The following is a 72,089-nucleotide window of genomic DNA, read 5'->3' on the forward strand; positions in this document are numbered from 1 at the left end:
GTTTTACAGAAACTGAATTTTGAAAAACAAAACACTCATGTCAGGATCACATGTCACTAACGTGACGTCTCTTCCTCCTGTTGGTTCAGGGAGGGTCAGGGTGTGGGTTAACTTACTCCTGAAATGAGAAATATTCAAACTGTTTTGTTTTTTGTTGAAGTGGGAGGAAGCAGCGTCTGCACAGATGGACGGACATGGCGAGTCAGCATTTTCTCCGACCTTCAGATTCTCAGCTGGCCAATGAAACGTAAGATAACATGTTGGGAAACTGCAGTGTTGATACTGCACATGAATTATACATACATGCGCTGCAGAAACATTCACTGTAAAATGCCAATAATTGCATTATTTTCACAGTAACATTTACAGTAATTTTCCATGAATTATCCTGAAAATGATTTCCTGTAAAATAATTCTAAAGTTCCAAGTATCTGCAGTAACTTCACAGCTGCTATTTTACAGTAAATTAATTTGGAATTGTAGAATTACAGAGCCTTGTGTGTGAACTGAGTGTAGTTTTTCATTTGCACTGTGGAAGTACATGTTGCTGTGAATTTGACATGTTAGCTAACAGGCTAGCCTGTTCATGATCTCTATGGAAACTCAGAGAGGACTAAGATTAGACTTAACATTAGCTGCAGTGTGTGATTTTTTTTTAAGAAAACATGAGGCTTTACAGTTACTGTGGCCCTCATGAGCTGAAACTGGGGTCCAGGTGGCGCCTCTTCCAGACTCCTCATTAAAAGCCAAAGTACTGATCTGTGATCAGTACTGAAAATGTTCAATGACCAGGAGATGTTCAGTGTTCTCTGCTCAGAGAGACAATGTTGAGAGTCACGTTACCTTTGGATGAACTCCAGCATGCAAGACCCATTCACAGGACACTCGAAGTTAAAGATCCATTTAGAGGGACGCATTGTTTTGATTTCACTTTCAGTTTTGAGAAAGCATTTTGGCATGGAAGACAAAACCTTGACTACTTCCTCAGAGATCTCACAAGTACGAGTCTATATGCTAGAAAACACAACTCAATCAGTCACATGTAGGACAGAGCAGTGTCAAAGTGATGAAAACAAGCATGTGAAACGTGGAGCCAAAACGCAGAAGTCATTGTGAGAGCAGCAAGATGAAGGCAATTTTCACTGTGGCTGAAATGCTCTTCTTCTTCTTCTTCTTCTTCTTCTTCTTCTTCTTTTCATGTTAATGGAAGATGGTAGCAGCTTTTGGGGTGTGTTCATAGGTGAAAGTAAGCCGGAACGCACCAGAACGCCGTGCCGGTAAGAAATATACTGGCCTCTTCTACAGGAACGCCCCGGAACGCCTCTGAAAAGCAACTTTCACTCATGCATATAAAGCGAGCCCTTTCTTTTTTCAAGCAAATTTTACCGAAATAAGTGTAAAATTGATGAATACATAAAACTCATCTCCAGACTACATCTTCTGTGACGTGTTGAACAAGGTTAATGCGCCTGACGAGCACTGGAGCACTCGCTTACCGTGACAGGTTGCAGCTTGTAGCGGCAGTCTCTTGCTGTAGTGTAACGTTAATCCAGTGTCCACTGTTGTGTGTTTTTGCAGACAACAGGGTAGTCATTTTTGCAAAATAAACAAAACATAAATCCACAAGTAATAAATTGTGAGGGTTCACGCGTTGTAAAATATTCTCCGTCTCTCTGTCATGCGAGCAGCATCACTCCTTCCGCAAACAAGCACACATGGAAGTGAGGTAAACTCAATGCGTTCTTTTCATTGGATGGCTGGTTGCTTAGGTGATGTAAGGACACTCCCCCAGTCCCCGTCTCAAGAGACAACCAGGACAGGTCAAAAATGCAAAGAAAAATAAAAAAAACATTTAACTAAAAACAACATATATATATATTATATGTATATATATATATATCTATATATATATATATATGTATATATATACATATATATATTGTTGCGGCGGCAGGCGCCACTGGGGGCCGCCATACTGTTTGGTGCTGCAAGGCATCATGGGAGGGGATTGTTTGGGCCGTTTCAAGATGTATTTTGTGTTAAACTGTGTTAAAATGTACTTTTTTTTGTTGTAGGTGTGTTAAGTTATTGTTTTTCTATGTGTTGATGCCGTTTTTCCGGTGTTTTTCTTGTTAAGTTTCATTTACTTTATGTTGGACCAACAGTGAGAAGGGTCGGTGTGAGAGTGATTTGGCCTCTGTGCCAGCATTGTTTGGTGTGAGTGACATGCTCCCAGTGTATATTAGTTGTTACAACAATAAAAGCTTTGAATGAGCTAAAGAGCAGCAAGTCCTTGTCCACTGCCTCCATCATGAAGAGGTCACTGCCGCCGTCACAATATCTATTATATTTGAACATTGTAAACAACATTCAAACAATTAAAAAAGCATTACGCTTTCAAGGATGTCAAAAAAGAGCAGGATTTATCAATATCTGTCTTGTACGATGCTCGCAGGCTTTGCGCACAAACTAAAACATTTTTTTGAGTTGCACAGTTCCTGCAAGAATCTTATCTTACTTTCACCCCTGGTGTTACTGCTACCTTCTGTGCTGGAGAGTGAGCCGGAGTTCACTGCCTCCTATCTACAGCCCTTAAATTCTTTGGATAAGACTCGTCTCTCTTAAAAACATCAGTAGATTGCTCGTCTCGTTTGTAAATTTTTCAAGCCACACTTCTTTTCCACCCTGGGAGACTCTCCTCGTTAATTGCTCCCTTTTCACAGTGTATTTAATACATTTAAGCATAACATGTGCCATTGTCTCTTCAGTGGTCACAAAGCCCTGACCAGTGTTTATTAATCAAATGCGATGTCTTGTCTGACCTTGTACAGCCAAACTTCAGCCCAATTATTATTCATCCTGGCGGTCGAAGGACAGCTTTTAGACATGGTACAGTTTTATGTCAATCATGTGTGCGATTTTCAGGTGTGGTGAAAGAAATGGAGTCGTGGACTTTGACCCTCATGGAGGTGATGTGGAAAACTCCACGGCGAGACAAGGGCGTGTAACATCACATGACTTACCTGGGCTAAATCCTCTTTCCCACTGTTGTGTTGGCAGCGTGAAAGCATGGAAGGTTCCAGTGCATACCAGCAATGTCACCCGTGACCCCTGAGTGACCCTAGAAAGGCAATAAGTCCCGGTGTTTCCTCTTGCATGTCGTTCTCATACCGCTGAATACAGCACTGAAGATTATGGGACTGGTCTAAACAGCTCATTCTCTGCCGCTGGTCACCTCGTGACCGAGTTGGTTGGAGTAACGAAGTTTCTCCCTCCAAAGGCTGCAACGCCAGTCACTTCCTCCACCTTGGTTCAAAGGCTGGTTGGCGCCGATGTGGCATCTATCTTGTATAATGACACTGGCTTGGTGATGGATTCATTTTTCCCCTCTCCAGCACCAGAGCTCAGTAGCACCTTAGCCTGATCCATCCTTTTCCTTGTACTGATAGCCTGATAGCCTGACGTTAGCACCGGGGCTGCTCACTCTCTACGAGAGTTGATCTCGTAGTGAGTCCGACCTTCCCCACAGGGTTAGAAAGTGTGTGCTCTGTACGCTTTGGCCACTACCGGCGGATGTGGAGGTGGCGCACTCTTCTTCTAGTTTATTGGTACCAGGTCTGACTGTTCAGCGACACAGTTTGTGATAGTTCTCTCTGTTGCTGTTGAAGGCAGCGGTTGTGCTCTTCCCCCAGCTTATTGGAACCGACCGTGGCTGTTAGCCATATGATCGGTGTTAGCTCTTAGCTCTCGTTGCCGCTCGGGTCGTCCAGCTCATCGAGGCCCATCCTGTCTGTTGGTGACACAGTTAGCATTAGCCGTGGCAATGGCTGGCGTAGACCACTAGATGAAGGATCACCAGATCAGGAGGTGGCTCAATCAGGGTTGGTGGTGCTCTGTGAAATTATGCTCTAAACAAACAAACAAACAAACAAACAAACAAAAAGAAAAACCCTCAACATCTCATCTGTTGAAGAAAAAGTGAAAAGTTCACATGTGAAAATGAAAAAATCTGAAGGTTGGATCAGGAAAGACCTTCAGATTCCCCAGTTTCTTTTCTCTTAACTCTTCATCGAAGCAAAAGACAAACAGCTGGTAGCGCCACTTGAAGCATGAATAAACTGAGATTTTGGAAGATCAATGAATCCATCCATCAATCACATCTCTGCATTTAGCTCAACAAACTTATAATAATAATAATAATGCATTGGTTTTATATAGCGCTTTCCTGGACACTCAAAGACGCTTATTCATAATGTTAACTATACATGCAGTGGGCTGCCAGCATCGGGATATGAACCTGTAAACTACTGATTCCAAGTCTACTCTGACCTGCAGGCCAGCGCTTCCTCCCCCAGGACATTGATAAAAGAACAGGCATGATACTGACCATGGTGATCCAGATCAAAAGGAATCAGTCTTAAAGGAATTTAATCTTATAAGCAAATATCAATTCAGCGTCTTTGCACAAGTCTCTGCAATTTCACTACAAAAACAACCAACAGCACCCACTAATGGCTGAACATGAAAATTACATTGTTGTCAGTGTTTCTCATGTAAATGTAAAACTGAAGATAAAAGTGCAAAACCATTAATTTTCTCCTGAAATTTCATTAAGGAAGAGCACTGATACCAGATAATGTGTTGGGAAACTGTAGTGGTTGATATTGCACATGCATTACACATACATGTACAGTACATGCAACAAGTGTCCAAACAGAGGAAACTCTAAATGCACAGGAAAAACCAATGCAAGTGGAAAGACCTTTACCAGGACCCCAGAGCTGTTTGGGTCAGGTAAAACAATCATCCTTCAAAAATAAATTCAGTGTCAAACCGCTGTGAAACACGAATTTTAAACCAAACACAGAATCTGATCCTCTTTTCAAAGAGGCAGCAAACATCTTCTTCCCCTGCAACTCCAACCAGGTCTGAGATGTTGGAGGCTAGTTCTCTATAAGAGACGGGGGCTCGTCTTTCAGACTCTTTCACCGAGCACCTAAAATAAAGGGTACTGCATACTCAATAAATAGTTTCCTGCCCATAAATCTGTTGGTCATACCTGTTCAGTGATGAGTCAAACTTTAGATCTAGGTAGCACTTGGTGAATTAAAACATAGACCCTGACAAATAATGTTGATCTAAAGACAGGCTTGTTGTGTGGTTTTTCACAGAAAAGCAGGTTACATGACAGAGTGAAAGTGGAGGACAGGAAAAGTGATCACTGCAGGGAATGTTAGAGGAGCAGGACAGGCGACAAGATGGACAATATAAAGATGGATGCTGACTGACATCTTTTACATGTAACTGAAGCAGACTGGTGGATTGTAGGAGTTACAACAGTAGTTACACACAAAGCTTTAGATTCAACCACGAGCACAGTGATGTTGATTAGTGGCATTTTTAATGATCTGAGCTGGTATGAACTCCAGATCCCCATGACCCAGTGAGTAACGATGGATGGATGAATGGTTGATGGATAGTTGGATGTGTTTATGGGTGGATGGATGATGGATGCATGGATGACTGGATGGATGATTGGATGTATACACAGATGGATATTAATTCACATCTATGAGTAATGTATATTGAACCATTATAAATTCTGACGGTGAAGCGACGCACATGCAAGACAACGCAGTATTTTTTTTATGTGTACCACATTCATCACTCAAGTTAGAACCAACCACAACCATTTGGAGTTGGGCACGATATATAATCCCGGCATGTTGAAAGCCATCTGGAACCCTGTCAAGCACAGCCAGTTCCCCCTGAAGCACCACCCTGTCCTGTTGACAGCACGGCTTAAGCTTTTAAATCTCGGTTTCAATCATTATTAGCTTGCGAGGCCTTTACAGGGATTCACTTCTGGCCATCGGACCGTCAAACAATTTGTTTTTACAATAAGTCATAAAGGAAGACATTTCGCACCTCCTACCGGAGGCTTCTTCAGGTAAGACCTCGGGGATTGGAAGTGAAGCTGGCATCTGCTGCTGAGGCCTCGTACCCTTGAGTAAACCCTGGTTGGGATGAGCGTGGCCCGGACGACAGAGGAACGCCAGACATCTGGTGCTGTGACATAACGTCAACGGGGCTGAAGGTTGTGAATGTGCAGGGGTGCTCATGGCATGTTTTAACCTTTACCTCAAATGTATAGCAGCTGTCTTTGGAGGCTTTAAATACGGAGCGTCTCCATCGGAAGGGTCGGTCAGTGGCCGGGCAGTTGAGGAACTATTTCTGAATTCTGGGGCAACGATCCAGGGCATTGGTCATGGTAGCGTGGCTTGCTTCGGATGCACTGAGACACGATACCCATGACAAAGAAACATGAGTATCAAGGGTTCTTGTCTAAATTTATGATGTGAGTCTATAAATTCCTCCTGGTCAAAAATAGATTGACCCACATTTTAGCCGGGCGACCTTTTTAGGCCCTATACTACCCTATCCATCTGTGTCATAAGCATTTGGTGACAACCCCATGCAGGCCAAAGGCCAACTCTACACTTCCTCCTGGAGATGTTATCCTGGCTTTACTGATAAGACATTGAGCTTACGGGGATCCGTCGTCCCTAAACTGATGAGCCCCGGTGCCGCTCGGCAACTTAACACTCAAAGTACGAAAACAATCGCATGGTGGACGGCAGCACAGAGACATCTGCTGAGAAATATCTGCCCGTCAAGGCAGAGCGAACAGATTTAGCCCGACCAGGACGTGATGGGATGATTTGTTGTCAAAAAATATTACATAAGTCAGACATGCTGGGGAGGGAGGAGCTGCAACACAGAGGAGGAGTGAAGCCTGTTCTGCCAGGAGGGGTTTTCTCTGATGGAGGGAACTTCAGGGTTCACCCTGGATGTTGAACCGCTAACCTGCTCCAGAGCAGGTTATGCTCTGGGTAAGAGATCAGACAGTATTAAAGCTCCGCCTCCTGACCAATCAGAACTCTTGAGAAATGACCCCCTCATTCTGAGAAGATCCTGGAAGGTGAGAGGAGAAGAGGAGACGAGGAGTTTTTAGGGAGAGACTCAATCCTTTGACATAATAAAATGTAACCTAAAGGACAAACACTGAGGAAGCTCTGACCTGTAATCCATCTGTCCTGGAATATCAAGAAAATGTCAGTTTATATCGTCCCATCAACTAATACTAGAGAATCTCTCCAAGTCAACAGTCAACAGTTTCTTTAGTCCTGATGATATTATTGATCAGTCTGCTCCTCCATGCTGACCTAGGCTGCCCTGCAGAGTTTGTGATTGGTCAGATGCTGTAGACTCTGCCCCTTTAATGTGAAACCTGATAAATGGCTTCATGGTCATGCTAATGAAAGATCGCAAAAAAAAAAAAAAAACCCTTTGGATTCAATGCTTTTGCTTTTTAGTTTCATTTTCAGGTGCAGATTCAGAAAATAAGCATAATTAAAGCCGCAAGCGGCGTCAAAAGGCCCTCGCCCACTGCTTACCTGACCCGCCCCGTTTTATTCTTTCATTGATGTTTGTCAAATTTTTTTCACATTTCCATGGCAACAAGTAAATTTGATTTGATGGGAGATTTTTCAATTGGGCCCATTAGAATAACATGGGGAACTTCAGCCATCGCCACGGCAACACCGTTGATATTACAATATGGTTAGCATTTGCTTTTAAGATGGGGACCAGATGAAGAATTTATCCCCCAAATTTCATTAATTTCTGACAAACTAAGAATTTTACTCCCCATACAAATTTTATTTTGATTCTGTAGGGGGCGCTGTAACGCCGATTCTGAAAATGTCATTGTCAATGTGTCCAGATAAGAAGGGTCAATAAGTGTTTAAGATTTGGTTGAGATTGGATGTGTTATGTGCGAATGGCAGCCATTTATCACACTTAAAAAATGGCAAAATTTGACATCAACTTTGTGGCGTTGCCACGCGGAAACCGTGATCTGAAGATTTGTGATTTGGATAACTTTTAATTGTCTACTTGTGTAGATGGTGTCCACCAAATTTCAGCTCATTTGGAGAAGCGCACGATCAAAACGAACATTTTGTACGAAGTCCTGGAAAATGCTGACTCAGCATTTTTGAAAATTCAATCCAAGATAGCTGTTTTCCTGCTGTTTTGAGGATGGGGTCATAATAATATTTTTTGTTTGTCCCGACAAGGCGCATGTGTATACCAAATTTTGTGGCTGTACGACAAGGTTTATTGCGGACCACCTTCCCATTGATGCAATGCATTATGGGTTTTGCAGGTGGCGCTGTCGAGCCAATTTTTAAATCCCAATATTGAAACACATATTAAAAAAAATCTTTCACCGGAACTGAATTTTGTGCAAAATTTGGTGAGTTTTCGAGCATGTTCAGGGGGTCAAATTCGTGTTTGAAGAGCAGAAGAAGAAGAAGAAGAAAGAAAGAAAGAAAGAAAGAAAGAAAGAAAGAAAGAAAGAAAGAAAGAATAATATTTTTTGCAAAAACAACATGCGATTTTTTTTCCCGCCATTATTCCGCCAACATGTTATATATTTTCGGAAAGGTCTCGAAAAGCCCGACGCGTCTGTGAGGTGGTTGAGAGTGTGAATGCCTGTGGTCATGTTTGTGTGTGAGAGTGTGTGTGTGTTTTTGTGTTTATACGTGTGTGTGAGGGCATGTCAGTATGTGGGTGTCTGGACATGTTGGCCTATGTCTGTGGTCGAGCGCTGCGTGCTCGACTTGTCATTGTTGTGTGTTTTGAGAGTGTGAAAGGCCTGAGGTCGAGCGCTGCGTGCTCGACTAGTCGTTGTCTGTGTTGCAGAAACAATAGGCCCTTCGCCCTTGGCAGGCCAGGGGCTCGGGCCTAATAATATTTTTTGCAAAAACAATATACGATTTTTTTTTCTGCCATTATTTCGCCCACATATTATATATTTCCGGAAAGGTCTCGAAAAGCCCGACTCGTCTGTCAGGTGTTTGAGAGTGTGAATGTCTGTGGTTGAGCGCTACGCGCTTGACAAGTCATGTTTGTGTGGGAGAGTGTGTGTGTGTGTTTTTGTGCTTGTACGTGTGTATGTGTGAGTGCATCTCGGTGTGTGTGTTTGGACATGTTGGCCTATGTTGGCTGCGCGCTCGACTTGTCATTTTGATGTGTTTTGAGTGTGTGAAAGGCCTTTGGTTGAGCGCTGCGCTGCGCTGCGCACTCGACTAGTCAGTGTCTGTGTTGCAGAAACAATAGGCCCTTTGCCCTTGGCAGGCCAGGGGCTCGAGCCTAAACATTAGGACTGGTGTCCCTCTGAATTATTTAAAAACAGAGGAGAAAAACACTCTGTTCATACTAAAACGCTGCTCGGAGGCACTGAAAACGCAACTTTTTGAAAACGGATTCAGAGGTGGAACTGAAAGCTGGCAACTGCAAAATCTGATTGTCGTCAGAAGCGAAAAATACGAAAATAGGAACGTCGGTTTGAAATACTGTATCTGCCCAGCAGCCAGAGGAGCATGGTGCTGCTGGTGGAGCAGAAGGTGATGGAGGCAGTGGCCAGGCTTACCATGACCACCATCCTGACCCGGACCACCAGCTGGAGCTCCCAGTCTGGAGACGCCACATTATTCGCTCTCGTTTACACCACAAGCTTTTCAAGTGAAAACACAAAAAAACCGGAGTGTCTCGAGAGTTCGTTTACATGACAACGGCGCCCGGAGCCACTGAAAACTCAACTTTCTGAAAATGCTTTGACTCCGTCTCTGTGCAAATGAAGGGAAACAATGACTCAAGGACATCAAGTAAATTCATAGTAAAAAATATTCAAGGCAACTTTTTGTGTTGAAGTAGTTTATCTGTTTATCACTTGCGTTCCTCGGTATGGATCGAGTTCGAGACGGACTGTAAACAGTCACTCAGAGTAAAGAAAGGAAGTTGGAGTGTGGCTGAGAGTAGAAAGAGCGTGGGAGAGAGATGCCACATAAGACAAAAGATATCTAAAGTTTGGGATCACATCCAGCTTCATAAGAAAATCTAGAATGTCAGGAAATGTGTGCATGACCTGGTTACTCGATAATTTGGTAGAATATGCAAAACTTTTTTGAAACAAAAGCACAAAGATGATGTTTTCACTTGAAACGTGGTGTAGACGGGGCCTTGGTCTCTGGCTTCACTGCGCCTCCTGCCATACCCGTCTTTCCCTCTCTGGTGTTCCTGAGATGTTCCTGGAGAAGACGGAGTAGAAATGATCGTATCACACGGAGGTGGAAAAAGCAAAAATGATCAAATCGACAGACAGTCGTAAAGTGAAGAAACAGCGGGGAACATGAATTCAAAATTAATGTCACAGAAACTCCTTTAGTGGTCTTAAGACACAACAAATGCACATTCAAACTTTCAATGAATTATTGATCGGATTAAAAAAAAACGCTAAAGTAGTTTATACACTGTGTTGCTCAAAGCCAAATTCATGTCTTTTGATGTCATCTTGCATGAAACATTACTGATTTAGTTATTACCGTACATATAACAGCTTTACTTTTTCTGAAGATTTCATGTTGACAAACTACTAATATCAACATGAAACAAAAACAACAACCAACCTGAAGTTACAATGATTTCAGTTCATTGTTCAAAAAAAAAAAAGTTAAAAAGAACCAAACTCCTACAAATATTTATATCACATACAGAAACACAGTATATAACGAATGACTATTGATCATTAGATACATGTGACAATGTGATCAACAGCATATCTACAAATGACATATAGATGTATTCTGCTATTTGACTTCTGTTATACAAAAAAGAAAAACCCGTGAGTTTCAGACTGACTTCCATGTTCACCCCTGTGCAGGCAGCGTCAACTCCCTCCAGAGCGAGGGATGCAGGAAGGAGGGGACGGAGGTCTGCTGTGTGCTGGTTGACAGTGTCCTCTGGTGGAAACTCTGCAATGAAGCAGTGCGAGGAGGAATCATCAGCACCAAGGACACAAACACTCGCTCATAATGAGGATTTCTCCATTTCTAGGCTTAAAAATAGACCTGTGCAATGTTAGAGCTCAAAATATCAGGTCTGACAGCTTCATTCAAACATATCAGAGATTAATACTCAATCTTCTGTTAAACAGCCTTTAATAAATGAGAATCTATGACTGTGTTTTCATCAACAGGAAACACGTAAATTACAAATTAGGAGTGAAAATAGGTGAGTAGTCTCTCTCCAAACTGATAGAGACCAGATTCAGCTGGATTACGTCAGTGTTTGCTGCCGAGTAGAGGCCTCCTAACAAAGTGTAAACCATGGCCTCTGCTGCGGAGAGCCACGCCGGATATCCAAACAGCAGGTCCAGAATCACACTCATGGTGGCTCCTGTTACCAAGACCCAACACTCAGCTTGAAAACATGAAGGCATTTGAGAAATTTCCATTACACACTGCATCATCATGTGTCACAGTGGAGTATTGACCCAAACCGAGCACCCACACCACGTCCGTCTCCAGGCAGGGCAGCGCCAGCGCCGCTCAGCATCCGGCCATACTTCATCTGGAAAGGGTTCAGATTGGGACTGTACACAGCCTCAGTGTTCCCATGATGACGCTGCCTCCGACCCACGGAGCTGCAGAATAGAGAAGAACGTTAAGTTCCTGAGGTGTCATCAGTCTTCTAAAATTACTGTAGAAACCTGAAGGCTGCGATACCGCTGCAAACACAGGTATTGTTGAATAATTATATTGTATTCTTCATATTATGTATTCTTCATATTATGTTTATCTAGTAGTCATTATCTTATGTTATTTAGTATTATTCATATTATGCATGTTTATGGTTGTGTGTGTACTCATGTGTGGACAAAACAATGTATTCTTTCAGGTTTGCCTGCCTGTCATTTTTCATTTTTACGGCAGCCTCTTGGCAGCTGGACAGTTTGTTTTTTTAAAGCTAAGACTACAGGTCAATTGCCTCTCTGTCTCCCTCTTGTGCAAATGAGGCTTATTGGACAAGGAATGTGACACTATGATTTGTTGCACAACACCTGGCATTTGGGAAGAATTGATGGAGACTTGATGGAGGCTGATAGGGCCTCCCAAGGGGTCACGGACGTTGACCTTTGTAGGGAGGGGGGAAAAGAGTCAACTGAGAAGCAACAAATGGTTTAGAGCAATTGTGTCTTGACGAAGAATCAATTGAGAAGCAACAAACTCCCAAAAAATAGTATAAATAGATGGAGCGGAGAGCGGTCCGCGCGTCAGTTTTTTGGTCCGCCTGACTGCCGGAGGTTTTTTGGGAATAAAGTCCTCCTTTTGCATCCTGACTCCGACTCTGCCTGATTATTCCGAGGAGAACTACGATTGAAGACTTCAAGAACCAAGAGTGGATATACCTGAGGATTTTACGTTTTTTCTGAAATATATGTTTGGGGTTTTTCTTTTGTATCGCAGCTGGCCTAGGATACTTTTTAAATAAAAATCCACGACAGTATCGATACATCAACTGAGGCTGGGCCAGAACAAAGGTCACCAGAGCAAGCAGGAAGTGTTTGGGAGGCTCTGCCCAGCTCACGGAAGGATGCGCTGCAGCTGAAAGCATCACAATGGGACAGTTCACATTTTAATGTTCAAGACAGAATCCCAGGAAGCTCCAGTGTTTGAAAACATACGAGATGATTCTCTTCTAATCTTTCATCAGTCTCATGTCAAATTTCCAATAAAAGATAGACTTCCTGAATGCAACACATGGAGCTCTCCCCATTTCTGAGTTTGAATCTACAAAAAAGAAAGAAAGAAAGAAAGAAAGCAGCTCAAATTATTCAAAAAACCAAAATTAAGATGAGAAAGTAAGAAGGTTTTGTCTACATGCTGCAAAACATACACAAAAGATTAATCTTGACACCCAAGTTTCAATTGCAAGTTCATCAAAATCATACCAGAGGACTTACAGAATAATCAAAAGTTAACCCTGATATAGTGACATGAACATACTGTTATCTGGATCAGTCAATGTCTGAGCAAAACACATGTACATACCACAGCTTCATGATGTGCTTCATCAACATGTCTATTAAAAACTAGGGAAAGATTTTGTTAAATACAAACTCATTTATCTCTATACGAGTAAATAAATCAAAGCCTATTCAAATATAGAAATCAGAAATATCCGAGTGTGAAAACTCTTCCTCCATGTAGCTTTATCAAACCACACACTGACTGAACAGTGATGAGGACTGAATCTTTTTTATTGGTCAGAGTTGGACGTTCAGTGGTTTATTGAAACATGGTCTGTTATGTAACAGTCTAAATCTGGAGAATGAATGAGGGCAGCTGATGAGTCAAAACCACCATGAATCTGTGCGTATTAGCGCCCCGGTCATCATTAACAGGTCAGCGGTTTGTACTGATGGGCTGCACAGCAGTGGGTCGCTCCTCTTCCTCATCCTATCGGAGGACCAGGAAGGAGCCGCTGGACGATACACTTCCGCTAAAAGAACCACAACATTACACACAGTACAGTCCTCAGTGAATCCAGATTGGATGTAGTCTCTTTTCATTCTACACGGATGTTTTTGGAACCTTCTGCTCACTGCGATGTGATGTGGTGGTTCGTCACACAACAAGAGGCTCCCTGTTCTAATCCAGGCCAAACCTTTTGTGTGTTCGTTTTCTCATTAAACAGGCATGAAGAGACATACATGAGGCATAACAGTGTGACCACTGACACGCCGACTGAACCCACTGAACATTTTATCCTGGCATCTCAGAGGGGTCTCCATGGATTTCAAAGAAAGTGAACCATTTTCCTCAATTTCATGTGAGAAGATTACAGATAAGTAGAAATGAGAAGGTTACTGAAGCCTGAACCCTCTGACCCCTCCATTTCAAGTGAAAATGCATTGTTTCAGGACTGGGACCAGGAATAGAAGCAGGATCAGGATCAGGACCAGGACCAGGAGAATTTGGCCTGGGAGTCCTGACACTCATTGAAACATTGGTGTAATGACCAGACACAGTCTCAATGCTTCTTCCATCGACTCCGGACAGAGCCCAAACACTTTCAGAAAGTTCCACCTTGGGAGGTGTATTCATAGAGTTGTGTTTTCAGTGACTCTGAGTACCGTTGTCGTATAAGCCAACACCCACAATTTCAGGAAAGTTTTTTATTTGCAGTTGAAATGGCTGCCCTGCAAATGAGCCCCGAGAGCATCTCCACCTGGATTATTACAGTACTGAAAGCAATTCCAGACTATAATGATATGGCTAATTAACATGCAACCCCCCATCTCATACATATTTGTGGCAATTACGTCTGAATTATTTTCTACTTTTCTAAAAGACGTGGGATGTTGAACACAAATAAATAAAAATCCACCTTTACGCCGATGACACTGTGATTTTACTTGTCACATAGGATGAAATTTCTCACTGAAATGAAGTTGAGATGAAAACATGACTGCAGTGTGGACGTTAAAATGCTTCAGTTTCACACTAATGAATGAATGAATGGAAAAATGCACACAAACCTTGGGTGATGATAATAATGAATGAAATACAAACATGAGTGATACATGTGTAAAAGGAATAAAAAGAACAAAAATTTAAATTCACAAAATTTTTATTAATTTTAAGGCTGACCGAAAGTCTTTGGCATGTCTGACGGATACATTTTCTTGCAACTGCCAGTCAGATTATACACTCTGTACAGGCAGGCAAAACTCAAGAGTCCTGAAACCTGAAATCTGAAATCTTGGAATTTTATGATTTGGTCACAATGAACAATGATTAAAAACACTGTATGAATACAATCCTACAGAGTGTGTCATTGTGGAACAGTGAATTCCAACAGCTGACAAAAAAAAGTTTAAGCAAAATCCTAGTTAATTTATGCAAAATGTACCAAATGTAAACATTTAAATATTTACACTGAAAATCCCTAAAAAAAAATTCTACAAAAGATAATATAGGATGTAGAAATAAACATTTGATGGGCTGGAAAACAGGTTATGGTGCATTAATGCGTCCAATGGCAGACACAACAGGACCCTTCAGAGACGTGGAGAGTTCAGAGAAACCAGCAGGACTCTGGACGTCTGGAGCTCACAGGCCTGAAAACACTCATCAGACGTTTAATGGCTCCGATCAAGCGTTCTACGGCAACATTTACAATTCAAGCAGAAACAATATTTTCCCTAAAAGATACAGCAGAGAAGGTGGACCAGCAAATGACCATGACTCACTCAGTCCGCCAAAAAATCAAACCACAGACGTGTTTCTGCTCTTTTTGTTACAGCGATAATAACCAACGACAACACATGGCTTGAGAGGTGGGCGGGACTTTCAGTTTTGGGGTGGATTCACACCGGCTGGAGTTGAACCAGAGTCCAAATACTTCATGTGAAACACACAGTGTGAGCCAAAAACCTTCTGCAGTCAACAAACACTCATCTTTAGCCTAGCATGAAAAGTGTTGCTGGAGGCTAAATTGACCGTTCTTATGCCAGACGGTTCAAGTGGCTTCGCTCATAAAGCGTTATCTGAGGTTCAGAGAAGGCAACAAATGCAAAGACAGCTAATATTATTTATCTATTTACCTATTCATCAATCATGCTATTGCTCTTGCCAGAGGCCTGTCAGTCACTTTGTTGCCATAGCAACAGTTAGGGAGGTGTGCTCACCTGTGATTGGCTGAGAGCAGAGAGGAGGCGGGTCTTTCAGGGTTTTGCAGGACATCAGTAATGAAAACTGGCTTTGCAAGCAGATCTCTACTTCCTGGTTCCAATAAACCTCAACAGCAACGCAAACTGCAGAATCAAGAGATCAGCGCCAATAAAGATAATGTCTTTATCAGTTACTTTCTCAAGAAGTGTTCCAGCTCTTTATTCTCTTCCAGCAGAAACAGTTAAAACATGATTCTCAGTTCTGACTACGTTGCTTTGGCTATTTTAATTTTTTTTGTTGTTGTTTTCTGTATAGAAAATATGTTCAGGGAAATGTGATGCACTTTTCATCCCTCCTGATAATCTGAACCATAAGATACACTGTTGTTCTTTAAACATCACGATGAGAATAAAATCATCCTCCTGGCTGTAGGAGCGCAGCGGCACACGGCGCCGTTTCAACAGGAACCATCTGTTGTTTAAATCCAGGAAATAAAACAACAAAAAACTGAATCCACTGAGTGTTTGAAGGCCGAGCGGCCGGTGGGTTACTGTGAGGCCATCCGCCTCGTGAGGGTGAAGATCAGGATCCCAGCAGCAAGGATGACGAGCATGACGAGCAAAGCCAGGCAGCGGCGGACGATCAGCTGCTTCACCGACAGCACGTCTCCCACCGTGGTGGCGGCGGCGCCGTTCGGCTCTGCAGCCATCACCTTCTGGTAGACATGGTTCTCCGGAACTTCGGGGTCACTCTGACCGCTGGCCGCAGTGGCGCTGACCTCCGTCTTTTTCGGCTCTGAGGAGTTTTAAGAGACAGTGTTTGAATCAGTGCTTGGCCATTGGGGAGTTGGGAAGTCGGCGTGTTGCTGGAAGACAAAATCACTGAAAAACTGCAGTTCAAAATTTATCACAAAATGAACGTTGTGACGGCTCTATTACAGCCCTCTTGCCGTCACGCCTCACCTGAACTGTCGTTCCTCAGCATCTCGTTCCCGTCAGTGCTCTGGACTCCGGCTCTCTGTCGAGCCTGATCAGGGGCAAAACGTCAAATAAACACCAGAATCTGCTCATTCAGATGAACCAGACTGGTCAGCTGATGGCCGCACCCACCTCTTTACAGGTCTGACTCCAGTCCAGTCTGGAGAAGAAGATCAGGAAGAAGATGGCCTGCATCATAACGCAGACGGTCATCCCCGTCCACAGACCTGTGGAGAGAGCAGGTGAGGCGCCGGCGGCCGTCAGGAGGTTCGCTCGTTCTGCAGACATACCCAGAATCCCCATGTCATTTAGGAACATCAGCGACACGCCGATGGGGAATCCGATGAAGTAGTAACCCACGAAGTTACACAGAGCGCCGGTCACCTGTTTCCCTACGCCGCGGACGACGCCGCCGAGGACGCCCTGCACACACCAGAACATCACTCCAACTGCAGCGCAGGCGGCGCGGCGAGCAAGTCAAACAGCGTGTGTGGAAGGATTTCTTACCGCTACGCCGTCAAACAGATGCATGAAAGCAAACACAATCAGGACTTCTGAAACTCTGTCTATGATCTCTCTAAAACAGAAACAGGGAGATAGAGACGGACGTTCAGGGCCTCTAACAGCAGTCAGAACTGCACACACACACACACACACACACACACACACACACACACACACACACACACACACACACACGAAACATGGCTCAGAAGCAGAGGACTTCAAACAGAAAAGGGTTAAAAATAAAAAACTACAACAAACGATTCAGAAGAGTTTGTAACTAAAATGATGAAAATCAGAAAGCTGCAGGAAATCACGTTATGTTACTGACTGAGCTGATTCAGGCGGAGAGTTTCATAAAGTCCTTCAAATGAGGAGAAATGAGATGATAAATGTTCACATTATATAGAGAATCACAGTGATCAGAGTGACAAACTCAAGACGAGGGAAAGATAAACATGAAACGCAGCAGGTGAAAGTGACCGAAGTCGAGGCGGAGCTGATCTCCTTCTCACTGCTCCTCTCTTCCTTTGTAGATGACATTAAAGTTTGGATGCCTCCAATTGTTCAGATTTTATTGAGAAAAAAAGTGATGGTGTTTGATCCCAGAGGCTCCAATGAACCCTAACCCAAACCTCTAACCCTAATCCTAACCCCTGACCCTAACCCTCTAACCCCAGCCCCACCCCACCCAACCCAATTTCATCTGGCCTGAGCCAGACTGGTGAATTAGACCCATAGTATCCTTTAAATTCAATCTTTAAAGGTTTTCTTTGTCGTGGCCGTGTCAGAGTAAACTTGACTAAAATGCTGATATTTTCACAAAAACTGAACAATTACCACAGAAAATCAGCACAATTTCAACAAAGACTGTATTTCAAAGGTCATGCAGTGAATCTGTCAAGCCTTTAAATTCTCAATAAATATTGGAAGCCATTTGTTTGTTGTTACACCCTGACATGTTGGGGGGGGGGGGGGGGCACTGGGCAGGATATCCTCAGGATATCCAAGAAATTCCTAACATTCAACAGTTTTCATTGAGAGCAATCAAGAAGGAGGACACACAATTTAACACTGTTCATTTGATTGATTTGTTGAAAGTTAAAACATCGCATTTAAAGTGTGTAAAACAGCAGCAGTGATCATTTGACATATCATAAAAATGAGTCAGTGTCTACTGCAGGAACAGAAGAGAACAGAAGTGGACGTTTGGATTTTCACTCACCTCTCGGTGGTGAAGATGTAGCCAATGAAGTTTCTCAGCAGGGCGATCAGGATGCCGATGCACAGCGAGGACACGACTGAGACGAGACAACCACAGACACAGCAAATCTTAACAATGAGACGGGACGACATAAGATCATCAAACGATGAAAGAACAGGATGAGAGGAACGTGAAGAAACGGCTGTTTGGGTGATGGTACTGGAGAAATGGAGGGACATTAACGATGACTTCTGCAATGTGAAAAGTACTCCAGAGTTCCAGCTCCGTGTGAAGCATGCTCTCCTCCTCTGAAGATACAAACAGTGAAATAAAGTCCACTGTGACCTGTCAGCTGGAAAGCACACGGCGAACTTACGCACTGCTCAAATTTCAGTTCAACGGTCTGGTAAATTTCCAGAATCAAACGAATTATGTGTGAAGAAAGAGCTGATTTACTGCTTGGAATATTAAAAAAAAAAAATGAACTGTTTTCATTCCACCTGGGAAAGTTTGTGGAATTCACTGGGTGTGTGTATGTGTGTGTGTGTGCGTGTCCTGGCTCTCACATCCACAGCTGACGGCGGTTTTGGAGGATAGCTTGGCCTGCTCCACGTTTCCTGCGCCGAGCGCGCTGCCGACGCGCACGCTGGCGGCGGTGGAGAGGCCCAGCGGCACCTGCGGATGAGATTCACACGTCTGAGACTGAAGGTGAACTCTTCACCACGTCTGGAGGTGGGGGCGGGGAGGGGTCAGTAAGTCACCATGTAGGCTATGAGGACCAGCTGGTAGATCACGGACTGCGCGCCCAGCTCCACCTCGCTGATCAGGCCTGACAGGAAGCCGCCCGCCTCAAAGATCCACCACTCCAGACACAGCATGAGCATGCTGGGCAGCGCCAGCTTGACGAAGGAGCCCCACTCCTGCAGGCAGTCCGACGACCAGCCTGCACACACACACACACACACACACACACACACACACACACACACACACACACACACACACACAGACCCGTCCGACTGGACTCAGCATCAGGGACCAGCATTTAGACACAACTCTTCACACAGACGCACAGAAAGTTTCTACCTGATGTTTCAGCTTATTGTTAAGAAAATGCATAATTCTGAAGTACCAGACCCAGAGGAGACTTCCTGTAGAACCAGACCCAGAGGAGACTTCCTGCTGCTCCAGTTGAGACTCCACTGATTACAGTTTGGAGCTGGAAGTCTGGAGGTCGAGCGTCTGACGTCACTCCGGTGAGTGTTTTCCGTGTTGGTGAAGCTTGCTGAAGCCTGCGAGCTTGCTGAAGCCTGCGAGCGACTGAAGTGCTTGCTGTCTCTCTCTTGCTATTCACTGTTAATTCACGAAGCAATCAAAAATCGGGGTTATTTACGCCCCCGGGGTTACTTCGCCCCCGATTGACCAAGCTATCTCTCGTGAATTACATTTCTTCTCCGCCGTTAGCGCCACCGGCGTGCTAACTAGCTTAGCGTGCTAACTAGCTTGGTCCGCCGGGACCGCTATGGCGTCCTCCCCTCTGTCTTCTTTTCTTTCCTGCTCAGTGTGCCGTATGTTGAGTCAGAACCCTGCCTCCCTTGACGATAGGGGTATTTGCGTAAAGTGCAGTGTATTGACAGCGCTGGAGGCCAGGGTAACCGAGTTAGAGGAGCGGCTGCGCAGATGTGAGGGGCAGGGCAGCGCTAGCTATAGCGAGGTAGCGGCAGGGCTCGCAGCTCGTTCCCGCAGTGAGAGGAGTGTTAGCAAGCCTAGCCCCGCAGCGTGTCCCGAGCAGCCGGGACAAGACCAGGACCGGTTTGTGACAGTCCGGAGGAAGGCTAGTGCTAAGCACCGCCACGTAGCACTCCAAGAACCGCTTCACGTCTGCAATAGGTTCTCTCCCCTCAGCGACGACACGCCGGCTGAACTGGACACGCTGGTGATTGGCAGCTCTATAGTTAGAGACGTGAAGCTGCCAGCGGTGAAGGTTAGGTGTTACCCGGGGGCCAGAGTGGGGGACATCGAGGGGAACCTTAGGCTTTTAAAACAGGAAGGTAGGAGATTCCGTCGAGTCGTGATTCACGCAGGCGGTAATGATGCCCGGCGGAGACAATCAGAGGTGCTCAAATTACAAGTAGCCTCGGTGTGTGAATTGGCTAAGTCGATGTCTGATGCCGTAATATTCTCTGGTCCCCTGCCCAATTTGGTCAATGATGAAATGTATAGCCGACTTTCATCATTCAATCGCTGGTTGTCTAGATGGAGTGAGGAAAACGGAGTTATTTTTCTAAACAACTGGCGCACCTTCTGGGGAAAGCCTGGGCTCATCCGCAGGGACGGCATCCACCCAACTTTGGATGGTGCAGCCCTTTTAGCTCACAATATGGCTGATCGGCTTCGAACTCTAAATTGACAATCCAGCTATGAGCCCCGGGCGCAGAGCAGTCGTGTAGAACACTCCTCTGTTGATCTTGTTGATCCCGTCACTAATCCTGCTCCCGGATTTTTACAAGTCAAGCATGGAGGTTTACCTAGGCTAACAGAGACTGAGTCTGTCCAAAGTGCTCAAAGCATTAAAAAAAAGTCAATGGGTAAAAAGCTTAACATCTGTACAAGACAAAATAACTTTTCCAGTAGGAAATACATAAAATGTGGTCTACTAAACATTAGAGCAATCTCCACTAAATCTCTGTTAGTTAATGACCTTATCGGTGACAATAACATTGATCTCCTTGCTCTAACAGAAACTTGGCTCCAGCAAGATGATTATGTGAGGCTCAATGAATGTACCCCTCCAACCTATGTTAATTTCCAAACAGCTAGATCAACAGGTCGAGGTGGAGGTGTGGCAGTGATTTCCCACTCCAGTCTTCTTCTTAAACCCAAAACTAATGTTAAATTCAACTCTTTTGAAAGCTTAATACTAACGCTTACTTGTCCAAATTGGAAGAATCAAAAAGCTGTGCTATTAATTATTGTGTATCGACCTCCTGGTCCTTACTCTGACTTTTTAACTGAGTTCTCAGAGTTTTTAAGCAATATAGTATTGACTCATAACAAGATCCTTATAATAGGTGACTTTAACATCCATGTGGATGATTCTGGTGATAGTTTGAGTAATGCGTTTATTGCAGTATTAGATAGTATCGGTTTCACTCAAAATGTTGATGAATCCACTCATAGTCACAAGCACACCCTGGATCTGGTCTTAACATATGGGATAGAAGTCAGTGACCTAAATGTTCTCCCTCAGAACCCCATACTCTCAGACCATTTTTTAATTACTTTTCAGGTTTTGATTGAAGACTACTGTCCTCAAAAAGATAAAATTCAGCTGATACGGACATTATCTGAAAAATCTGTGGCTCGGTACAAAGAATTGATCCAGCCTGCATTTGCTGCATTATCTTGTGAACTCACAGAAATGAGCTTATTGACCAGTGGTGATAATAGTGATCAGTTTGTTGACAGTGCTATGCACTCACTAAAATCTGCCCTTGACGTAGTGGCCCCGTTGCAGCTGAAAACCAATCGACCCAGGCGCGTTGCTCCATGGTTTAATTCTGAAACCCGTGTTCTCAAACAAAAAACTCGGCAATTAGAAAGACTGTGGCGTAAATCTAAATCAGAACAATCTCTGAAGGCCTGGAAATGTAGCTTGCTAAGCTATAAACAAATTCTTTTTAAAGCCAAGACATTATATTACTCTCGTTTAATAGAAATAAACAAAAATAACCCTCGGTTTCTATTCAACACTGTAGCCAGACTGACAACCAGTCATAATGTAGTGGAACCAGTAATCCCAGAATCTTTAAACTGCCATGACTTTCTTAAATTCTTTAATGATAAAATCATAACCATTAGAGGTAAAATCAGTGAAGCGCTTTCCTCAGATCAAGCTCAGGGAATCCAGCCACTGCCTCCACCTGAAATACCTGAAATACTAGATAGTTTCTCATTAGTAAATGGGGCTGAGATTACTTCAATTGTAATGTCTTCTAAAACCTCAACCTGTCTCCTAGATCCAATTCCAACTAAGCTTTTCAAAGATATCCTTCCAGTTATCTTAAATACGATCATAACTATAATAAATACCTCTCTAGAAAATGGCTATGTGCCACAGTCATTTAAATTCGCAGTAATCAAACCACTGCTGAAAAAACCTAATCTCGATCCTGATATTCTAGCTAACTACAGACCGATATCAAATCTGCCTTTTATTTCAAAAGTCCTGGAAAAAGTTGTGGTTAAACAGCTTTACCGCCACCTACAGGACAATAGTTTATTTGAGAAATTTCAGTCAGGATATAGAGCTTATCACAGCACTGAGACTGCGTTAGTTAAAGTCACTAATGACTTGCTATTGGCGGCTGACGCAGGTCTAGTCTCAATCCTGGTTCTCCTAGACCTCAGTGCAGCTTTTGATACAATCGACCACAATATTCTCCTGCAGAGGTTAGAATGTGAGGTTGGCATCAGAGGAAAAGCCCTCTGCTGGTTCAAATCCTATTTATCTAATAGGTACCAATTTGTTCACGTTAACCAACAGTCCTCACCGTGCTCCCAGGTCAGTTATGGGGTTCCTCAAGGGTCCGTGCTCGGGCCAATTTTATTTCTGTTATATATGCTTCCTTTAGGGAACATAATTAGAAGTCACGATATCAATTTTCATTGCTATGCAGATGACACACAACTGTATTTATCTATGAAACCTGATCAAACTAATCAAATAGACAGACTCAGTGACTGTATCAGAGAAATTAAAACCTGGATGACTACGAACTATCTCCGTCTGAATCCTGGCAAAACAGAGGTCATTATACTAGGCCCCCATAAACTGAGAGAGTGTCTATCCAAACAGATTATTACCTTAGATAACGTCAGTGTATCCTCCTCCTCTACTGTGAGGAACCTCGGGGTCTTATTTGATCAGGATATCTCATTTAAAGCACACATCAACCTGGCTTGTAAAACAGCATATTTCCACTTGCGCAACATAGCTAAAATAAGAAACATTCTACCTAGAAGCGATGCAGAAAAACTCATCCATGCATTTGTTTCTGCGAGATTGGACTACTGCAACTCCCTTCTCGCAGCCTGCCCAAAAAGTGTATTAAAAAACTTTCAGTTGGTTCAAAATGCAGCCGCCAGATTATTAACTGGAACTAGAAGACGTGAACACATTACTCCCGTTCTAAAATCTCTTCACTGGCTTCCAGTCGAGTTTAGAGTTAGATTTAAAATCCTTCTCCTCACTTACAAAATCCTAAATGGGATGGCTCCAACCTATCTCCAAGATGCTTTAACGCCTTATCAACCAATCAGAGCACTTCGCTCTCAAAATGCAGGGTTACTGGTGACTCCTAGAGTCTCTAAATGGACACTAGGTGGAAGAGCCTTTAGCTATCAGGCACCATTTTTATGGAACCAGCTTCCAAGTGGTGTCAAAGAGGCAGACACAGTCTCCACATTTAAGGTTAGGCTCAAGAGGTTTCTTTTCGATGCAGCCTATGATCAGGTCAGCTAGGGATTCTAAACTAAACTAAACTAAACTAAACTAAACTAAACTAAACTAAACTAAACTAAACTAAACTAAACTAAAACAAACCAAACTAAAGTAAACCAAACTAAACTAAACTAAACTAAACTAAAACAAACCAAACCAAACTACAGTAAACTAAACTAAACTAAACTAAACTAAACTAAACTAAAACAAACCAAACTAAAGTAAACCAAACCAAACTACAGTAAACCAAACTACAGTAAACCAAACTAAACCAAACTAAACTAAACTAAACTAAACTAAACTAAACTAAACTAAACTAAATTAAATTAAACTAAACCAAACCAAATTACACTAAACAAAATTAAACTAAACCAAACTAATTTAAACTAAACTAAACTATACTAACTAAATACTAGTTTAAACAGTTAAGTATCCACAAAGCTGCCCCAGGAGCTAGAATGCTGTGGGAAGTACGGTGCACTGAGCCCTGTCCTCTAATGTCTGAATGTTATTCCCTTTAGTCCGTTCATTGCTTTTCACCTGCTGTCCCCCCCTTCGAGGGGGAGTCTTCTCCAGTTTCAGTTGCTGACTCCACTATTACGAAGGCCTATGAACAAGCTCCGTCCGGACCGGGAGGACACCCCTGTCGGTCCTGCCCGTGGACTGGCTTCGGTTCTACTGCTGGGATCCGTGGTTCTTGTGCTGGACCGTCCAACGAACTGTCCTCAACATAGTCCTAGGCTTTACTTCTTATTGTCTCATGCTAGCTGTTGCCAAAGCTGTCCGTCCCTGGGAGAGGGATCCCTCCATACTGTGGTTCTCCCCAAGATTTCTTCTTTTCCCACTGGGTTTTTGGAGTTTTTTCTTGCCGGATGTGAGGGTCGAAGGCGGTGGTTGCTTCGTTCTGTCTCGTTACTGTAAATATTGACATATTACCATTATGCTTATTCACTGTTTTTACTTTTACCGACAAATGTAACATCTTGAAGCCCTCTGAGGCAACTGTTGTTGTGATACTGGGCTATACAAAAATAAATTGATTGATTGATTGATTGATTGAATAACTCCTTCTTTCAATGAGGATTAAGCCTTAAAAACATGTTTTCCCCCAACATGCTCACTGGCTGAAGAGAAACTCACCCCCCCAAGTGTTCTTGTGCAGACCTCTGCTGACGATGTAGACAAACAAGACGGTCGCCAGCACAAACTGGGACAAAGTGTTGGCGAGCGCCGATCCACTGCAAGACAGAACGCGGTGAGAACATCCTTTAAAGAGCAAACACTCTGCTGCTTCCTGTTTCAGACTCAGGCCTCGTGGACCAGACCACATGTTCACATTGGAACTGTCAAACTGCCGCAGGGTTCTGGAGCTCAGTTTTTGTGACAACGGCGCTTGGAATCTGAAAAAACAACTTTCTGAAAGCACTCCGTGGAAACAGCTTGCTAACCACGCTAACTGAATCATTTTCAGTGTTTCTGTCGAAATCGTTGCCAAAGGTTTAATATGTACATTGATATTTTTCAATCGGACCTATATTTAGGTCTTGCAGTTTTTTTGTCGGTGGGGTAGAGCCAACCGCTAACTTTAAACAACATCCTGTGTATAATCTGGAAACTAATCCTCTTGACGTAGGACTGGGAGGACAAACAGATACTTACGCAACGCCCATGTTCAGAACGTAGAGCAGAATGTAGTTGATGACTGCATTAAGCAGGTTTCCGATGGCTCCAGTTACGACCTGAGGCCAGATGATGCCCTGTAAAACGGCATATGGACAGAAGGATGGACAGAACTCCTCCATCGAGGTTCTCTAATGTGTTAATTTTAATATAGCGGCACCTGATTCTGAAGGTACCGTCCTTGCAGGTAGAACATGAATGTAGCCTGAGGACACAAAGACCCAAAAACACAAGTTAATGATGGAGTTCAGCTCAGAAAAATAGCGCAATAATATAAAAAAGCAACAAAGGAAGAGCAAAACAAGAACCAAAGAGGTTTTGATAAGATCCAGTTTATTTAAGTTCAGTGGAAACCAGGTTACAGGATTCACCTTCAGAGAACATGACGGGTGAAAGATGATAAGTCGATGAGAATTCAGAGAAAAGGTGTGAAACTTACCGGCAGAGCAGGCGTGAAAATCTCCACGTAGAGCTGAGACAGCCTGGAAACAGACCAGATCCAGCTTCAGTCTCAAACTGCATGGAAAATTCTATATGACAAAACCCCGTTTATCCAAATTAAAGTCCCAACAAGTTCAACCATAAAAAAACCATGTGAATCAAAACTCTTCAAACACGAGTTTATGTTCTGAAGATTATGTGTTTCCCTTAATGACCCAGAACCAGAACCATGATCGTAGACTGAGGAGTCGTTTTTGAAAACATTCCCTCACAATCTTCAACCTTTTTTGACATAAACCTGAAGTGGAAAGTTGTGGGTTATGAAACATGTAACAGCAGGTTTTCTTCATCTGTGTGATTTCAACATCGATCTGCTTAACCAATAAAACATCTGATCGATACGTGCACAGTCACCGTTACCTTGAAACCTTCAGGCGCAGTAGAATTATGTCTCACAGCGCCGCATTAACCGATAACATAGTTACCAACCTAACAGACTGCCAACAGTGAGTGGGTTATTAATTCATGAAATCAGCAATCAGCTAACAGTTTTGGTTGTATATGACAGCTGCTGCAGGAAACTTTCTCTGAACGCTGTAGTTTAAATTAAGCCTTAAATAATTTGTCTGTGGAGCTCCAGATTTGGCCCAGTTGATGCTGAAAATCTTTTGGGTTCCTCGTTTGGTCAGAGTTCATCATTCATGCAAGTTATGCATAAAAAGTTGGTTGTTTGAAGAGTATTACTGGATGAAGTTGTTATTTCTTGTTCCTGCAGAGCTCTGGAAGCCCTGCTGGTTCCAGGTACCGATGCTTCGACACTGATCTCCTCAACTCATCCAGAGAAGCAAACTTTAAGGTGGATGGAGAAACGGTCTGACCTGGCAACTTCCGGACTCTGTCGGAAGAGGAGCAGGAGGGGTTGGGTGTTTATGAGGATGGCCCAGCAGGGGAAACAGGCCAGCAGCAGGATCAGGACCCCCCTCTGCAGGATCACACCGACCCGCTTCAGGTTACCGCTCCCAAAGGTCTGCGTGGAACCCGAGGACAGAAAGTCAAGCCGGCGGCAGCAGAGGTGTGACTGACCAAAGAAAAACAGCTGCACACAAAAGCTGTGCGAGCATTTCACGGGACCGGCCGGGAACCCAGCAGCGGGGGCCGGGCCTGGTCCGGGTCGGACAAACAGATGCGGTGGCCCCGCTCCGACTGGGACCCACCTGAGATATGAGCGTATCGCAGGTCGACGACAGACCCATGCCAACGGAAACAGCAGTGACGTTAATCACCTGCAAGCGAAGGAGGGAGGAAGAGTGAAGCACACAGACCGGGTAGGGGTGGGGTGGGGTAGGGGTGGGGCAGTGGTGGGGCAGTCACACTGGGAACCAGAACCCTCACCGCGATCGCTAGTGCCACGGCCGCCAGCTCAGTTTTTCCCAGGTGGCCACAGAACACGGTGCTGACGAAGCTGATGAGGAAGGACATCAGCTGGGAAAGGCACTGCAATGCAAACACACACACCGTCACACACAGCGGTGCAGTGGTCTGCACTGTCATCTCACAGCATGAAGTACCCGGAAAATACAGGAGACAACAGGAGTCAGAGGCACCAAAGGAGAAAAAAACATGGAGAAATAACAAAAATTCTACAGTATTATATATTCGACAGAGATGTATCACAGAGGGAAATAGTGAGCATGTTACCTTCGCAATAAATAAAAGTTGTTACTAACGATCTCTGCAGAGATGTAAGAGTTATATTACTATTTATTTTATTAATCTGGATTAATCTTGAGTCTAGAGGTGGGCTATATTGCCTAAAATTTATATCACTGTATACATTTTTTGTGGTAATGCTATTATACCACAGTATCGTTACCGCAGGTCCTTCCTCCCTGCTGCTATCAGACTTTACAACCAGCACTGCCCCAGCTTGGCTAAGCACACAACACACACTCTTCTAAATGTCAAGGCAATCTTAGTCTATCATGTGCAAACGTCCAACCAGTGAAACCTCATCCTTTCAGCTCTGTGAAATTCTCTGTGTCTATCTTTTTTGGTGTTCTCACGTCTTTCTGTTACATTGTACATATGTGTCTGTCTCTTATTTAAATTTATTTTTTTCTGTGTGGTTGGCTTTTTTAAGTTTAAACATTTCTATTCTATTCATAGCCAAAAAATACAAAATATTTTTTTAAAACATAGTGAAGCTTATACTATATAAGCTTGTAACTTATATAGTGGGCCGGCCTGAGAGGCGGATTCCCCTGGAATTTTTGTGGAGGGACTCTGGAGTAGGGGGGTGTTTCCGGGGTGAAAGTTAGTTCCTGTTGTTCTTTTTGGGCGTGAGAGATGTGCGTGTTCTGAAACGCATGGAACTGAACCTTCTGTGCAATAAACAAGTCAGAAACTGGATATTCAACTGAGCCTCCATTCCCTGGATTGCTACACTGGTGTCAGAAGGAAAAGTCACAACTGGAAAACTTACGAGAGACTTTGTTGCGGTAAGAAGATCTCATCACGCCTCGACCGCTAGCCAGTTAGCTTCAGGCTATCAATTTGGTGGCATGTTTAGCAGTGCTGGAGTGAAGATTAAAGCTGAGTCGCGGGACGCAGCTCTGGAGATTAAAGCCAAGCCACAGGACGCAGCTCTCGACTGTGTGATCGTTGAGCAGCCGCACTCCCACCCACGCATGAGTGGTACGGTGATCCGCAGGGACGTCTGGACGACACCGTCATCCTCCGCCGCTTCCTCGGCGTTGGGCGGTTGCCATGGCGACGCGCCTCCGCCGCCATCAGCTAACTCGGTGAGGACGCCAAAATACTCCGGTGGGTCAGACTGGGAGTCATTTCATGCTCAATTTGAACTTTTGGCCGATGCTAGACGGTGGGGAAGCGAGGATGAAGCGCGGCAGTTCGCTCTGTGCTTGGAAGGAGATGCCCTGTCCTGTCTGCTGCTTCTCGACCCTGTTAAAAGACGGTTCAATGATGCGCTGGTGGGGGCCCTTGGGAGGAGGTTTGGGAGGTGGTCACAGCCCTCGTTAAAAAATGAACTGAGGGGAAGGTGCAGAAAGCCCAGGGAGTCACTCTGGGGGCTGGCTAATGACATCGAGGGCCAGGTGCAGGGCGCATATGGTCATTTGTCCGCGGATACATGAAGCGAGCTGGCCACGGACCTGTTCATTGGAGCCAACTCCCTGCCTAGCCTGCGTGTACAGGTACAGCTCCTGCACCCTAAGTCACTGCAGGGGGCACTGGAAGCTGCTGTGGAGAGGGAGAGCCTGGAGAGTGCAGCTGTTGGTGGTGGACAGGAAGGAGGGGCTCACCTGGTGCGGTCTGTGTCAGGGCTCCCAGCTGGTGAGGAAACACCAGCGTGGGCATCTGAGATGACAGAACTGCTGAGGGCAGTGACTCTGCAGGGCCCGCCGGGCTCAGGCCCAGGCCCAGGTCGAGTGTGGGTCTGCTGGAGATGTGGTCAGCCTGGCCACATCCGCAGGAAATGCCCAAACACCCGTCGAGAGCAGGGAAACGGTGCAGGGTCCGCATTGGCGGGGACATGCGGACCACCGTCGTCGTCGCTACCCTGACTCTGCTAACCTGCACCCATCAACCAGTGGGAGGAGCCCAACGGCCCAGACAGGGGGGAGGGGCTCCATCCCCCCCAGAAGCAGACGACAGCGGTGCCCCACCGGTGGTGGTGGGGTGGTTTCGCGGGAGCTCTAGAAGTGGGGGCTCCTGCCACGTGGCTGTCTCTGTCCAGGGGGTATCGACTGTGGGCCTGGTGGACACAGGGTTGTCGGTGACGCTGGTGAGACCGGACATTCTGCCCAGGGGGACCCAACTTGAACCCACATCAGTCCAGCTCCACACAGTCAGTAGCCAGTTGGCCCCCACGGCGGGGAGGGGGTACCTGTGGTTGTGTGTGGGAGGCCTGTGTGTTCCCCATCCGGTTTGGGTGGCAGATGTTCAGGACTGCTGCATCCTGGGGCTGGACTTCCTCCAGGATACTGGGTGCCTGCTGGACATAGCCAGGGGTATGCTTAGCTTTTCAGGAGGCCCTACAGTTGCTATGGGCCCCCTAGCTCCCGGGCCCCCACCCTCGGCATGGCTTGTCCAGACGCTGAGAGCCCCTGAGCATTCCTCCTCCCCTGACCCCCCCGTGGTTAGCCAAACCCCGAAGTCTGCTGTTCCCATGGACCCCCCCTGACGTCCGTTGCCCTGGTGCCCCCCTCTATGAGGTCTGTTTCTCCCACCAGCCCCGCCCCATTTTACCAGTTGTCTCCCCTGGCCCCTGTGTTCACCCCGTTGCCTACCCTCACAATCCTGTCCCCCGGGCCGCTACCCCTGTCCCCTCACCCTTCCCCTGTTGTCTCTTCCCCCTCTCCTGAGCCTGCCACCGTGCGTCCTGTGGCGGGGATGTGGAGGGAGAAGCATGGAGACCTGGAAGACCAGCAGCAGGAGCAGCTGAGACAGCTGCTGGGGGACTTTTAGGACAGTTTCGCAAGGAGCAAGAGCGAGGTGGGTAGAACCCAGTTGGCGGAACATGTCATTGATAATGGGTCAGTGCGGCCGATCAAGGGCCACCCACGCCGTATTCCCCTTGCTCGCTAGTGTGGCAGAATGAATGCGGGGGATAACCAGAACTCAACCAAATCAAAGACAACGCCACCTGGGGACTTGCACCCCAGGATCTCAAATGCTAAACCAAATTAAAAAAAAAAACCAAGGACCCGCAGGTTCAAATGACTTACTGGACCGGAGACGTGATTTCAAATTAAAACAAACTTTATTAAATTCCCAATGTTAAAATCAATAGACTAACTCAAAATAAATGGGGTTTGAGGCCTGCCAAACAAAACCAAACTGGACAGGGCTGGGGCTTACCACGACAGCAGTAACAGAAAGGGGGGAGGATCCAAAACCACACAGCACCCGTGACACAGCAAACAAAAAGTGAAAAAGGGACCACCACCAGGGAACCGCTGCCGCTCCAGGGCCCCCAGCACCTGCCATAAGAAAAGAAAATCAACAATTAAACTCACAAAATGATGACAGCCCTCATACTCCAAAAACAAAAATCCAATACCTAAACAATATTCAAAGGAAAAGGAGAACAAATTAATTTATACGAAATAAAAAAAACAAATCATTCCAAAATAACAAAACCAAAGGAATTGGATAGAAAACAATAAAGCAACGTAATCACTAATCAACGCAATCGAACAGAAGAAGGAAAAAAAAAAGAAAATCAAAAGGAAGAGTGCGTCTGCATTTCTAAAAATGCCCGAGCACGGCGCATGCCCAAGCTCCTAGGCTCGATGCAGGAGAGCCACACTTCTTAAGGAGCCTGGGTGGTCCATCAGGCCCTAGGGCAGCAGGGTGTACTGAGGAGGCCGTGGTGCGACGAGCAAGTGTCAAGCACATCCAGAGAAGTAGAGCCAAAACAGCAGTAAAGCCCAGGGTTAACTGCAGCTGATGACTGCACCACTGGCAGCATGAAGGAGAGCACACACAGCCCAATACAGCAGCGGTGGCGGCTGCAGGAAACACACCGCTCCCACACAGACTCCAGGGCAGTCCAGCTCCCAGTCAATTCACAGCTTTGTGGAAGGCCAAACACTATCCTGCACAGACACGCTGTCAGGACAGCAGCCACATGTCTGTCAGTCCCATGAAGGAGGAAGAGGAAGAGGAAGAGGAAGGGCGGAGCAGGGATATTTATAGACGCCCAGTAATTAGAAGCCATACTGCCTCAAGTGGAGGGGAGTGCAACTCCCCACCATGCCACATCTACCCCCGGAGTTTGTGTCGTCGTCCCGACGACTGACCAAGGAAACGAGGCTAACACCAGGGTCTGAACACAGCTGTCTGTGCGTTGGACGCAGATGACTGAGGGCCATCTGGTACACGACCTGGATGCCCTACAGACCGGGGAAGATGGTGCACATTGGGATGGAGACCAGCGGTAGAGCGGCCAGTCCGGCGCAAGGTCTGCCGACTGGGCCCAGGCTGAACATCCAGCAGGGGAGGCTCAGCCCACTGGGCTGAGTCTGCCTGCGCGCCAGCTGTACAGCCCACAGCCTGAGGCTCCTAGGCAACAACAGGTGAAGTGGCAGAAGCGGGCGCAACACTGGGGGCTGCTCTGGTAGGTGACAGGGGGGTCTCTCGTACCAGGAGCCATATATCTTCCTCAGCAGACTCGCTGTCCGACTGGACTGGTGCAGGTGGAGACAGGACCCGGCAAGGGTCAGACGGGGGTCCTGACCTGAACTGGGGCTTGATCATGTCTAGGTGGACCTGGCGCACTCTCTGGAGATCATCCACCGGAGCAACAGAATAAACTGCCTCTTCCACAGGTGCCCGCACAATTTGGTAGGCCGCCGGGTTCCAGACATCCTGGATCTTATGGTGACCTCTGACACCATGATCCGCAGGTAGACCAGCTGGCCAACACTCAGTGGGGCATCACGAACGTGTTGGTCATGTCGCTCCTTCCGGCGACTAGCAGCAGCAGACAAGCGTTCGCGAGCACCCTCAAAGGCTAACCTTAGACTGGCCTGATGCTCAGCCACCCAGTCTTGGATCTCTCCTGGAACTGGATCACGAACGCGACCTAGGAGAAAGTCTACAGGGAGCCGGGGCTCACGTAAAAACATCAGGAAAAAGGGGGACTCCCCAGTGCCCTGATGCGGTGTGGAGTTGTAACAGAACAGAACCTGTGGAAGACAAGAAGCCCAGTCACGCTTCCGTGAAGTCGGGAGTGTGCGCAGGAGGTTGTGGAGCATTCTGTTAAACCTTTCACATTGCCCATTGCCTGCAGGATGATAGGGTGTGGTGCGGGATTTTGAAACCTCGTACAGGCTACAGAGATGCTGAATAATGGAATTCTCAAAGCTCTTCCCCTGGTCTGAGTGAATACGACTAGGAACCCCCAGTCTAAAGAACCACTCATTGACCAATACCTGGGCTACAGTGGAAGCCTGTTGGTCTCGAGTGGGGACGGCCACAGTGTACTTGCTGAAGACGTCGGTCAACACCAGGACGTTTTCCAAGCAATTTCGAGATGGTTCCAAGACTGTAAAGTCCATGGCCACAATTTCATTGGGCCTGGACGCCAGTAAATGACCCATAAAGCTGTGAGGCACCAGGTCCGAGTCTTTTGAAACTTGGCAACGCTCACACCCCTGGACCCACTGTTTTATATCAGTGGTCATGTTGGGCCAGTAGCAGCATTCCCGAACCAACTCAGAGGTCCTCTCGATGCCTTGATGGCCATGTTCATCATGGAGCTGCCTCAGGGTTTCCTCCTTAAGGACAGCAGGTAAGAGCAGCTAAAGACCTTCTTCACCCCCATCTGGACGGAAGAATCAACGGTAGAGAACCCCCTCCTTCTCCACCAAGCGGTCCCACTGACGTAGCAGTGCTACAGCTGGTCTTGAAAGCTGCTGGCGTTCAGCTCGGGAGGGCTGGGCACGTCTCCTCCAAAACACCAGAACCGCCGCCAGAAGGGGGTCAGCTTCCTGCAAAGAGCAAAGGTCAGAGGGAGAATGCCCTGGGAGGACAGACACCAGGGACTGGGTTACCCAAGTGAGGGGGGCAGGTTGCAAAGTCTGTTGGAGGGCCACAGGGACAGATGTCCCAGGCACAGCGTGTTCAACTGAAGTAGCACCAGAGGTGTACTGCCGGGAAAGTGCGTCAGCATTTCTATTACTTCGGCCAGATCGGTACTTTACTTCAAAATCAAATGCTGCAAGCTGAGCAGCCCACCGGTGTTCTGTGGCCCCGAGCTTAGCGGTGTGGAGGTAGCTCAACGGGTTATTATCTATAAAGACAATGCACTTGTGTCCCAGTAAATACTCCCTGAACTTCTCCGTCATAGCCCACTTAAGAGCCAGGAATTCAAGTTTCATGGAGCTGTAATTCTCCATGTTGTGCTCGGTAGGTCGGAGGCCCAGGCTGGCATACGCCACTGGACGTACACCATCCTCCAACTCCTGGGAAAGGACCGCCCCAAAGCCGCTGTAGCTAGCGTCAACCTCCAATATAAAGGGACGGGAGAAGTCGGCATAGGCTAAAACTGGGGCTGAGACCAGTCGCGCCTCAAGGGCCTCAAAACTCTCCTCGCACCGAGAGGTCCAGGAGGCACCTAGGTGCTTCCCTGAGCCTTTCTTGGATTTTGTCCCCACCAGCTCAGCAACCAGCTTATGGAGGGGGCCAGCCAAGTAGGCAAATCCCTCCACGAAACGCCTGTAGTAGCTGGCAAAGCCCAGAAAGGAGCGTAGCTCTGACACATTCTGGGGGCGCTGCCACTTGGCCACAGCCTCTATCTTGTCCGGATCGGTGGCCACTCCCTGGCTAGAGATCACATGGCCCAAGTATTTCACTTCTTTCTGAAAGAAAGAGCACTTCTCAAGCTTCGCCTTCAGTCCCTCTTTTTGAAGACGACCCAGAACAACTTCAAGCCTCTGCAGATGCTGTGAGACAGAGGAAGAAAACACAACAATGTCATCCAGATACAAAAGGAGGGACTGGCATTGTTGATCCCCAAACATCCTCTGCATCAGGCGCTGGAAGGTGCTTGGTGCATTGCATAACCCAAACGGCATCCTGTTCCACTCGAACAAGCCGAAGGGTGTGCAAAATGCAGTCTTGGGCTTGTCCTGTTCGGTGACTGGGACCTGGTTGTACCCACTAGCCAAATCGATCGTAGAAAAAACAGCGGGCCCCGGAGAGTGCATCTAAACTCTCCTCAATACGGGGAAGGGAAAATGCATCCTTCCTGGTCTTCTGATTGAGGAATCTGTAGTCAACACACAACCGCAGGGTTCCATCTTTCTTTCGAACCAGGACAATAGGGGAGGCATATGGGCTGCTGCTTTCCCTGATCACCTGGGACTCAAGGAGCTGACTGATATGGGCCCTCACTTCCTCATACTCTGATGGAGGAATTCTTCGGTGTCGCTGCCTGAGGGGGATATCATCAAGAAGAGGGATGTCGTGAGAGATGAGGTTAGTACAGCCTAAATCGCCCTCATGAGCAGAGAAGACTGAACTATATTTTTGAAAAAGGGTCCTCACCTCAGACTGCTCTCCCTCACTTAATGCCGACAAATCCAATGCCTCCACCATGTCCAGGACAGGATCAGACACCACCTGGGAGGATACCATGGCAGTGGATGACGTCAACTCAGTGACCCCAGCAGGGAGGCTAATGACCTGTGCACTACTTAAAGTGCCGAGACCGGTGCGTGGGTAGAGAAGGACCTCCGTAGTTCCCACATTGACCACGGGGACATAAGCAGTACCCCTGACCACCTGAATCATGCTCGGAGATGCTAATAACCCTGCTGGTTGGCCTGACTCAGCGGGTTCAAACAGGGCATCCCGACCAGCGAACTGCTCCGGGCACGTACAGGGCACCAGTCTCATGAACCCACCAGGTATGCGCACTACACGTCTTCCCTGGACCTTGACGGTACCACTAAGGGTTATCTGAGCCTGGCCTGCAACCTCATGACACTGTTGGAGGGCCTCACGGACTGGGCGGGGGACGTCTAATAGCAGTGGGGCATCAAACAGAGAATCACCATACTCGCCAAAGAGTTCTCTGTAACAACGGCGGATGATATTCATCCCCAGGATCCCTGGGGCACAAGACACTGGGGCTGGGGGGTCCCTAACCACCAAAATACCACAACGGGGGATAACCTTGCCACACAGTTCCACATCTAGCTCCAGGTAACCCATGTAGGGTATAGCGAGCCCATTAGCCGCTCGCAGCTGCAGCCAGTGACAACATTGGAGGCGGTCATGGCCCCAAGGGGCAAACTGCTCCATAAAGAACTGCTCAGTTATGGTGGAAACCATGGACCCAGTGTCCACCAGACAAGAAACGGAAACTCCCCCTATCAAGACATCAATCTTTGGACAGGAAGACATCAGATCAACAGCCTTACCATCCATGGATCCTGCAGATTCCCCCACTGGGCCATGGCTCAGTGACTCAGCGGGTTTCAGTTTTCCAGCTGCTGAGTGGACAAGGCAGACCTGGAGTGGCTGGAGACTAGCCCTGTAACAGAGTGGGCACGAGCGCGAGAAGAGACCCGTTCGCCATCACACTCACGAGCAAAATGTCCCGGTTGCTGACACCGGCGACAAATCACAGGATTATTACGTGTCGTCCGACCTTGGGGTCGAGGGGCCTACAAGGCAGCCACTGTACGAGTGAGAGCGTTAAGCTGCTCTTGCTGGTACTTCAGAAGGTCCATCAGATCAGTTAAGCTAGGCCCCTGGGAAGTAGCTACAGGAGGTGAAACGAAACCACTCTGAACACCGACCTGAAGACCATGAGTGGATGGCAAAGAGTAGCTACGCCCCCGCGAACCCCCAAGGAGACCCTCCCGCTCCCATCTAATAGCCTCACTACGCGCCTCCAGCAACGTAGCAGTGGGCTGACGCCGGACCATCTGCTTCAGTTCCCGACGCAAGGAACTGTTGAGGACATGTTCCACACACTGGTCTCGAAGCAGAACTTCAGAGTTTGGCATCCCATCAGGTGCGCATTGCTTAATGTTCTGCATTAAGGCCAGCAAGGCCAACGAAAACTCCTGCAAGGTCTCGCCCTCCTGTTGTTGCCTCGCAAAGAAAGCCTGCTGTAGAGTGACATAAGAGTGCGTGTGGTCGTACAACTCTCGCAAGATGGAAAAAATGCGGGCCGGGTCATCACGCTCCGCCCTCGGTCGAAACCTTATCTCCTCCCGTGCCTCCCCCTCCAAATGGTCGACAATGAAAAGGGCCTGGTCAGCAACAGAAAGGTGGCGAGTTCGCACGCATGCCTGTATCTCTTCAATCCACTCAGCCACACCCATACCTGATCTACCGTTAAACATGGGACACCTGCGATCCCTTGGTATAACCACCAGCCGCTCCGTCACAACAGCAGGTGAACTACCAGCTGGATTCGCGGGGGCTGACGCTGCCCCATTGGGGTCCGAGCGAGACGCAGCACGTTCCCCATGCAGACGCTCATTGTCTGCCTTCAGCTGCAGCACAAGCTCCCGGAGCTGCTGCACTTCCCCCTCCATACCGACAGACAACCCCACCTCAATTAGGTGCCTCTAACAGAAAAATAACCAAAAAAAATGACAATGGTTAAGTGAATGGGTGGTCCTCCAAGGCAGAACTGCTGTTTTGGCTCCAACACAAATCAAACAATGATTAAAACACAATTAAGACATTTAAACATAAATACATATATTTTAAAGTTGAAATCACGTCTCAGTCCTTTAATTGTGAGTCCTGCCGACAATGCCAGAATGTGGCAGAATGAATGGGGGGGATAACCAGAACTCAACCAAATCAAAGACAACGCCACCTGTGGACTTGCACCCCAGGATCTCAAATGCTAAACCAAATTAAAAAAAACAAAACAAGGACCCGCAGGTTCAAATGACTCACTGGACCGGAGACGTGATTTCAAATTAAAACAAACTTTATTAAATTCCCAATGTTAAAATCAACAGACTAACTCAAAATAAATGGGGTTTGAGGCCTGCCAAACAAAACCAAACTGGACAGGGCTGGGGCTTACCACGACAGCGGTAACAGAAAGGGGGGAGGATCCAAAACCACACAGCACCCGTGACACAGTAAACAAAAAGTGAAAAATGGACCACCACTGGGGAACCGCTGCCGCTCCAGGGCCCCCAGCACCTGCCAAAAGAAAAGAAAATCAACAATTAAACTCACAAAATGATGACAGCCCTCATACCCCAAAAACAAAAATCCAATACCTAAACAATATTCAAAGGAAAAGGAGAACAAATTAATTTATACGAAGTAAAAAAAACAAATCATTCCAAAATAACAAAACCAAAGGAATTGGATAGAAAACAATAAAGCAACGTAATCACTAATCAACGCAATCGAACAGAAGAAGGAAAAAAAAAGAAAATCAAAAGGAAGAGTGCGTCTGCATTTCTAAAAATGCCCGAGCACGGCGCATGCCCAAGCTCCTAGGCTCGATGCAGGAGAGCCACACTTCTTAAGGAGCCTGGGTGGTCCATCAGGCCCCTAGGGCAGCAGGGTGTACTGAGGAGGCCGTGGTGCGACGAGCAGGTGTCAAGCACATCCAGAGAAGTAGAGCCAAAACAGCAGTAAAGCCCAGGGTTAACTGCAGCTGATGATTGCACCACTGGCAGCATGAAGGAGAACACACACAGCCCAATACAGCAGCGGTGGCAGCTGCAGGAAACACACCACTCCCACACAGACTCCAGGGCAGTCCAGCTCCCAGTCAATTCACAGCTTTGTGGAAGGCCAAACACTATCCTGCACAGACACGCTGTCAGGACAGCAGCCACATGTCTTTCAGTCCCATGAAGGAGGAAGAGGAAGAGGAAGGGCGGAGCAGGGATATTTATAGACGCCCAGTAATTAGAAGCCACACTGCCTCAAGTGGAGGGGAGTGCAACTCCCCACCATGCCACACTAACAAGCATGTGACAAAGCTGTTGATGAGCTGCAATGGGCTGACTTTATCGAGCCATCCGAAAGCCCCTGGGCGGCACCAGTGGTCATGGTCCCGAAGAAGAATGCTGGATACTGGCGCTTCTGTGTGGACTACAGACGGCTGAATGACATGACCACAAAGGACTCATACCCCCTACCCCGCATCGACGAGTCCCTGGACTTGGTGTCTGGCTCTTCATGGTTCACCACTCTGGACCTCAAAAGGGAATATTACCAGGTGCCCCTCTCCCCTGAGTCCCGCCCCAAGTCCACCTTCTGTACCAGTCGGGGCTTGTGGCAGTTCAAGGTCCTCAGCTTCGAGTGGTGCAATGCCCCAGCCACTTCTGCCCGGCTTATGGACAAGGTGTTGGCCGATGTCCCCCGCCAGGAGTGCCTGGTGTACCTGGACGACATTCTCGTACATGGGCGCTCCTTCGAGGCCGCCCTGGGCTCCCTGAGTCGGGTCCTGGAGAGAATCAGGGCAGCGGGCCTGAAACTACATCCGGAAAAGTGCCATTTTATGAGACGAGCGGTGACATTCTTGGGGCATGAGTTGGGAGCGGAAAGCATCGGCACCATGAGGGAGAAAGTATAGGCTGTGAGGGACTGGCCCAACCCTCGTGACCAGGGGCAGCTGAAAAACTTCCTAGGGCTGGACTCTCACTACCGGAGACACGTGCGGGGCTTCGCCACTATTGCCTCGCCCCTGTACCGGTTGCTCGAGAAAGACAGAGACTTTGTGTGGTCTGAGGGGTCCCAGGAGGCGTTCCTCGGGCTGAAGCGGGCACTGTGCGAGGCCCCGGTACTTGCCCCACCTGACCCTGCCCTGTCCTTCATGCTGGATACCGACGCTAGCAGTGCGGGGGTGGGAGGTGTCCTATCCCAAGCATAGCCGGGGGGGGAGGGGGTGGTGGCATACTTCAGCCAGAGGCTCACAAAGCCAGAGCGAAACTACTGCGTCACCCGCTGTGAGCTCCTGGTGGTGGTGGTGCTCTCTATCAGACACTTCAAATATTACCTATGCGGTCTCCCCTTCGTGTTAAGGACGGACCACTCTGGCTTGCAGTGGCTGATGACTTTCCGTGAGCCTGAGGGGCAGGTCGCCAGGTGATTGGAAGAGCTGCAAGGATACAACTTCAAAGTGGAGCACTGACCTGGTGCTCGCCATGCTAATGCCGATGCCCTCTCGCACCGCCCGTGTGCAGCAGAAGGGTGCGGAAACTGGGAACGCAGGGAGACACGGGAGCAAGAGCGGCGGACAGAGGGAGGCGAATGTGCGGCTGTCAGACAAGTCGACTCGGTCATCTGTCGGGAAGTGTAGACGGTGACGGATGCAGAGTGGAGACAAGAACAAGAGTGCGATGCAGATCTACAGCCTGTGTTGGAGTGGGTAGCCACTTTCCAAGGCTACCAGAGGTCTATGGGCCATGTTTGACCCACTGAGGGTGGCACAAGGTGTGCTTCAGCGTGCATTCAAGACGGCGGCCAGGGGAGAGGAGCAGTGGCAGGTGGTGGTGCCGAGGGGCCTGCAGGAGGCGGTGCTTCAGGCCATGCACGGGACAGGTGGCTGTGGACATTTTTGGGTCACCAAAACAATGAAGCGCCTGTGTCAACACCTCTACTGGGGGCGGCAGAAGAGAGATGTAGAGGACTTCTGCTGTCGCTGTGACCCCTGCGTTGCCCGCAAAGGCCCAACTGGGCATTCACAGGCACCACTCCAGCAGTTCCCGGTGGGATGCCCCATGGACAGGGTGGGGATCGACACTACAGGACCGTACCCACTGTCTGACGACGGTAACCGCTACGTCCTCTCGGTCATTGACTACTTTACTAAGTGGCCAGAGGCGTACGCCATCCCAAACCAGGAAGCTGAGACAGTCGCTGATGCCCTGGTGGGAGGCATGATAAGTCGGTTTGGTGTGATGGCGTCCCTACATAGTGATCAGGGTACAAACTTTGAGTCCAGGGTGTTCGCGGCTGTGTGCGAGTGCCTGGGTATCCACAAGACTCGCACCACCCCACTGCATCCGTAGAGCGATGGGCTGGTGGAGCATTTCCACCGGAACCTTGGAGACCAGCTGGCCATCGTCACCTCCCGCCACTAGCGAGACTGGGACAAACACCTGCCACTCGTGCTTATGGCTTGCCGCTCCGAAGTACAGGAGTCCACAGAGTGCATGCCGGCACTCCTTATGCTGGGCAGGGAGCTGCGCACCCTGGCTGAGCTGGCCTTCGGTCGCCCACCTGATGCCCCGACTGTTCCTGCCGGGCTGGAATATGCTAGGAAACTGCAGGACAGTCTCGACTCAACACACAGTTTTCCTTGGGAGAGGCTGCAGGAGGCCGGTGTGAAACAGAAGCGCTACTACGACGTGACGCCTTGGGGAAGGGACTTCACGGTGGGTGAGCTTGTCTGGGTCTACAACCCAGTGCAGAAGAAAGGCCGTAGTCCCAAGCTGGACTGCAGGTGGACAGGACCCTGCAGGGTGCTGGAGAGGTTGGGAGAGGTTGTGTACCGAGTGCAGATGCCCCCACGGAAAAGGAGTGTAGCCCTCCACAGAGACAGACTGGCCCCCTACCAGGGAGGGCCCCCCTCTCCCACCTCAGTTACACTGTCAACCCCTCCCACCTCCCCAGTTGCACCCCCGGATGGCTGCGGGTCTTCGTCCCTTGCCACTCCACCGCCCTTGTCCCATGCCTCCTCCCTGGGGGCTGATGTACTGGGCCCCAGCCCTGTTCCCCCACCGCCATCCCTTACAGGGTCTCGGCCAAAGTGGCAGGTGAGACCCCCGTTTCACTTGCGAGACTTTGTTGTGTTTGTGGACTAAAGTGTGACAAACTAAAAAAAAACAAAACAAAGAAGAAAAAAAAGAATAACCGCGAGTGTTTGTGGACTGCTCATGAAAATGTGCTACTGATTTGTTGATTGGTTGTTGCACTGTTTGCTCTGATTCTGCAGTTGTTGTTGCTGAGGCTCTTTTTTTGGTGACACTCCGGTGAGTGTTTTCTGTGTTGGTGAAGCTTGCTGGAGCTTGCGAGCGACTGAAGCGACTGAAGTGCTTGCTGTCTCTCTTGCTATAACTGTTAATTCATGAAGCAATCAAAAAATCGGGGTTATTTACGCCCCCGCGGTTACTTTCGCCCCCGATTGACCAGTGATCTCTCGTGAATTACATTTCTTCTCCACCGTTAGCGCCACCGGCGTGCTAACTAGCTTAGCGTGCTAACTAGGTTGGTCCGCCGGAACCGCTATGGCATCCTCCCCTCTGTCTTCTTTTCTTTCCTGCTCAGTATGCCGTATGTTGAGTCAGAACCCTGCCTCCCTTGACGATAGGGGTATTTGGGTAAAGTGCAGTGTATTGACAGCACTGGAGGCCAGGGTAACCGAGTTAGAGGAGCGGCTGCGGGGCAGGGCAGCGCTAGCTACAGCGAGGTAGCGGCAGGGCTCGCAGCCCACTCCTGCAGTGAGAGGAGTGTTAGCAAGCCCAGCCCCGCAGCATGTCCCGAGCAGCCGGGGCAAGACCAGGACCGATTTGTGACAGTCTGGAGGAAGGCCAGTGCTAAGCACCGCCACGTAGCACTCCAAGAACTAATTTATGTCTGCAATAGGTTCTCTCCCCTCAGCGACGACACACCGGCTGAACTGGACATGCTGGTGATTGGCAGCTCTATAGTTAGAGACGTGAAGCTGCCAGCGGTGAAGGTTAGGTGTTACCCGGGGGCCAGAGTGGGTGACATCGAGGGGAACCTTAGGCTTTTAAAACAGGAAGGTAGGAGATTCCGTCGAGTCGTGATTCACGCAGGCGGTAATGATGCCTGGTGGAGACAATCAGAGGTGCTCAAATTACAAGTAGCCTCGGTGTGTGAATTGGCTAAGTCGATGTCTGATGCTGTAATATTCTCTGGTCCCCTGCCCAATTTGGTCAATGATGAAATGTATAGCCGACTTTCATCATTCAATCGCTGGTTGTCTAGATGGAGTGAGGAAAACGGAGTTATTTTTCTAAACAACTGGTGCACCTTCTGGGGAAAGCCTGGGCTCATCCGCAGGGACGGCATCCACCCAACTTTGGATGGTGCAGCCCTTTTAGCTCACAATATGGCTGATCGGCTTCGTACCCTAAATTGACAAACCAGCTATGAGCCCCAGGCGCAGAGCAGTCGTGTAGAACGCTCCTCTGTTGATCTTGTTGATCCCGTCACTAATCCTGCTCCTGGATTCTTACAAGTCAAGCATGGAGGTTTACCTAGGCTAACAGAGACTGTGTCTGTCCATAGTGCTCAAAGCATTAAAAAAAAAGTCAATGGGTAAAAAGCTTAACACCTGTACGAGACAGAATAACTTTTCCAGTAGGAAATACATAAAATGTGGTCTACTAAACATTAGAGCAATCTCCACTAAATCTCTGTTAGTTAATGACCTTATCGGTGACAATAACATTGATCTCCTTGCTCTAACAGAAACTTGGCTTCAGCAAGATGACTATGTGAGGCTCAATGAATGTACCCCTCCAACCTATGTTAATTTCCAAACAGCTCGATCAACAGGTCGAGGTGGAGATCAACAGGTCAAGGTGGAGGTGTGGCAGTGATATTGCACTCCAGTCTTCTTAAACCCAAAACTAATGTTAAATTCAACTCTTTTGAAAGCTTAATACTAACGCTTACTTGTCCAACTTGGAAGAATCAAAAAGCTGTGCTATTAATTATTGTGTATCGACCTCCTGGTCCTTACTCTGACTTTTTAACTGAGTTCTCAGAGTTTTTAAGCAATATAGTATTGGCTCATAACAAGATCCTTATAATAGGTGACTTTAACATCCATGTGGATGATTCTGGTGACAGTTTGAGCAATGCGTTTATTGCAGTATTAGATAGTATCGGTTTCACTCAAAATGTTGATGAATCCACTCATAGTCACAAGCACACCCTGCATCTGGTTTTAACATATGGGATAGAGGTCAGTGACCTAAATGTTCTCCCTCAGAACCCCATACTCTCAGACCATTTCTTAATTACTTTTCAGGTTTTGATTGAAGACTACGCTGCTCAAAAAGATAAAATTCAGCTGATACGGACATTATCTGAAAAATCTGTGGCTCGGTACAAAGAATTGATCCAGCCTGCATTTGCTGCATTATCTTGTGAACTCACAGAAATGAGCTTATTGACCAGTGGTGATAATAGTGATCAGTTTGTTGACAGTGCTATGCACTCACTAAAATCTGCCCTTGACGGAGTGGCTCCGTTGCAGCTGAAAACCAATCGACCCAGGCGCGTTGCTCCATGGTTTAATTCTGAAACCCGTGTTCTCAAACAAAAAACTCGGCAATTAGAAAGACTGTGGCGTAAATCTAAATCGGAACAATCTCTGAAGGCTTGGAAATGTAGCTTGCTAAGCTATAAACAAACTCTTTTTAAAGCCAAGACATTATATTACTCTTGTTTAATAGAAATAAACAAAAATAACCCTCGGTTTCTGTTCAACACTGTAGCCAGGCAAACAGTCATACTGTAGTGGAACCAGTAATCCCAGAATCTTTAAACTGCCATGACTTTCTTAAATTCTTTAATGATAAAATCATAACCATCAGAGGTAAAATCAATGAAGCGCTTTCCTCAGATCAAGCTCAAGGAATCCAGCCACTGCCGCCACCCGAAATATCTGCAATACTAGATAGTTTCTCACCAGTAAATGGGGCTGAGATTACTTCGATTGTAATGTCTTCTAAAACTTCGACCTGTCTCCTAGATCCAATTCCAACTAAGCTTTTCAAAAATATTCTTCAAGTTATTTTAAATACGATCAAAATTATAATAAATACGTCTCTAGAAATTGGCTATGTGCCACAGTCATTTAAATTCGCAGTAATCAAACCACTGCTGAAAAACCTAATCTTGATCCTGATATTCTAGCCAACTACAGGCCAATATCAAATCTGCCTTTTATTTTAAAAGTCCTGGAAAAAGTCGTGGTTAAACAGTTTTGCTGCCATCTACAGGACAATAGTTTATTTGAGAAATGTCAGTCAGGATATAGAGCTTATCACAGCACTGATACTGCGTTAGTTAAAGTCATAATGACTTGCTATTGGCGGCTGACGCAGGTCTAGTCTCAATCGTGGTTCTCTTAGACCTCAGTGCAGCTTTTGATACAATTGACCACAATATTCTCCTGCAGAGGTTAGAATGTGAGGTTGGTGTAATGGAAATTTCTCATGTATGCATGCTTTTTCTCACTTGTAGTGCTCGCAGAGGTATTTTTGTAAACAACCGTAGCTCACACACTCAGATGTGTGGGGAACCATGAATGCTTTGTCTAGAATTTACTTTTCCTGATAATCTTAGCGTAGCAGCTGCGGCACTCGTGGGAGTCTTCCTGTGTCCAGCCTGCGGCTGGGTGCGGTCAAGGCCCCTGGGAGTGAACGCAGCAGATAGTTATTAGAGGCTTGCACGCCCCTGCGAGGGCAGAACTCACTCTGTTACTCTGTTGACTGCGTGACTTCTCCTGCTGTACAGCATAATAAAAGAAACCAAAATGAACTCACCGGCGGAAGCCCTTTATTAAATAAAATTGCCATAACAGTTGGCGTCACGAACAGGATCCTACGAGTGGAATCCGGCGGAGGACAGAGACCTGGTGATTGGCCATCCTGCGGACAAATTGCTGCAGCCCCGCCGCCATTGACGGACTCTATGGGGACCGGGTCTGAGCCTACCGTCCGGACCACCGCTAGGATCCACGAACTGGTTTCCCTCCTTTTCGGGGAAACTCCTACAAGCACCCGGTGAGTTCTTTCCATATTGGACTGGTTGGAGGGCGAGTGACTGATGTAGTGCCGGTCACTATAATACACAGCATAAAACTTCAATCCTCCCAGAGTGTTTAGTGTTTGGAGTGGGAGAGAGATTGGAGAGGGTTTTTTAGCACTTTTGCACCCTCGGGTCTGGGCTGGGGCCGTAGAGGCGAAAAGGCCGTTGGAGACGTCCAATTGAAAATGGGTAACAGATCTGTTAAAGAGAAGAGTCCTCCAGACACCCCAATATGTAATGACATGTCAGGAAGGTATGGGCCCGAGTGTGTGGGACGTGTGAGAGAATTGAATGAATGGTTTGGGTTCCCCAAAGGGGGGAAGTTTGAGCATGAGACAGTGACTGGTTCTGCTAAAATGTTCACTGGGAAACAGGAAACCAGGGATAAAAAGAAGATTGAGAAGTCACTTTGGATGAGTGAAGCTGGAAGCAGAGCTAGAAAGCAGAGGGACATCCGCTTAGGGAGAGAACAGGGAGAGAAAGCATCATGAGGGACATGAAAGGGTTTTACTACAGATACATGTGTCTCCGTGCCATCTGCTCTCTTTCGAGGTTGATTCGTACTGGACGTCGGATGTGTGAGGAAAGTGACTGGACTCCTCCCCTTCAAACATCCATCCAACCACCGTGGCCTCTTCTCTACTCTACTCCCACCCTCTCTGACATGTCGAACTCCACCTCTGCATCGGCTTCCTACTGAAGGAGTGGTCTGGTCTGTCAGACACTCCCAACACATCGGCGCTGGAAAGCACCACCTCCTGGATGAATGATGGAAGTAAAAACCGAGCCAACAGCACAACATCATTCATGGTTCTTCCGAAGCAACTCTCCTCAGGGCTCAAGCTACAAGCACCACCCTGAGGGGGACGGAGGACGCCAGGGTGAAGCTGGTGGACGGACTGGACACTGGGTCCGTAACTGCCCACATAAGAACTGTGGACATGGACGATGGTGTGGAGAACCAGGCAGAGGAGCACGAGAAGGGGGGACACCGGGTCACGCTGAATTCTCATCCGACGGACGGAGGACATTCGGACTGAGAAGATGAAATCACCACTCACTGATGGCATGGGTGACGTACGCAAAACAACACACAACCCGCTAACCGCAATGAAGAAGCACTTTGCACTGACACACAGCTTGCACAGGGTCAGGATAGAGTAGCAGAGCTTGAAAAGAATACAAAAAAACAACACATTGATTAATTGTATTTCATGCACAATTACTGATGTACATCTGAGGTTTCCCATGCTCACGCTCAAGATAACACGGAAACCTGTGGGATTTTTATTTTAGTTTATTTTTATAAACTTGGTTGATTCTGGGATGGTGAATTGGATGTTGACTCCTGGTAATAGAAGAAAGCTTTCCATGTCCACTGAGATGCGACATGTTCTTATTGTCTAAACTTTGCCCGATGACTCTGATTGACTGACAGTCGATGATCAAACTGGAGATGGTGCTCACATCAACCGCAAATTTAAAACTTCAGACATATTATATGCACTGTGCATACAGGACGTGATGTTGACTATGAACAATGTTTTTTTCCAGGACTTTGACAGTGATTTGACTATATCAACGTTTTTTTAACAGGACTCAATGCGCAGCGTCTGTATGTCTGTCTACTGTCCAGATGTCTTTGTTTAATGTTTCAGGTTCTCACAAATATTTCCAAAGTTCCCTTGCCAAATCCCGCGATGGGCAATGGAATGATTTGGGACGGTTCGTGCGACAACGCGTGATTTCAGCCGACTGCTGATCCAACCCTCCAATATTCGCCATCTATCTCAGTATATCGTAAGACCTCCGCTGAAGTACATGTTCTGCAATTTGTACTATTGACATGATATGCCAATGAGCATGCTCGAATAACCACGTATGCAATTGTGTTTTCAAGAACAAACGGAACAAAAGTTCACTTTGTTAGGATCAGTATGTAAAACCTAATTAATTTAATCTTGAGAGGGTTTTTTTTTTTATTATTTCAGACCCCCAAAGCAAACTGTAAAACAAACAGTTCATTCAGTAGCTGCATCTTTATCAGCTGAGGAGCTGAGGACAGTTGAATATAAAACAATTGCAGAGGCCTGAGAGACAGCATCACACACACAGCCTAGTGAGCTGATGATGTGGGGTTGAAGATGCACCAATCAGATAGTTTAGTACAAAATAATATACTAAGGTGTTTTTGTTTTGTTTTCTGTCTGGGAAGCATTTGTTTGTTTTGTTAGAAAATTCCTGCAGGTACCCCCATCGCTCCGATCCACAATCCCGATCCTCCATTGCCAGCCGCGCCGCGCTGACCTGAGGGGAGCAGCTTCACAGCAGCGGGAAGTACAGACACACACACACACAACTAGAGGGACTCAGATTGACACAGATTTAGGGAGAAATTGTTTTTTTCTGAGCCTGTGAGGACATGTGCGGTGATTCTGTTCTTCTCTTTCTGCTGAGACTTTTTTTAATGCAGGAGAGAAGGAGAAACTGTTGTGGCTGTGGAAGCAGTGGACACAATAATGGAGAGAGCTGCTCCAGAGGCTGGAGGCGGGGCGGCTGGCGGTTCAGGAGGTTGTGGAGGCGATGGGGTTTTGACTACGAACGTGGAAACTTCCGACGTGATGACGACATGTTGACTGCTGGCTGATCGCCGAGGTCAGAGCATGAACGCACACACACACACACACACACACACACACACACACACACACACACACACACACACACACGGACACTTACAACACCACACAGACAGAGAAAAAGAGAGGTAATTGGAATTCCTAAAGTTATTTTATCAACTTTCAAATGGTGATGCATTTATTGTATCTGGTCACTCTCAAGGGAGAAATATTAGTGGGTCAACAGAACTGATCAATCCTGATAAAGGGAGAAAGAAGAGGCAGCAGGCTGCCTCCCTAGTGAGGCCTCCCTTATGGGTCACTTCTCCCCCCACAGCACTGTGGCTCTGACCACAGGCTGTGAGGCTCATCGTCTTAGTGAAATTATTTAAGATGTCATGCTTTAATATTGTGCACTTTATGTTTATCTGCACTTATTATGGAGAAAATATACCAATGCTAAACACACAAGAGAACTTATTTAAAGGTATAATACACGATTTTGATTTCTGGGTGGATCACCTAAATAATTGGTGGGTCCTTTTGTCAATCATTCTGACGAGCTGCTTTCGTAAGGCGGTTCTCCGTGCTTGCGCCCAATCAGCTTCTCCCTTTTGCGCATTCAGAGTGTTTATGTAGCCGGTGAGCTTCTGAGCTCGTACTTACCGATGGCGAGTCTGACATAATGAAACTGTAACTGTTTCGGAAAAAAAAGCTTTATTTATGAGCGAGGCGGATCGCAGAAACTGTAAACAGAGCCGTGCACGTTGGAGAAGAGGAGATCGCGCTCGTACACTTCCGAGTTTCCTGGGAGAAGCAGGAGAGCCGTGCGGATGGTCTGGCGCATGACGTTGTTCAAAGGGTGAGTAACAGACTTGGGGCTTCGTCTTTTCGAGAAAATCGTGTATTAGACCTTTAAGTGAAGGTTTGTTTATGATTGGCTACAAGAACCCTCAATCAAATGTCAGTTTCAAGATCCACTGACACAGATGGAACTTCCACCTCCATCTGTTTTAGCTGGAATATTTGTGGACTGAACAAAGATTATGTAGCTTAATAGGCTCAGCTAAACCTTGCTGAGTAACACTGAGGCCAAGTGTCACATTAACACGTCCTGGATGATGACAGCGGTTACAGGTATTGGATGTGTTATAGCGTGAATAACTGCTGAAGGTGTTTAGTTGAGACGGACGGTCCATATGATACACCTGATTTCACACCAAATCCGCTCACCAGGAAACAGGTTGTCTCTTTCCTGGGAATGTATTCCTGCTGTCGACAGTTTATTCCAAATGATTTTGATTTTATTGCTCCCATTAGGTCTCTGACTGCATGTTTGCAGGTTTCCTGGACTCCAGATGCACTGGAAGCGTCCTGGGCCCTGCAGTCTTTCTTCACTTTTCTGTCTCGACCTGTCATTTCGTTGTTTCTGATATTGAACAAACTGATGTTATGGTTCTGATAGTTCTGGTAAAATGATAATGTTCCTTCTCTATTAGCAGCTTGCTTCACGATGCGCTGTTTTGACCGCCAGGCTCAGGTTGTTTGGGATTCACGCCGGGGGAATGGACGGCGTTGAAGGACATGTTGATAACATGCAGCTTGTGTTTGAGGTTGTTTTCATGGAGCTGTCTCTTCAGACTGCTCAGCCCTTCCTTTACACTCTCACCAACTTTCTGGGGAATGAGGACAGTTTTTTTTCTCGCTCGGAGCTTCGATTAACAGACTAACCCATTCTGATGTGATATATTCTTGGTGTACATGGTGGTTCTGAGGGGGGAATGGTACATCAGGCCTTATCATTCCCACCAGGTTACATCATTGTGGTTTTCTGGGAAGTTCTCAGTGGTGGCAGAACAGCACTATAGAGTGTTTGGTGTGTGCAGCTCACAAGGCAAGGCGAGGAGAACGCCATGGGGAATGCTGCTCACCGCCACCTGAGTACCCTGTGACCACCTGATGGTGGACTTCGTGGAGCTGACTCTGTTTCAGATCAGACAGACCATCACAGGGCCCTTCCCCTCCTGGCTGAAGGGCCTCTCCACTCTTCGCTGGCTGAACCCAGGTGACTGGATCCAGGTGAAGGACTTCTGCAGGAAACACTGGAAGGCCAGGCAGTGGCCATGTCCAGGTCCTGCTGGACTCATGCTGCCTTTAAGGTAGCAAAGCGAGCTACCTGGAGCCAGGCGAGTCACTGTAAGCCTTTCCCAGCACCACCCTGACTCCAACAGCTGATCTCCCAGCCACAGGGCAGAATAATCCCTGAGATCAGCTCCTGTGTGAGGTAGTCCACCCTCCACCAGGCAACGGTGAAGATGTTCCTGCTCCTGAGGGTGCTGCTGCCCAAACCGCAGTGGCCCCCCTGCTTCATGGGGAAGCCCTGCTTGTCATTGCCTCCGCTGATGCGCACCACATAACCCTTCCACTCATCGCCCAGAGGGTCAGCAGCCACCTCTGTGGCCATACGCTTCTCATAGAAAGTGCGCAGTTTGCGCTCATCATCAACTTCAATCAGCTTCTGGCAGCCGGTAGCGGGAAAGGATCCAAAATGAACTCACCGGCGGAAGCCCTTTATTAAATAAAATTGCCATAACATTGGCATCAGAGGAAAAGCCCTCTGCTGGTTCAAATCCTATTTATCTAATAGGTACCAATTTGTTCACGTTAACCAACAGTCCTCACCGTGCTCCCAGGTCAGTTATGGGGTTCCTCAAGGGTCCGTGCTCGGGCCAATTTTATTTCTATTATATATGCTTCCTTTAGGGAACATAATTAGAAGTCACAATATCAATTTTCATTGTTATGCAGATGACACACAATTGTATTTATCTATGAAACCTGATCAAACTAATCAAATAGACAGACTCAGTGACTGTATCAGAGAAATTAAATCCTGGATGACAACGAACTATCTCCGTCTTAATCCTGGCAATACAGAGGTCATTATACTAGGCCCCCATAAACTGAGAGAGTGCCTATCTGAACAGATTATCACCTTAGATAACATCAGTGTATCCTCCTCCTCTACTGTCAGGAACCTCGGGGTCTTATTTGATCAGGATATCTCCTTTAAAGCACACCTCAACCTGGCTTGTAAAACAGCATATTTCCACTTGCACAACATAGCTAAAATAAGAAACATTCTACCTAGAAGCGATGCAGAAAAACTCATCCATGCATTTGTTTCTACTAGACTGGACTACTGCAACTCCCTTCTTGCAGCCTGCCCAAAAAGTGCATTAAAAAACTTTCAGTTGGTTCAAAATGCAGCCGCCAGATTATTAACCGGAACTAGAAGACGTGAACACATTACTCCCGTTCTAAAATCTCTTCACTGGCTTCCTGTCGAGTTTAGAGTTAGATTTAAAATCCTTCTCCTGAATTACAAAATACTAAATGGGATGGCTCCGACCTATCTCCAAGATGCTTTAACGCCTTATCAAGCAATTAGAGCATTTCGATCTCAAAATGCAGGGTTACTGGTGACTCCTAGGGTCTCTAAATGGACACTAGGTGGAAGAGCCTTTAGCTATCAGGCACCGTTTTTCTGGAACCAGCTTCCAAGTGGTGTCAAAGAAACAGACACAGTCTCCACATTTAAGGTTAGGCTCAAGAGGTTTCTCTTCGATGCAGCCTATGATCAGGTCAGCTAGGGATTCTAAACTAAACTAAACTAAACTAAACTAAACTAAACTAAACTATCTAAACTATACTAACTAAATATTAGTTTAAATACTAAACTATCCACAAAGCTGCCCTAGGAGCTAGAATGCTGTGGGAAGTACGGTGCACTGAGCCCTATCCTCTAATGTCTGAATGTTATTCCCTTTAGTCCGTTCATTGCTTTTCACCTGCTGTCCCCCCCCTTCGAGGGGGAGTCTTCTTGAGTTTCAGTTGCTGACTCCACTATTACGAGGGCCTACGAATAAGCTCCGGCCGGACTGGGAGGACACTCCTGTCGGTGCTGCCCGCGAACTGGCTTCGGTTCTACTTCTGGGATCCGTGGTTCTTGTGCTGGACCGTCCAACGGACTGTACTCAACATAGTCCTCGGCTTTACTTCTTATTGTCTCATCCTAGCTGTTGCCAAAGCTGTCCGTCCCTGGGAGAGGGATCCCTCCATACTGTGGTTCTCCCCAAGATTTCTTCTTTTCCCACTGGGATTTTGGAGTTTTTTTCTTGCCAGATGTGAGGGTCTAAGGCGGTGGTTGCTTCGTTTTGTCTCGTTACTGTGAATTTGACATATTAACATTATGCTTATTCACTGTTTTTATTTTTACCAAGAATGTAACATCTTGAAGCCCTCTGAGGCAACTGTTGTTGTGATACTGGGCTATACAAAAATAAATTGATTGATTGATTGATTGATTGAGGCAGGTGACTTGGCAGGAGAACATGAGGGGCAGACAGACAAGTGAAACAGGGCAAGCACGAAGGACACAACAGGCCACGAGCAGCCCTATATGGCCGCAGGGGAGTGTCAAGCAGTGGTCATTTCAGACCACGCTCCCTTAGGTCAAATCATATCAGACAACACACAACTCAGAAAATCATACAATCCAAGAGTTGATCAATTAACCAATGAGAGTCTTGACCTTGATAGCATGCTCGCTCTCACCCTCTCTGGTGACTTTTATCCCTTAAAACGGACTGATTAAACTCCTATGAACAAAAACACAATGAAAATTAAATTAATAAAACACAAAGTAGATGATATGAAATCTGGAAAAATAAATCCTTTCTCATCAGAAAAATACTGATAATGACCTAATAGCTGAAATGGCCAAGGAAAGAAACAGCAGAGTTTTGGGGGAGGTGGAGGGTCTGTACTGGTGTAAATCATTAAGTATGGGGGAGGGGTGGAGTCAGGGGGATAAGGGGATGCGATGTGTGTGTGTAGTAGTTTAAGGGCCCGGTCACACCGCCCGAACTTTGCTGGAGCGTCCCTGGAGTGGTGAAAAAAATCCATTACCGCTTGTAACCGTTCACCACCGTTCACCACCGTTTAACAGAAGTTGGCCTCCGTTAAAGCAACGTCGTAAAAGCTCGGCCACCGCTGATGTTAAGGCCGGTCACACCGCCCGAACTTTGCTGGAGCGTTCCTGGAGCGGTGAAAAAAATTCATCACCGCTCGTAACCGTTCACCACCGTTTAACAGAAGTTGGCCTCCGTTAAAGCAACGCCGTGTACGCTCGGCCACCGCTGATGTTAGCGGAGGGGCCCTCCCACCGCTCCGAAAGTTTTGAGCTGCTCAAAATATTCCGAGCGGTGAGGAGCGTTGAATTTTCCGCCCAGGCAACGTTCACCCCCGCTCCACCAGCGCCCAGTCCAAGTTTGGCACCGCTAGACGAAAGTTCGTGGACGCTCGGGTCCGCCAGGCCAACGCAATCTAGGACGCTGGACCACCGCTGCTTCGCTGCGTTGCCCGGGCGGCGATTAAACGTTGCACAAACGTCGGTGGAGCAGTGGTAAGCGTTTTACGAGCGGACACGGCGTTGGTGGAATAGTGGAATGGAATAATAAATGAAAAAGGTTGAAGTAATATATATAAAACAGTATTTTTTTCACAGTTGTTAACACCAGAACAGCCAAGACGTTCTGACTGATCGTTTGGGTTTTTATAATTCAAATAAATCTGTTAAAATAATTCCCCTGTCCTCTAATTCTTTGACTTTTCCTAAATATGTGTCTTGTATGTTTTTCTGAAGCAAATAAGGTTTCTGAAGCAAATAAGGTCCTAACAATGACACACATAATATTACAAAGCATTTATACCTCCAAAAGATAAAGAAGATGCACTTCGCGTTGCTTTTGTTCTGCGATTGATTTGTTGTGGTTCATATGCGCGCATCTGAACAGGGAGCTAGCTCTGACAGCAGACAAAAAAAAAAAAAAAGACAATAAAAAGAGGCATAACAGAAGCTTTAGCAATGATACAGGAGGTCAGTGAGGGGGAATCGGATGGCGGAGACGTGTCGGACAGTCCAGCAGAACCTGCAGTGGCGCATGAAGCGCTCACGCGTCACCTCCAGGTATAGAGAATTACTGTAGGCTACTGTCAGTTTACAACTAGATAATAATAACATAAAATGGTGTGAAAAAAATAAACTAATGTAATAAATCTCTACACAACAGTGAACACGGTAGTTGGAGCACTGCAGCGTCTCCAGATGTGCCAGTTACAGATTCGGGTAAAATATTATATCCTCCATCAAAGGACAGCAAACCAAGTGTTTTTTGTTTCCAAAAATTAATTTGAGAACGAACATATTTTCTGAATAAATACCTTTGTCCTGTCGAGCCTGCAGTCCCAGAATCAAATGAACAGGGTGAGACAGACCGTGTGGTGGGGTGTCCGTCCTGGTGCGCAGCCGGGGAGACTTATTTTACAAATTTTAATATGTTCTTGATTATTATTGACGGCTAATAACACAACTGTTTTGTGTGTGTTGTTGTGTGTGTGCGTGTTTATCAAGGAAACGAGTGTGCGGAGTGTGAGAGGGATGCGCAAATGCGCTGTAAAAAGTCAAATAAATTTTAAAACCTGATTTGAGGCATTAATACAGCAGACATGAGGCATTAAAATGTTTGCTGATCCTCTTGACTTAATATTTTGTTCATTTATGTTAATTTCTAATACATTAGATTACAGAAAAACAACCTGCTGCTGTGCTCCTTCGCAAAAACACTAAAAAATGTATGATGGTCTGGCTGATCGTTGCAGCCTTTGGAGGGGGTGTAACATCAACAGTGGCCGAGCGTTTACGGCGTTGCTTTAACGGAGGCCAACTTCTGTTAAACGGTGGTGAACGGTGGTGAACGGTTACAAGCGGTGATGGATTTTTTTCACCGCTCCAGGGACGCTCCGGCAAAGTTCGGGCGGTGTGACCGGGGCTTAAGAGTTGGTGTGTGCAGGTGAGCCAGAGAGTCACACTTCAGCTGGTATAACGGGCCTCAATCTGGCCTTCAGGGTCACGGTGTGGGGTGAAGGGTGGAGGAGCTCCACCATGCTGGAGTCCTCCAGAGGAAAAAACTCATCCTGAACAGTCACCTTGAGGCTACTGCACGGAAGGGAGCCAAAATCTAATCTAAGTCTTTTAGATGTCGGAGACAGAACAGTTTCAGGTTCCTGCTGGAGGTCCATCAGGTCTCTCAAAGATTAGCCAGAGGAGAAATCAACCCGTTCTCTGATGGACTCCACCTCATGGTTCGGTTCAGTTCGACAGTCATTCCAAACAACATTGCCCATTTTGAAACTGAGATGGTCGTAGCGGCTAAGCCACTTATTGATCAAGGATTCCAGGATCTTGTGATAACATAAAGACCATGGAGAAATAAACTCCTGTTTTCACCAGTATCATTTTAAACTGTACAGCTCAGAGTTCACTCAGAACAACTCGCTGTTTGATTCCTTTTTCTAAAACTTAGACACCCCAACTGTCAGCAATGAAATAACTGCTGATCAGGCAGGAGGAACTTTTCTCCACAGAAGAACGAACAGGAGCAGACGGCTGATCTCTGGGACCAGATGGCTTCACATGTGAATTCTTCAAGAAATTCATCAAACAACTTGCCCCTCTCTTACTTCCTGTATTTGAAGAATCACCTATCAGCAGAACTGAGATCTTCTCTAGAACCTAAATTGATTTAGCTTTGGCAACAAATTGATGTCTGAATTTATCTGGAACAAGACAAACCAACATACTGCAGAGACACTGTCAACACGGTGGGTTGTTACATCTTGATTTCTAAATCGTTTCCTGGGCAGCTCATGTGAGAAACCTCTTGCTCTGGCAGGAGCTCCATCACAGAGTGACAGCTGGAGCTGTCATCCTGTAATCCCACATCACCACACTCCCGATGCTGCTCCACCCTCTCTCTGTCTAATCATACTTTGAACCCCTTAATGACACATTCTCTTTAAGTTTAGAAACAATTTAATCCGTTCTTTCGCACTCAAAGGACTCTCGCTTAAATCTGCCATAATAAGGGTTCACTCTTCCTCTGTCAGTGTGAGACACGAAGTCATCCAATTCAAGGTGCTCCACCGGTCTGAAGTTAAACTGGATAAGATTTGAGGATTGATGCAACTTGTGACTGATGCGGACGTGCACCGGTCATGCATGTAGTCATGTGTACGACCGAGTGACTATTGGCAATCAATATCTAAATTCTAAGGATCGACCAATTATTGGCCTGGCCGATAATATCGGCCGATATTGGGCATTTTTCTAATAATCAGCATCGGCCTTTTTTTCCACCAATATCCGATAAAAATTTTTTTTTACCGTATTTCCCGCACTATAAGGTGCACCTAAAAGCCTCTAATTGTCTCAAAGCCCAACTGTCTGCCTTATATTTCGGTGCGCCTTTTTTTTCAGAAAATACGGTAATAAAGACCACTCAGTCGTCAGTCCGTTGTCTTGACTACGGCTCCCATAATGCATTGTGATGTGATCACATGAGCAAACAACTTCTGCTTGCTTGTAGCTAAGCTAGCCAGTTCCAAAGAACGGCAAACATGAAGCTTGAGGCAGATTCTCCGCCTCTAACCTGTCAGTCACCACAATCACAGTTTGTCCTCCAGTCTCCCAACCGGAGAGCACGGCACGCGGCTGCACAGCCGCGAGGAGCGGCCCGACGCCGGCGGACAGCCCGCTCGCTGGGACGCCAGGAGCGGTCGGCCGGCAGCGGATTACAGTCCAGTCAGCCCCACGCATCTTCCGTCACGCACTCACGCCACACATTGAAAACTGAAAAAAAAATTACCGGTAAATGTGTCTGGTGCGCTGCTGTGGAACCGGGAGGAATCAAACACAAGCCTGTCACAGACCTACCGGTGATTTTTTTTTCCAGTTTTCAATGTGTGGCGTGAGTGCGCGACAGAAGACGCGTGGGGCCGAGCTGGTCGGGGCGACCGGGGGTCGACTGGTTACCGTGCCGAGAACAGACTGCCTGCCGAAAAATGACTCCCCCCACGGGGGCGCGCATCGATTAGTGATAACATTGATTTTAACATATTTTTTAGCGTTGCAGTAGCCTACAACTTCAGTTCAACCAGGATTCTCCATTGTTTATTTTATTATTATTTTTTATTCCTACAGTACAGGACATACAGGGGACAACATACAAGAAAATGAAGGAAAGAGTTGTGTTATCAGCAGCGGCAGATGGTTGAATATTGGAGTTTTGGGGAAGTTATGGATGAGATGACTGCATTATTGTGTGTGTGTGTGTGTGATAAATATAATTACATGTATCAGTAATAATAATAATAATAACAACAATAATAATAAAGTAATCACACAATTATAAACTGAACGAAAACAAAAGGCCTGAGTATAATGAATGTAGAAGAAGTGTTTTCCACTGAGCACATCACATCTCTATTCACTACTCTGGGCTGTGGAACAATGTCCCACCCACAGCTACATTTTGATGCCAAAATGTTCATTTTTGCTGCAAATGAATATCGGTTCAACATATCGGTTATCGGTTTCCATAAGTACCAATAATTGGCATCGGCATCGGCCCTAAAAAAGCCATATCGGTCGATCCTTACTAAATTCCTTTCAGACAGTCTGAAGATATCCACAGGACCTTCTGGAGTTGCCTCAGCTCAGCCGACTTATTTTAATTAAGGAGAAACACACTCCAACCATAAACTTTTCCAACATTTACATTTGGATGTACGTTTAAAACTGTTTCTACGATTCAAATGGAAAATTAAAAAAAAGGGACAGAGAACAACAAAAAAAATCTTTCTTTTTAGTTTGAGAAGCCATTCAAATGACTCTAACATTCCAGATGAACGTGACTAGCACCCCCTCCATGCTGCCAATGAGTAACTTCAAATAGTAATAACTCTGTCACTGTGTGTGTCTGTGTGTGCGTGTGTGCGTGTGTGTGTGAGAGAGAGAGAGAGAGAGAGAGAGAGCGAGAGAGAGAGAGGACATGTTTGTTTAAAAATAACAATGGAAGTTACACAGCATCAATAAACTAGCAGTCAAAGTTAAGACGCGTCAATAAATTACTAGTAAAAGTGAAAAGTGAAAAGTAAAGTAAAATACCAGTAACTGTAGAAAAATCAATAAGATGAACATCAGTTTGATCACCTGCTCAAACTGCTCATCACGAAATAAAGCAGTGGAACTCGAAAGATACAAAGCCAAATATACATTTTTATTATGATTATTTTCCAGTCTTAGTCGATGAGCTCTTCAATACACCCTGCCTGCTCGTCTCAAAGTGATCATGTCCTTCAGGGTCAATGCCTGAAAGCAGCAGACTCACCACCGGTCCGGCCAGTTTCAGGACTCGGACCACCTCGTCCCGGAAGTCCTGAACAGCGACCCCACACAGCCTCTCCAGGCAGGAGCGCCGGGCGGGCCCGACGGCCCCCGCCACCTCCTGCTGCTCCTTCTCCGACCGCCACGCTGAACTGTCAAGTCCCTCCATGAGCCACACACACACACACACTCTCTCTCCCACACACACACGCACCCACATGCACAATGCGGACAGAGTACACAGAACTGAGACTGTTTAAACAGGAGGCAGAGGATCAAACACGTGCTCCAGAGGAGGGCCCTCAAGAGAAAAAAGAGAGGGAGGGGCAGAAACAGAGAGAGAGAGAGAGAGAGAGAGAGAGGGAGAGAGAGAGAGAGAGAGAGAGAGAGAGAGTTACGACTTGTAATAGTGAAACATTGCTGTGTGTAGAGTGAAAAAAGGAAGAAGCTCAGAGGTCTCCCAGCAGGCTAAACCTACAGCAGCTGTTCCAGGAGACGGTCCAGAGTCTCTTGAAGCGGCTCCAATTGGAGGCTTCATTCTTCGGTGTCGGCCTCCCTCTGAAATTGGGAGCTGGTTCCACATGACTGGAGCCTGGCAACTGAAAGCCCCATCCTGCAGACCTGTTTGATGTGGGAGTTGAAGGAAAAATCCTGCTCCAAAGAAATTCCCAGGTTCCTCTCAGTGTTCCTGGAGGTCAGTGAAACATCATCCAGAGTGACTCTGTTTTCTCCAGTGGGCTTCAGTTTCAATCCTTTGAGCCTCAGACCAGTCCACTTCAGATGTCTTTCATTTGATTCATCATGTCAGTTTATTTCAACACAAGTGCATCAACAATATTATACAACACATCTTCATTGTTGAGGTGAGGACTGGGTAAACCAGTTCGTTCAGTATAATGCAATCAACAAGATGGTGTATCGGTCAGGATACAGGAATAAAGCCGATGTTCCTTTGTTGGACTGTGAGGGTCAGTCCATTTATTTTGGGCCACAGGCAGTGTTGTAACAGTCTGAAATAAACATAAATCCAAATGAATGTAACAGACTCAATTTATAACAAATTAAACATAAATCCCCATAAATCTGCTCCCATGAGCATGTATTTACATAACAATACACACAACAAGCACCAAATCATATTATCAAATGTTCAACATAACCAGATGCTTTTAAAACACCTGACAGATTCACTCTTCAGGTAATATCCATAAACCAAATGGCTCAAATAACATAAATGTGGTAATGGTGCCACCCTGTGGCCAAGAAAGAGCGTAACATGTACCCCTTTCACACTGCAACTAGCGGGTCGACCCGTGTTTTCAACCCGCTAATAATCGCCTTTTGTGTCCTTTCACACTGCATGCAGACCCATGTCTAGCCGCCTGCTGGCGAGCCGGTCGCTGCGTCTTCCCGCGCTGATAGTGTCCCGCGTTGATGACATCATCAGTGTGATGGAGCAAAGCGAAAGTAAACAATGCAGCGGAACACAGTCCCCGTTACCTGTAGACGAATCTCCTCTTCCCCACGGATCCAGAGGAGCTCACTGGTCTCGCTATCTTGCCAATACTGGGTCATCTTGACGAAGGAAATCTCACGCTGTGTCCAGAAACAACAACTAGCGCGCTAACGTAGCCACGCTGCATCGACGTCATCACGTAAGTTACCGCGTCGACTTGTGTCTGCCTTTCACACTCCCTTTCGCCCCTCCCACTAAAAAGCCGATAGTAGCAACCCGCTAAAAACCTGCGTCGATTGCAGGGTTGAAAAACCCGGGTCTAATGCCGAGTGAACACTTTCACATTGCCATGAGGACCCGCTTAATGAGCGGGTTTAAACGGGTTTTTTGGCCAGTGTGAAAGGGGTAATGGAGTGACGTGCAATCCGCGGATATCCGCCCACACATGCTCGTTATGGCCGCGACTCCCGACGGAAAACATTAAACTACTTAAAATATACAAAATATGGAAAATATGGACCCACACAAACACTTAAAGGGAGATAATCAGCTGGGATTACTGAGGAAGGGACAACATCTTCAACCACTGGACAGCTTTGATGCAAATCAACTCGCAAGGAACATAATCACAATTAACACATGGAAGATATGAAACAGAAATAGGATAACTTACTTTTCGTCATTGACTAACACGCCGTGACTAGGATGAACATCGGATGGAGACTTCAGAAGGTAAGGATAGCGAACGCCGGACAAACTCACTCAGGAAAACAGGAAACATTCACTTCCTACTTCTCGCGACTACGTCACATCCTCCTTTCATCAACAATACAATAAAACAGAACAAACTTAGTCTTTAATACAGCCGCCCCCAAATGTGCAAGACACATTTGCATCCCATAAAGACTAACAGTCCAGTTAAGGGTGTTCAGAGTCCTGGTTGTCGTCTCCTTCTTCAGATGGGATAGATGGCAGGTGCACTAACCGCGCAACAGGTCTGGTGTACACACGTCCCTTAATGTTCACATTTGCAGGCCTGATGCACCCATCATCACTTCGATGCACCTTGGTCACATGTCCGATGGGCCAAAGAGCCCAAGGCAACTGCAGTTCCACCAACATCACAACTGCCTTCTCCAAGAGCTCAGGGGGCAAAGAGTGCCATTTCTGCCTTGTTTGGAGGCCAGGTAGGTATTCCCTGATGAATCGAGTCCAGAATTGGTCAGCGAGGATCTGTGAATGCCGATAATGCTTACGGCTGAGAATGTCTGCTTCAGGATAGACCACCTGTGGTAATGATCCATCGGGCCGCCCCATGAGAAGACTGTTTGGGGTCACTGGATCTACATCTACCACATCGGTGGATGCATAACCCAGAGGCTTTGAGTTCAGGATTGCCTCCACTTCCAGCAGAACGGTGTGAAGAACATCTTCGGGGATGGGTTGAGCTCCAATGCAGGTGCGTAAAGCAGACTTTACAGAGCGAATCTCCCTCTTCCATGCACCGCCAAAGTGTGGGGCTGCTGGGGGGTTGACATTGAACTCAATCTTTTGGCGTGCCAGTTGTTCCTGCAAGGTGTTAGACATACAGGTGAATGCCTCTCGGAGTTCCTGTTCTCCTCCTTTAAAGTTGGTCCCTTGGTCAGACCACAACTCCGATGGGGTGCCTCGACGGGCCATGAACCTCCTAAGGGCCATCAAGAAGGCATCCGCCTCTATACTGCACAGAATGTCCAGATGGACTGCTCGGGTTGTGAGGCACTTGAATATAATTCCCCAACGTTTCTCATGACGTCTTCCCACCTTGACTGTCATAGGCCCAAAACAGTCCATGCCAGTAGAATAGAAAGCCGGCTTGTACAATCTGAGCCTGGCAGCAGGAAGATCAGCCATTTTGGGAACTGAAGGCTGGGCTCTCCAACGCTGGCATTCTGGACAGGAATGTTGGTATTTGCGGATGGCTTCCCGTCCCCGCAGTATCCAGAATGACCTACGCATCTCTGCAAAGACACGTTCTGGTCCAGGATGATGCAGGTCAGCGTTGTATTTCTGGATCAGTAGGCGGGTGACAGGGTGTGAAGCATCCAGGACGACAGGGTGTAATGTTGACTGGTCCAGACCTTCCAGTCGCCTCAACCGACCACCCACTCTGATAAGATCAGTAGATCTGTCGATTTCTGGAGCGAGGGTAAGAAGACGGCTCCTGGATAAGACAGGCTTTCCTCCTGAGAGAAGCTTGTAGTCTTGTGGAAATTACTCTTGTTGAGCCCGCCACAACACAACCCTCTCGGCCTCTCGATAATCCTTTGCCTTGGGTGGGGAAGAGGTCTGTCCATGGAGCTCATGAGCAACGTCATCCAAGAGCTCCTGCCAGGTATTGTGCACCTTGCTGCTGGCGCAGGTAACTGCGGGTGAGGTAGTGGTTAACCCACAGAAGACAGCCTTTCGAAGTTTGGATACATCCTCATTTGGTTCAGCACTCGGACTTTCAGGCCAGGTATCAGAGTTCCGGAGTAGAAACGGAGGTCCCTGAGACCATCGATTTGGTTCTTTAACCTGTTAAACCCTAGGGTTTTTGGTGGCAAGGTTCGCCTAAAAATGCCTATCCATTTTAAATCAACAATATCTCCACCATTATTTGGACAATATGCATAATCTTGGTCTCAATTGATAGCTAAGACCTTAGAGAATATAGTTCCAGTGTCAGAAACACTGTGAATTTTAACATGCCTGAGAAAATTTTGATAAAGTAGAGGAAAAAAATGAAATTTTTACCTTCACCGAATTTTTTTTCAGATTCCACATTGAAAAACTCCATGATGACAATGAAGACAGCTATAATGATGCCACTGGCTGTATTCAGTAGCTCCTTGACTACAACTGTACCAAGTTTCATGAGAATAGCACAAAGCACATAGATTTTATAGGGTTCAGTTTGGATAGTACCAGGCGAACCCTCCATTTGGCCACTTGGAGACCACCCTGTGCCAAACTACACTAAGTGTTTTTTTTCTTTCTTTGAAAGGAATCTGACTTTAAAATACCTTTAATTTCCACTACAAGGGTCTGTATATATACAAAGGACCCTTTGGTTCTGACATTTAGCCACTATATTATCAGAATCTGCATAGTTTTTGTGGAGAAACTTATAATTGTGCACAGTATGAAATACATTTTTATACATGGCTGAACCATAACATTTAGCTTCCAACTGAAATATATTTGTAACAATATAATCAATACAAAAATAGCCAATTATATCACTGAGAAAACAAAAAATTATACCCTTTGAAATATGTAAACAATAATATCTGCAAAATGCGCATCAAGAAAAAAACAAAAACAACGTACAATTAGCTGTAAAAAAGCTCAATGAAGATAAATGTGCATGTTTCAGAATTAAAAAATTGCCAAATATATCAGAAACAATCACTAATTGCCATCCGCGTGCGTCTCACTCTGCAGTGCGCACCGGCGCACCTGCAATCCAAGATGGCGGCGGCGCTCGTGGGGTTATGTTTGAAGCTGTCTCCCAGCTGGATGAGCCCCCAGTCACGTGTAACATATCGTTGGAAAGCTCGCGAGACGTAGAACATCAACAAACGTGATTTGAGCTCCCAGGGTGAACGACGAGCCCACAAGATGGCGACATGAGGCAGCATATAAACATTGTGGCGCACGACGCTCTTTCACTTCGCTAGAGGATTATGAAGTCAATTTTGGTCAGAGGAGAGCCTGGATAGGTGGAAAATGACCACAAAACGGTAAGGAAATAAAATATGTTGTGTTTTGTGTGAATAGCTTTGAGATTTGGCAATGAAGTGTGTGAGAATCATGCAATCTGAGGTGCTGGCTGTGAAATGTGAAGATCAGTTTTTGGTTTGTTTTGCCGCTGACGGGAGCTGGTCGGCTCAGAGAATATTCTGCCTGGTGTCATCTTAAAGAGCAGCTTTTCTAGTTTTACAAGATACCAAATATGTTGGGATGGAGCAGACGGACCGTGCGTTCTGTAGCGTTTTGTGTCGGCAGGTGCGGGTGAGGGGGGCGTGTCGAAATGTTGCATACGAATTTTAAAGTTGTTATAAATCAAACACTCGGTCATCAAAGTGCAGTTTGAGCGTTCAGTTAGTGAGATTAAGGCTTATTGTTTGAGACACAATTGAAAGAAAACATCCTCACAGCATTTTAGTCACTTTTTACACATGTTGAAGTGGAGCGTAAAAATGTTGGACCCGGTACCGGGTCCGTCGGGCCAAACGGGTTAAGGCCTTCGAGGGTTTTCCCCCTCACCAAGCCATCGGCAGCATTGCTCAGGGTGTCCACATAGCGCCAGGTGCAGTCTTTGGTCAACTCCTGTATCTCAGCTACTCTTGCCCCCACGAAGATCTTGTAGCGGCAGGACTGGGAGTTGAGCCATGTGAGAACAGTAGTGGAGTCTAACCAAAGAATGGTCCGTGACACGTCCAGGGTGAGCTCTTTCTTCAGGACACTGGCCAGCTGAGCTCCTACAAGGGCTGCACAGAGTTCCAGGCGAGGAATGGACAGGGGGCGTTTTGGAGCAATCCTGGAGCGGGCAAGGATGAATGCCAGGTGAACCTGAACTGCCCGATCAACCGTCCTCATGTAGGCGACTGCCCCATAGGCCTGCTCAGATGCATCTGCAAAGATATGCATCTCGCGGGTGACACCTTCCTGGTCGATGTCAGCGGGCAGGGAAGCACGTGGAAAGGAGAGGAGTGGTAGAGACTCAAGCTGAGCCTCCCACTTGGACCAAGCTTGAAGGAGCTCAGAGGGTAGATTGGGATCATCCCAACCATGAGGCTTGTCCCACAGCTGCCTGAGGATGAGCTTTGCTTGGGTAGTGAAGGGCAGCAAGTAACCAAGGGGGTCATACTGTGAAGCCAGAACTCGGTATATATTTCTCAGGGTGGGTACCTCGTAGGACAGAGGTCTGTGTTTGTATCCCATCGAGTCGGTCTCCCAGTTCCAGCTGAGACCGAGAGTTGATTCCAGAGGAGCAGATTTGTCCTCACCAAGCCAAAGATCCAAGCTCTTTGATCTGGCATCTGCTGGTAAATGGCTCAGGACCTCAGGATTGTTGCACGCCCACTGACGCAGCTCAAAGCCCGCTGACGCCAGGGTTTCCATGAGCCGGTCCACAAGCACCTTGGCCTCACCTGGGGATCGAACGTTCTGTAGGCAGTTGTCAACATAAAAGCACTTCTCCAGAGAGAATCTCAGAGCATCATCAGTTTGACTGTGATCTGCCACATGGCACTGCAGAGCGTATATAGCACAGCAGGGACTGGATGTGGTCCCGAATGGCAGGACTTGCCACTCGAATGTCTTTGGAGGTTCACCAACCTTAAGATCACGCCACAGGAATCTCAGCAGGGAGCGGTCCTCAGGAAGGAGATGCACCTGATGAAACATTGCCTTGATGTCTCCGCTGATGGCTATGGGATGCTCATGGAATCTCACCAAAACTCCTAGCAAGGAGGACCCAAGGGTTGGGCCAGGCAACAGGAACTGGTTCAGAGATAGTCCAAGGTATCTGTGGGAACAGTTAAAGACAAGGCGATTTTTCCCATTGTGGCTGACAAGGTGATGAGTGACATACCAGCTCTCTTCTTTCTGGGTATCCTGGGTTACTTCTTGTACCGCTCCAGTGTCGATCAGCTTGTGCATTTCAGCTTTGTAGGCTTCTGCCTGACTGGGGTTCTTTAGAAGGCGCCTTTCTGTGCTGCGAAGCATGGACATCACAGATTCTTTGGGTGCATACAATGGTGGCATGTTTTCATGGCGCAGCAGTGGCATGGCGTATCTGAGGACTCCATCAACCATTGCGCGGACCGTCTTCGCTTCGAGGAGTGCGACAGCCTGCTTGTCCTGCTTCGATCTGGTCACCTCCTTTTCAGATCTGTGAGGTATCATCTCCACTTGCCAGAGTCTTTCGACATGCTTATACAACTCTTCCAGCTGGGGTGGGGATGAGGTGAACAGGCATAGAGGTGTGTGGGTTAGCCGCCCCATGAACTGACTAGGGCCTTGCAGAGTCCACCCAAGCTTGGTGTGGACAGTGGCTGGGCTACCAGGTGCACCTAATCTCACTGGCTCTATGGGGGTGATCAGATGGGGTTGGTCAGAACCGATGAGAAGCAATGACTGGGCTTCCTTTAAAGCTGGGATGGGGATGCCACACAGGTGCTTGAACTTCCTCCGAAGTTGTTCAACAGGATAGGTGTGATGGGCTAAGTTGAGACAACCAGCTGTAAAGGCTTCATTGATCATCTGAGGTTTTGTTGTTGAGGAGACGCTGAAAGACACAGTGTGTCCATTAAGTACCTGGATATCTTGACGGACGGTATGAAGAGGCAGGTTTTCAGGAACGAGGGACTTTGCTGCTGCAGAGAGGAGCATGGTTCTCTCGGATCCATCATCCAAAACCGCGAAGGTGTTCAGGGTCCGATCCTCATAGTGCACAAGAACTGGAATATACTTTAACATGACACGGTTCCCTGTTCCAGGTCGATCCAAGTAGAGGGTGTCAGAGGCGGAGCTTGTTAAGAGCTGCCACATTGATGGCGCTGCTTCCAGGTCGTGCATTTACCTCATGGAGGGCTCGGAGGTGTTTTCCCTGACAGAGGTTGCAGGGTTTCTTTAATGTGCACTGAGCAGCCTGATGGGATCTGGCACAACGCCAGCACCTTTTGTTGACTTTAATCCATTCCTTTAGTTGCTTTTTGGAAAGTTTGGTCACCTCAGCGCACTGACTGAAGTGGTGCTCGGTGCTCTCACAATAGGCACAGTAGGTTTTGCTTCCGTCTTTCTTCTTAGCAGGATCTACTTTGTATGGTGGGTATGCAGGCTCTGAGGTTTCCTTGGCACCATGCAGGACAGTCACTGTTCGTTGACCAGGATGACTTTCGGTCTTTGCATACTGCCTCTCCCTCCCACCCTTCTCCACCTGCTGACTGTCAAAACCCTGACACCATGACTCGAAGCGAAGCCAATCAGAGAAATCATTGAGCGTGTAGGTGGCCCCAGTTTGTTTGAACTTATCACAGCGGAAGTTGGCTCTCTGCTCTGGGGGGAATTTGCTCAGCAATCGAGCCACATGGGAGCCACAGTTCAGTTCGACTTGGCCCTCAGGCCTCAGGGTTTGCAGCAGGCCCACCGGCGATTGTATCTGAAGGGCGAATCTTTGGAATGCTGCTGCATCGCCGAGCTTTATTTCTGGGCCATCTAAGACACATGCTATTTTCTTCAAAGCGAGCTGGTGAACATCGCATGGAGACTTCAGAAGGTAAGGGCCGGGTCACACAGCCCGAACTTTGCCGGAGCGTCCCTGGAGCGGTGAAAAAAATCCATCACCGCTCGTAACCGTTCACCACCGTTCACCACCGTTTAACAGAATTTGGCCTCCGTTAAAGCAACGCCGTAAACGCTCGGCCACCGCTGATGTTAAGGCTGGTCACACCGCCCGAACTTTGCTGGAGCGTTCCTGGAGCGGTGAAAAAAATTCATCACCGCTCGTAACCGTTCACCACCGTTCACCACCGTTTAACAGAAGAATGGCCTCCGTTAAAGCAACGCCATGTACGCTCGGTCACCGCTGATGTTACCGGAGGGGCCCTCCCACCGCTCCAAAAGTTTTGAGCTGCACAAAATATTCCGAGCGGTGAGGAGCGTTGAATTTTCCGCCCCGGCAACGTTCACCCCCGCTCCACCAGCGCCCAGTCCAAGTTTGGCACCGCTAGACGCAAATTCGTGGACGCTCGGGTCCGCCAGGCCAACGCAATCTGGGACGCTGGACCACCGCTGCTTCGCTGCTTTGCCCGGGCGGCGATTAAACGTTGCACAAACGTCGGTGGAGCGGTGGGAAGCGTTTTACGAGCGGACATGGGGTTGGTGGAATAGTGGAATGGAATAATAAATGAAAAAGGTTGAAGTAATATATATAAAACAGTATTTTTTTCAGTTGTTAACACCAGAACAGCCAAGACGTTCTGACAGACCTTTTGGGTTTTTATAATTCAAATAAATCTGTTAAAATAATTCCCCTGTCCTCTAATTCTTTGACTTTTCCTAAATATGTGTCTTGTATGTTTTTCTGAAGCAAATAAGGTTTCTGAAGCAAATAAGGTCCTAACAATGACACACATAATATTACAAAGCATTTATACCTCCAAAAGATAAAGAAGAAGCACTTTGCGTTGCTTTTTTTCTGCGATTGATTTGTTGTGGTTCATATGCGCGCGTCTGAACAGGGAGCTAGCTCTGACAGCAGACAATCGGCCAAAAATATCAACCAAATCCCCCCCCCTCCCAAAAAAAAAAAAAAAAAAAGACAATAAAAAGAGGCATAACAGAAGCTTTAGCAACGGAGGTCAGTGAGGGGGAATCGGATGGCGGAGACGTGTCGGACAGTCCAGCAGAACCTGCAGTGGCGCATGAAGCGCTCACGCGTCACCTCCAGGTATAGAGAATTACTGTAGGCTACTGTCAGTTTACAACTAAATAATAATAACATAAAATGGTGTGAAAAAAATAAATAAACTAATGTGATAAATCTCTACACAACAGTGAACACGGTAGTTGGAGCACTGCAGCGTCTCCAGATGTGCCAGTTACAGATTCGGGTAAAATATTATATCCTCCATCAAAGTACAGCAAACCAAGTGTTTTTCGTTTCCAAAAATTAATTTGAGAACGAACATATTTTCTGAATAAATACCTTTGTCCTGTCGAGCCTGCAGTCCCAGAATCAAATGAGCAGAGTCAGGACGGTACCGTGTGGGAAGGTGTCCGTCCTGGTGCGCAGCCGGGGAGACTTATTTTACAAATTTTAATATGTTCTTGATTATTATTGACGGTTAATAACACAACTGTTTTGTGTGTGTTGGTGTGTGTGTGCGTGTTTATCAAGGAAACGAGTGTGCGGAGTATGAGAGGTGACGCTGCGCAAATGCGCACTGTAAAAAGTTAAATAAATTTTAAAACCTGATTTGAGGCATTAATAGAGCAGATATGAGGCATTAAAAGGTTTGCTGATCCTCTTGACTTAATATTTTGTTTATTTATGTTAATTTCTAATACATTAGATTACAGAAAAACAACCTGCTGCTGTGCTCCTGCGCAAAAACACGAAAAATGTATGATGGTCTGGCTGATCGTTGCAGCCTTTGGAGGGGGTGTAACATCAGCCGTGGCTGAGCGTTTACGGCGTTGCTTTAACGGAGGCCAACTTCTGTTAAACGGTGGTGAACGGTGGTGAACGGTTATGAGCGGTGATGGATTTTTTTCACCGCTCCAGGGACGCTCTGGCAAAGTTCGGGCGGTGTGACCGGGGCTTAAGGATAGCGAACGCCGGACAAACTCACTCAGGAAAACAGGAAACATTCACTTCCTACTTCTCGCGACTACGTCACATCCTCCTTTCATCAACAATACAATAAAACGGAACCAACGTAGTCTTTAATACATTCATTAAAAATTCTGAACTTTTATTTCAAATAAGTAATATCAGACATCAAAATCTTAAGATTTAAACACAAATGTAAAATATTTTAAAAATGAAATGAAAATGTATTTTCTCATCAGACAATCACATGTTTTTCAAAGAAACATGGCCAACCCCGAAACATTATAAAGCAGCAGAGCAGTGCTCTGGTCTCTGCTGTTTTGTTTAGAGCAATATCATTGACCAAAGACATGGTGAGGATTTCTTTCTCAGTACACAGGAACGCCTCAAGCTTCTTCTGGGTTAACAGGCTCCTGAGTCTGTTTTCAGTGGATTTTACAGTTGAGAAACTTCTCTGTGAGGGACAGTGCTAATAGCAGCATGTAGGACATTCAAATCACATGGTATTCAGCAAAATCAGCAGTAGAGTGCATCAAAATACACATTTCCAGACTATTGGTTTGATTGGGCGCTAAAAGTGTTACCATCCATGCAAAAACAATACATACAAAATATTGAAGCGATATGAGGTGATTTAGAGGTGGAGCGGTGCGTCTGATTTTATGGCATAAGGGGTTAACAGGAACTGTGTCCCTTCACTCTGCCCTGCTCGCACTTGGCCTGCTGTTTAGTGTGTGTGTGTGTGTGTGAGTGTGTGTGTGTGTGTGTGTGTGTGTGTGTGTGTGTGTGGGTGTGTTGTGTGTGTGTGTGCATTGTTGCAACATTGTTACATTTCAAGCCTGGAGACCTGTATATTCCAATATTCCTGCACATTTTACCCTCTGTGTTGCGAGAACTATTCTATTTTCCCGCACCTGCATTAAAAAAAAGGGGGGGGGGGGGGGGGGGGTTGTCTATATAAAGCTTTGCCTGTGCAGCAGAGCAGCCGCACCCTGGTTTTTGGTCTGGGCGCCAGCATCACCGGTGCAGATACCATCATTACTGGCGCCAAGCTGCCAAGTGGTCGCCAGATCTTGCGGTGCTTGCTGTATCACTGCGACACACAACTGCATGCAAAGCGACCAGGTTTGACTGTAAATGGACTGCACTTATATAGCGCTGTTTACACTGCACTGACAGAGCCCAAAGTGCTTCACAATATCAGATTCACCCATTCACACACCATACTGGGTGGTGGTAAGCTACTACTGCAGCCACAGCTGCCCTGGGGCAAACTGATGGAAGCGACGCTGCCAAACTGCACCATTGGCCCCTCCCACCACCAACCATTCACTCTCACGTTACTTTCATACTTAGGCAAGGTGGGTGAAGTGTCTTGCCAAAGAACACAATGACAGCTTTACGCCTGCGGGAGCGGGGAACTGGTTCCTTGGTATTGTTTTTGTTTATACATGCTTTATAAAGAATATTTCTAGAAGCAAGCACATCATTACATGCAGTACAGGTTGTTTCAGCACCAAGGACACAAACAGTCACGCATAATGAGGATTTCTCCATTTCTAGGCTTAAAAATAGACCTGTGCAATGTTAGAGCTCAAAATATCAGGTCTGACAGCTTCATTCAAACATATCAGAGATTAATACTCGATCTTCTGTTAAACACCCTTTAATAAATGAGAATCTATGACTGTGTTTTCATCAACAGGAAACATGTAAATTACAAATTAGGATTGAAAATAGGTGAGTAGTCTCTCTCCAAACTGATAGAGACCAGATTCAGCTGGATTACGTCAGTGTTTGCTGCCGAGTAGAGGCCTCCTAACAAAGTGTAAACCATGGCCTCTGCTGCGGAGAGCCACGCCGGATATCCAAACAGCAGGTCCAGAATCACACTCATGGTGGCTCCTGTTGCCAAGACCCAACACTCAGCTTGAAAACATGAAGGCATTTGAGAAATTTCCATTACACACTGCATCATCATGTGCCACAGTGGAGTATTGACCCAAACCGAGCACCCACACCACGTCCGTCTCCAGGCAGGGCAGCGCCAGTGCCAGCGCCGCTCAGCATCCGGCCATACTTCATCTGGAAAGGGTTCAGATTGGGACTGTACACAGCCTCAGTGTTCCCATGATGACGCTGCCTCCGACCCACGGAACTGCAGAATAGAGAAGAACGTTAAGTTCCTGAGGTGTCATCAGTCTTCTAAAATTACTGTAGAAACCTGAAGGCTGCGATACCGCTGCAAACACAGGCATCGATACATCAACTGAGGCTGGGCCAGAACAAAGGTCACCAGAGCAAGCAGGAAGTGTTTGGGAGGCTCTGCCCAGCTCACGGAAGGATGCGCTGCAGCTGAAAGCATCACAATGGGACAGTTCACATTTTAATGTTCAAGACACAATCCCAGGAAGCTCCAGTACGAGCTGATACATACGAGATGATTCTCTTCTAATCTTTCATCAGTCTCATGTCAAGTTTCCAATAAAAGAGAGACTTCCTGAATGCAACACATGGAGCTCACCCCATTCCTGAGTTTGAATATACAAAAAACAAAGAAAGAAAGAAAGAAAAAACTCTATCTGCAGCTCAAATTATTCAAAAAAACAAAATTAAGATGAGAATATAAGAAGGAACCACAACATTACACACAGTACAGTCCTCAGTGAATCCAGATTGGATGTAGTCTTTCTTTTCATTCCACACGGATGTTTTTGGAACCTTCTGCTCACTGCGATGTGATGTGGTGGTTCGTCACACAACAAGAGGCTCCCTGTTCTAATCCAGGCCAAACCTTTTGTGTGTTCGTTTTCTCATTAAACAGGCATGAAGAGACATACATGAGGCATAACAGTGTGACCACTGACACGCCGACTGAACCCACTGAACATTTTATCCTGGCATCTCAGAGGGGTCTCCATGGATTTCAAAGAAAGTGAACCATTTTCCTCAACTTCATATTAGAAGATTACAGGAAAGTCGAAATGAGAAGGTTACTGAAGCCTGAACCCTCTGAACCCTCCATTTCAAGTAAAAATGCATTGTTTCAGGACTGGGACCAGGAATAGAAGCAGGATCAGGATCAGGATCAAGATCAGGACCAGGACCAGGAGAATTTGGCCTGGGAGTCCTGACACTCATTGAAACATTGGT

General features: G+C 46.8%; 1 protein-coding gene across 3 annotated transcripts; it reads right to left on the reverse strand.

The window, feature by feature from the left end:
• Window positions 1-14,529: 14,529 nt before the first annotated feature.
• LOC115390809 (multidrug and toxin extrusion protein 1-like) lies at window positions 14,530-58,305 on the reverse strand. Of its 3 annotated transcripts, none has more exons than XM_030094812.1 (16): window positions 58,121-58,305; window positions 27,286-27,387; window positions 27,108-27,176; window positions 26,772-26,920; window positions 25,892-25,934; window positions 25,613-25,657; window positions 25,432-25,529; window positions 24,913-25,010; window positions 19,031-19,212; window positions 18,836-18,944; window positions 18,291-18,366; window positions 17,069-17,138; window positions 16,852-16,984; window positions 16,694-16,788; window positions 16,547-16,610; window positions 14,530-16,379 (listed from the first exon to the last, which is right to left on the reverse strand). In XM_030094812.1, the coding sequence occupies exons 1-16, from the start codon at window positions 58,283-58,285 to the stop codon at window positions 16,132-16,134; spliced, it is 1,746 nt and encodes a 581-aa protein (XP_029950672.1). In that variant the 5' UTR covers window positions 58,286-58,305; the 3' UTR covers window positions 14,530-16,131. The 3 variants fall into 3 exon arrangements, with proteins under 3 accessions (XP_029950672.1, XP_029950674.1, XP_029950673.1); XM_030094814.1 differs by lacking the exon at window positions 58,121-58,305 and adding an exon at window positions 28,376-29,145; XM_030094813.1 differs by lacking the exon at window positions 25,613-25,657.
• Between the last annotated feature and the right edge of the window lie 13,784 nt (window positions 58,306-72,089).

Source organism: Salarias fasciatus, chromosome 6 (genome assembly GCF_902148845.1).
Source record: "Salarias fasciatus chromosome 6, fSalaFa1.1, whole genome shotgun sequence".
Classification (NCBI taxonomy): domain Eukaryota; kingdom Metazoa; phylum Chordata; class Actinopteri; order Blenniiformes; family Blenniidae; genus Salarias; species Salarias fasciatus.

Bases quoted from the DNA above. Each gene is read 5' to 3' on its own strand.
- LOC115390809 (XM_030094812.1), bottom strand. From the start codon at position 58,285: ATGGAGGGACTTGACAGTTCAGCGTGGCGGTCGGAGAAGGAGCAGCAG. The intron at 27,388-58,120 runs GTGAGTCTGCTG...TTTGCATTGCAG, and splicing joins TGAAACTGGCCGGACCGGTG to TGCCTTTCCCAGCTGATGTC. The intron at 26,921-27,107 runs GTGGGTCCCAGT...GGTTCCACGCAG, and splicing joins GCGATACGCTCATATCTCAG to ACCTTTGGGAGCGGTAACCT.